We start from the raw sequence: 68,484 nt of genomic DNA, 5'->3' as shown, positions 1-68,484 counted from the left end.
TCAATTTAAATTTGCATTGAAAGCTGCTTGAGGCGTGCTGTTCATACAAAAAAAGCTATTTCCTTCAATCAGGCTGAATTACTGTTGTGTTTTGAGGTTACCATGAAGACGCCTCGCGAGGACACCGGACAGCTTTTGCACGTTGTACATCTGGAAATCTTTAAACGTGGTGACGGTAAACAGCCGCAGAGCTAAGTGCTGCTCGTCATTTACGTTTCAGTCTTAGGTCAGTTTCACGTGGAGTAACACAGATCAGTCGGCAACATGTGAAAGGGCCCACGGTGCCAAAACAGTTGGGAACTCCATGCTCTTGTAAAGCTTCAATTTATAAAAGGGACAGTTCAACCAAAAATCAAAAAAATTCATTTTTACTATTACCCGTAGTGCGTTTGATCGATCTAGATTGTTTTGGTGCGAGTTGGTTTGGTTCTCTCCAATATAATGGGACTAGATGACACAAACAAATACAACTCAACACTCAACAGCAATGTCTCTTTACAAGAAATCATGACCCGGTTACTCAAAAATAATCCGCAGACCTTTGATGCGAGCGGTTTCATGGAGGTCTGAATCTACTTCCTCCTCTTCATGAAGGCCTTTGCCTCCGTCTGCAGTCCCGTCACGTCCTCCTCTCCGCTGTCATCTGAGACAGGAGGCGCGTAGTCCGAGTCATCGCCCACGTCCTCGCTGTTGTCATTGATGAAGCTGTCGTCGTCGTCTTCGCCGCTGTCGTCGTTGTCAGCGGGGGGCTTGTTAGGGGTGCGTGTGGCGCGAGCTGTAAAAGCATCAGCAGTGAGTCACAGAAGGAAACAACGAGGAAAAGCTTGAAGTGCGACATGAGAAGCGAGGAGGGTTTTGTTTCATGTTCCTCTGCTTTCAGATGTCTTTGATGAACTGGTTTCCTTCTCTACTTTTGGTAAGAATAAAAAAAGAGACAGATAATGGAAAAGGTTTGTGGTTTAGGCAGCACGATACCTCCACTACGTGACAACAAATATCAAAGATTGTGAAAAGTTAAAGATTTTATGATTTTTTAGGACTTTTTTAACTCTTGAAAAGCTTGTAAGTGGACCGTTGAGTTCTGTATCATTCTTGTTCTTATTATAGAAAGATACAAAATAAGATCTGATTTTTTATCCTTTAACACAACACAAGATTCTCAATGTTTCAAGGAAACACTTTTCATTATTTGCACTCACATGAAAGATAGAAATCTGGTCTTTCTTTATGTGTATTTTGCTGCAGATGAAACATTTCTTACTGTTTGTTAATTAAAAGAATGAACGAGGACTGTGCAGCGTTGGCAGAGGAGTGCTCTCTCCAAATGCTTTTATAATTAAAATAATAATAATAGTAACAATAAATCTAACAAACACCATTGGTGCTTGGGCCCCTAATGAAATAAATGTATAGAAATTGTAACTTTTACTACATATTTGACTTCAGTAATCATCAATATAACACCTTATTTCTTTTCTTCTCTCCTCTATGGGTAGCAGTGCTTTCAGAGAGGAGGAAATAACGGGAGGCATCGTTTCTCCGTCTTCCTTCCTCCCGTCAGTGGAGTCGAGACGAGAGTGTGAACGAAGTGTCTTAACTAAATGTCAACTGAGGCATAAAAATAAATTGGAGGGGAAATCACATTTGTCATCAGTGTAAAGTGTTTCTTATTAAAGAAAGAAGAGTGTAGGTGTGTGTGTGTGTGTGTGTGTGTGGGTGTGGATGTGTCAGAAAGTCATTTCCACTGCAGCAGGGGGGGTTGATGTCCTGAAGGGTCTCCAGATTACATTTTAACCTGCTAACAAAAAAATGAATCGGCCCCAGCGGGGTTTAAAGATCGTGAGCAGCTTTAGTGACGGATCCAGTGAGTGTGTGTGTGTGTGTGTGTGTGTGTGAGTGTGTGTGTGTTTTTCTTCTTCTTCATCAGGTCGAGGATCTGTCGCTAAACCCTTTCAGAGATGGAAATTTCCCTTTTCTATTTTCGCTTTTGTATTCGTAGTCGTATTTTTGTGCGACTCCGGTTTAAAATGACAATGCAGCAGCACCAGTGGCTTTGCACAACCAGCCCAGTAAATCCTCCTGCGCTGCCGTTAGAGCCGACAACTCGCATCACTGACTGACAACCACTTCCCACAACGATAAATGTGGAACTGTCATTTTATTCAATGCCGTCTCGCCACCTTCCAGGGGCCCGTTGCTTCAGTAAATAGACTTGCATTACTACAGCGCCTCTCTATTCTTCCCACCTCTCAAAGCACTTTACCCGACATCATTCACTCCTTCACACACACACACACACACACACACACACACACACACACACACACACACACACACACACACACATTCATTCACTGATAGCAAAGCCTTCGGAGGCAGTTTGGGGTTCAGTATCTTGCCCAAGGACACCTCGACATCCTGAGCCAATATTATTATTATAGTAGGTATAACAGATAAAAGACAACATGGATCTTCCTTTTTTATAATGATACAGAATGTTAATAAGAGTTACAAGAAATTAGACTGTTATTAAATTAATATGTTCAATAAACATTAAGCCATTTTTTTAAACTTAATAGAATTTGTATAATGAACCTGAGTTAATGAGTTGTTCCTGCATTTTAAAGAAGTTTTAATCAGATGACTTTAAGAAATATATATGATATCAACATGTATTATATTTGTTGAGAGCAGGAACATTTCTTTGATTAAAAACATTAAATAATGTTTAGTTTACGGTGTCTTTAGTTTTGATGCCGTATGCTGAATTTTTCTCACCATTATTAAGAATCAACATCACGACTTTGTCAAACAGAAAACAAGTGAAACATCTCACCTGGTTTCTTTGAGTGTTTGTATTCTTTCCTGTGAAGAGGATTCTTCCTGTCAGGGAACAAAAAGAAAATCAAAGTCTTTTATTCTGTAATAAATGACATTAATAAACAAGATGAATGTAACTTTCAGACCGACAGCTGATGGGCTTTTGAGCTCACAGCATTTAAAGTGAGGGCGGCACAAGAAGAAAGGTCATAATGTGGGATTAGAATCTTAAGGGTTCATCCTCTGGGGAGCAGGAAGGTGATCAAGAAATATCATGGACATCTGCCTGTTATATTATAAGATATCTTGAGTATTTTGGTCTCGGTTCATCCTCTGAAGACCATGAATATCCACCACAACATCTTACCAATCTCGCACAGTAAAGCCTCTGTGGGCTAGGGGCTATATTTTTGGGGTGTATAGCGGATATCCGTGCCGAGACTTCCTTTTCCGTCCGCTACTCGTTGTTTACAGTCCGATTAGCAACTTGAGATACGAAACTGGAGTTGGAGTTGAGAGACAACGTGTACGACCAGATTGTTTCACAAGAAGCCAGATTACAAGTTCATTTTAAAGCAAGAAGAAGCTGAATCTTCGTCAGACGATAGCCGGTCCCAGATTATATTTCAGCCGATTCACTACGCCTCTTTTGCTCTCGCTTGGCACAAAGACTGGAAACAAGAGGGAAGCAGCTAGCCCGGCTCTGCCCAAAGGTCATTCAACAGGCCATCAACTGGTAACTTAATGGATCAAGAGATGCGTCTTCTGGGAGAAACCCTACATCTGTTGTCACTTAGAACCAAAGTGTTGGACAAACGGAGCGAAGAGACATCTCACCGTATAACAGTCAGACTTGTTGATCTGCAGAGGATGAACCATTTAGTATAGTGTAGTATTGATGCTTTACATTTGCTGGAAACTAGGATGAAAATATGAGACTAAATCTAAAAAGAAAGCTGCGAGGATCATCTGGTGCCGTTACACCATCTCTGCCATCGATGTCAGCTTCACCGGGTCGCCAGGTTTCCCCATCATACCTTCCATTCCCTCCCTTTCATCTGACTGTGATGTCTGACCTGTAGCAGTCGGTGCCGTAGGGGCACTCAGGCCGATCTGCCTCCTGCGTCTCCTCTTCCTCATCATCCTCCTCCTCCTCCTTGTAATCGGCGTCACCGGGGTGACTGCTCTCCTGGAAATGGACCGGGTTCTTCCTGGAAGAACAAACAGAGGAGGTCGTGAGGGGTCTTCAGAGAAGCGCTGGACGTCTGTGCACACAAAAGGTTTCTGCAGGATGTGTCCCTGCTGCTGCTCCCTCTTTATGTGCATTTAGCTAAAAAACAAAAAAGGAACAAACAGTGGAAGTTCAATCCATTTAAACCACAGGGGCCAGACAACCAATTACATCTTGTGAACACGTGAACGGCCCCTTATTGGGTTATTTTGGTGTTTTATGGGGAAAGTTCGGATTCACTAAATTAACACAATAACAGAAACAAACTAACCGATCGATATTGATTTACTTTTTAGGTGTCTAAAATACGTCCACAGCAGTACATTACTTTGCTCCCGTGCTGGTTCTCCTGTCTGTTTCTATAAACTCCATCTACTGTAGCAAAACACTGACTCATACAAACACACTTCTAAACATCCAAACTATCCCTTTAAGCTCTGCAGCTGGAGGATATTGACCTGGTTCATCAGTGTAAACCTCACTGGTTAGTTTCTGTGATTTCTTTCAGTTTTGGAGCCTCAGAGGTAAATCAATGCGTCTGTGAGACTCTTTTCTTCACTGCAGCCCCACTTTGTGATTTAGGGTTGTGTAAGAAAACCTTCGCTTTAATGATCTTGAAATCATCTTTTATCTTAAATTCGGGAAGGAGTATCTCTTGAGGCTAAAACCAGAGAGACACGAGGCGGCTGCTTTGAGAAGCTTTTGTACCTGATCCAGTTTTTGTCTCCTTTCATGTTTATCAGCTCAAGTGCACTTCATGTCATCTTTGCACATCAAAAGGAAAAAGCCCTCAATCTCAGCTGTCGTGTTCGTGCACAGGTGAACGCTACCTGTAGCAGTTGCTCCCGTACGGACACGGCGCTCTAAGTCCGGTCGCAGAGGCGCCGCTCGACCCGACTCCTTTAGTCTGTTGTCGTCCGTTGTTCTGCTTCTTGTCCTCCTCGTTGTCAGATTGACTGATCACATTCGTCCGTGTGGTGGTGTTCATGTCAGCTGTGGACGACTCCGCTCTCTCCTCCTCCTCCTCCTCGTCCACCTCCACGGCGAAGCCGCCAGACTCGTCGCTCACCTCGGACCTCTTGGATTCACTGTGAAGTCTGACCGAGCGCTGCTCTGGAGGAACGTCCTGAGAGTCAACACCAGAGAGAGACAATCAAAAAGGGTTTTATTGGTCCAGAAAGACAGAATGAAGACATTTACCATAATTTCACAGTCCTACTCAATTAAATGTATTTGTATAGCCCAATATCACAAATTTGCCTCAGAGGGCTTTACAATCTGTATACATACGACATCCTCTGACAACGTTGAACACGGGAACAAAGACTACAACTCACTAACAATACTCAACTGTTTTAGACTGAGCCTCTTCCTCTTCTTCATCACTCATCTTCCTTCTGCGCTTCCTCGGCATTTCCTCCTCGCTGAGCTCCGCCTCCTCACGTGAGGAGGTCTTGGTGGGCGTGGCTTGTTTGGCTGCTGCCGGTTTAGTGCTGGTTGAAGGTCCTTTCCTTCTCTTCACAGCGGACTGAACTGAAACAGACAAATGTCGATTTCAGAGGATTATACGAAAACTAGAGCCCAACTGATACAAAAAAAAAAAGAAGATATTTCATCATACAAAATCAGTTAAAATAGGAAACTTATCAATTCATTTTACACAACTTACAGTGGCGGAAGAAGTATTTGAGTAAAGTAATCATCAGGAAAATGTACTTAAAGTATCAAAAGTAAAAGTACTTGTTCTGCGGTATGTGTGCTCTGTGACTGATGCTATTAAATGAATACCGATACATCAATGCACAAGTCATTTTTTACTGGTGTAGCTGCTCGAGGCAGAGCTACTTTATACAGGGAGCTAGTTTAGTCCAGTGGTTCCCAACCCGGGGGTCGTTGTGAAATGCTGAACAGTTTAGAGGAGAAAAATCTCTTTGGTGGAACGAGTCGGAGAGACGTCTGGAACGTGGCAAGAATGAAAGCAGACTCACAGTCGCCACAGACAGCGCTGCGAGTTTCTCTTTAGGAAGCTGGAACTTCTCCATCTGCCCACTCTTCCCAGTTAAAGTCAGCTCTTTAAGTGCAGCACAGAGCGGATGGACGCAGTAATGGACGCAGTAATAAGCTCGCTGAGCTCAAAGTAAATATCACAGGAGGAGACGCTGTCCAGGGTCCTCTCTTACCTGCTGTAACCATCAATGAACACGCTGACATACGGACACAAGCTTCCGCTGTGTCACACTTCTATTGACTCTCTTGTTAACGTCAGTTCTTAAAATATCACGGCAGTCTGACTGTCAGCTGCTATTTAAGGTCAACAAGCGTCTGCAGCGTTCAGGTGGCGTCACCAGACCCACTGCACCACAGCTCCAGCACTTTTTAGAAACAGTCCCATTATGGAAGATTGCATTTGTTTTAATCCTGGTTCAACAATTACAAAAAAACAGGTTGTAACATTATTTTGAAAAGTGCTGTATAAATAAAGTTTATTATCACTTTAGGGCCTGTTCGGAGCGGGCTGAACGCTTGACCTCAGGTGTTTTCTGGAGAACCGCTCATCCAAACCACTTCACACTCGTCACTGACCTTCGCTGGGTCCTGAGCAATGCACCCGCCAAGTGTGAAGTCAACCGGATGAGCGGTTGTCAAAAAAGAAAAGCTCTCCCGTGTCTCTTTCTTCATATTATGCAATGTACCGAGCGACGCAGAGCGAGCGGTTACCCAGCATGCCGTTTGGCAGTGTAACACTTAATAGGGGTCCACTCTCAATCAAGTGGGAAGTCGATAAGATGACGATTGTCGAGAAAATTGAAGGACAGACGGACAGATGGAGACTCTGGGTTATTATATTATCTTTTTGCACCTATAGTGGTGTCAATATGGGTCTATATATATTTATATATGTAACTATATGTTGGCTGATATGTTATAAGAACTTGCAGTAGAGAAATGCAAAACTAGTTTTGATGATATTTAGAAACATTGTTCGTTACACAGTTTGTTTTTACTCTGTTAAACGTCCAACAATTTAAAAAACACATCGGATCCAAATCAAGATTTTGTCTGTTGTTGTGTGTTTACTGTCACCTCTATTAGCCCATATATATCGCTGTCTGGCATTTTAAACTCTCAAATATCAATATTGGCCACAACAATCTGTTATCAGTCGGGCTGAAGAAGAAATAAAAGACATACAGAACAAAAAACACACACAATGCACTCTGATATTCTTAAACAAATTGAATTGAATGGCTCCTAAAAATCTGCACATTTAAGACATTTTTAGACCCGTAAAATAAGAAGGGAACCAACAAATGTATTGTGACGCAAAGACAGATCCAATCAAGTGTGAAGTGTGGACAGACGTATGAAAAAACCCCAATAAATCCATGAAACAGGAAGGTGAAGGTACCTTTTGGGCTGGAGGAGGAGGAACTCTGTGGCGCTGCTACAGCCGCCTTCATCCACGCAGGTAAAACTCTTCTCTTGGTTACAGACGGAGGGACGTCCTTCTGGTCGCCCTGAACTTCTTTTGGACGAGCAGAGGCTCCCTTCATGAAACGGAAACAGAAAACAGTTCACGAGAAGTGTGCAGTGGGTTCATCATCAGAGCTGGAAACAATGCAGGTAACACTGACACTAAACACTAACGCTGATCATCTTAAATTATTGATATTAATGAAAGTTTAACTGGAAGAATTTGACTCGACTCGTACAGAGTGGAGCTTCTTCCCTCACAAATGATCTTTGGTCGAGTCATTGATAGATCTAGATCTGTACAGAATAGTTCGAAGCGTCATTCCTTTTTGTGTCGATTCATTCTGTTTAAACCTGGTATTTCTGCACTTGTATTATTAGTATTATAATATTTGTAAAATTAGATTCTAGTGGTGTCTGCGTAGGATTGTTTCCGACCTGTGCGATCCAAACATTTCCAACTCCAGAGCGTAATAGAGACCGTCTTTCCATCAGAAGAGATGGAATTTGGCGATATGGATCAAATCGAATTGTATACAAAACTGATTGTGAAACTGTTCATGGAGTGTGTTTTGTGGTAATCCAGTGAGGGAAATACCTGAGAAGTCAAAGAACTTCATTCAAAATACAGCAAGGAATATTAAAAGGCAAAGACACCAAATAAGCAGAGATGCAAATTTGGATCGTCTCCTGGTTTATAATGACGTCAAAGAGACGGACGTGACGTGACTTCCTGCTGCGCCGCCTTTCTGCTGATGCAGGTTTGGATGCCAGTTTAAACAAACCTTCTTTGGGCTTCTGTTGGCGGCTTCCTCCTGGTTCGACGGAGCTGCCGGTGGCGGAGGAGTCTGTCCAACAGGAGGAAGACGTAGCTGCACCTCTGGCTCCACATCTGGCTCGGGATCAACGGGAATCTCTTCTTCTTCAAACATCTGACTGTTTCTATTGGAAGTTATACATGACAAAATGAAAAAGTGATTTTTAAGCCTGAAAAACTGAGGTTTTAAAACTCCTAATAAACCTTCTGCTGCTGCTCAGATACAAGCTGTAGTTTCTGTATTCAATGCAACATGAGCCTCGCGGGTTCACATTTGTTCGAGTGTCCTTTTCCTGTTTGTTTGATCTAAACTTCAAACAGACAGCGGGCCTCAGGACAACATAGGGGACCCTAACTCATGGATAAAACATTACCGAGGCCCACAGACTACATGAATCAACCTAATCTTGTGCTTTTAATTGAGCCAACAGATAACACTTGAACCGGAGCCATTTCAACCCCACGCAGTCTGCTCTGCAAAGATAAAAGAGATAAGACTTTATAATGAAACAGTGGAGAGCAGCCTCGTCCGTCTTGATTTAATTGCTCACAAAGACGTCCGGGGGTAGGAATTGCTGCAAATGAGATTCATCTCTTGATCTTGACACGCGGCGTTAACGTGTGGAGTACCTGGGAGTGCGGCCCTCTTCGCCCACGGCCACCACCTGGTAGATGAACTGGCCCGGCAGCAGAGAGAACAGGTCTCCATGATGAAGAGGGTACCAGGAACTTCTCTGCAGAGGTCGAGGGTCGTCGGTCAGGGACGACTGGACAAAGCACGGGTTCAGGTGGGTCTAGAGATTAAAACCAGAGGATGAAGAAATACAAATAATTGAGTTAGAGTAGACCTCCTTTATAAAGGACCGTTGTCAGTTACCACCAACTCTCTGAAGACGCTAATAATTTCACGTTAACTGTGTGTGACTATCAGCGCGGATCTTTGGGAATTGAACTGTATTTGCAGTCATTTGCGTATATTTCAGCCAATTTTACACAATTTTTTTGCATAATACATCGTTGAATTACATTAAAATACAGAAAAAATACCGGGTTTTTCTCCGCTTCGTGACGCAGGTATGAAAGTTAAAGCATCGACGGCGCCTCTGTGAAGAGCGTCTGTAGCCGTGTGTTTTCCAGCGTGACGTCCAGAGGCCGCATTTATTGACGCGATTGATTCCACCTCACGATTGAAAAACATCGGTTGAGGTGCTGCGACTGTGATGTGTTCATTAACCGTCTGAGATGACGGTTTGAGACGTGCTGATGCATCGACCTCCAGTCAATTACACGAATGATAAACAGAGGATGTCGGCGTGATTGATGTGGATGACGCCGCCTACTCTTTTCCAAACAGACCTCCATCTGACTTCTGCTGCAGGAATGACTCAGTTCTCCCTCAGGACCAACAAAGATCTGAATACTGAATGTGTCTGTTTGGAAGAAGTCACGACGGTTTGTGATTACAGCAACTAAACGGAGACCTTTCAGCAATCGTTGACGGCCGTTACTCCTGAAACGCCAGGTTTCTCTTGATGCCGGAGACGGAGACCATCCATCCATCGGCTATACGAGCTTCTCCTTTAAGAGGCTGGCGCTGGGCAGAAGGCGGGGTACGCCACCCTGGACGGGTCGCCAGTCAATCACAGGAAAGACTTAAATTAGGGATCTGATACCGATATTGGGCCGACACCGACACAAATGGCTGGATCGGGTATCGCTGACAAAGGGGCCGATCTATTCAATTCAATTCTCTGTCTATTTTCTAATCAGGGTCACTTTTAGCTAAATTTGCTCAAATAAAGTTTCCTGGAAGCTGATTTTCTCAGTAATTAGCAGAAAACAACGAGCCAAGAAGTCGTATTTTGTGGTAACGACTAAATTAATGTTCAAACTACAACAAAATCCGGAGTTGTGCTCATGAGGAAAACAAACAGCTACACACTAAAAACACACTAAAGGGACATGAGAAGACTTTGATTTCTACAACATTCATGATTACACTTCTGGGAGAAGCCGACGATACATAATCATGTTTTAAATCATATTCAAGTTATTTGTTCCAGCTTTAAAACCTGCCGGTAAGCTTTGGAGAAGGCCCGCCAGTGAACTAAAGGTCAAACAAGTCAGATCACCGGTGTGGTGGGAGGACGTACCGGTTTGAGGCGCAGCTGTCCGTTCAGGTTCTCCAGCAGCCCGTGAAGTCTGGACACTCTCTTGTCGCTGACCTGAGACAACATGTGGACGAACACAACAGGAGAAGAGCTTCAGTGCAAAGTGATTCACACATTTTTAGAGGTGAAAAAAAATAAAAACCATCGGGACAAGAATGGTTTTTCCATCACAGGATAAAGCTTTTTTTTTTTAAACAGAAACCCCAGAATTGCTTGAACAAAACACTATAAATGCCCAAACTTCAGCATTCCTGCTGTAAATTGTGTATTTAAAACCAGATTTGAATCTGGATTTCTGTTTAAATATTATTATTTCTTTCATTTTTTCATTTTCATAATACTATTTTAAAACAATCCTTGCACGTGGTACCAGAAGACATAAAATCAGGATAATTTTTTAGAAGCAGAGATGCTTCAGAGACTCAGATGCACAAAGAAAAGCAGTAATAAAGTCATTTAGGTGACAGCTCTGATAACAGAAATGTTACACCCCATCAGAGAGGACACGTCCTCTTCCATGTTATCAGGAAAACAGAGTCCTCCAGTGGTTCAGGTGAAGACCTGCAGCTCTGCTGAAACACTCACGTTGCTTAAATTCTCAATTTTCTCAAAATTGTCAGCAGTTTGTGTGAACAGAAAATAAAATAAAACTTCTAGTGCTGAGTGCAAAAGGCTCAGAGCAGCAGGTCTGGGCTCAGAGTATTTGAACTAGGAGTCACAAACGGCACTGACGTAAAGTAGCAGCATCATCCTGATGCAATGAGATACATATCAGCTGAATGGCCACAGAAACACAGGTTTTGTAATAAATTGTAAATGTGTTAGAAAACCTGGGGTCAGGTAGTATTATTCCTTAAAGATCCATAATACGATGACTAAGGGGACTATAGCAAAGGATTTAGTTATTATTATTGTTATTTATTTAGAATAGTTTAATATAACAAAACATCATACTTCATACACTCGTATTTTGTATCAGCAAAAATAAAGAATACCTCAAATTGTACTTAAGTACAGTACGTGAGTAAAGGTACATCGTTTTGTTTGTTTGTTTATTTACCATACTTTCATATTTTATTGTACATTTCTATATGTTTATATTTTTAAATCATGTCTTGTGTTTTGCACTGTGTTGACTGTTTAATGTTAGGCACCAGGTCACATTCCTTGTATGTGCAACAGACTCTGGCAATTAAACGGTTCTGATTCTGGGGTTTTACATCCTACCTACAGCTATGTGTGTTAATGTGCACTGTTCAGAGTATTGCTAGAATCAAACTAAAATAAAATCACAGGTGCACTCACTCCCAGGAAGGGCCCCCGGCCCAACACCGTCTCCCCCGGCGGAAGGTGGATGGGATCCCCGCCGCCACCACCGTCCACTTGGACGAGGTCGAAGTCGGACATGTGCTCAGCAAGCGGGACTGGAGTGAGCTTCACCCCGGTCCACTGGAGGTATTAGTATAAAAACACAATACATTACACGTGTTTACCATGAAGTGCAATGGCTCCTGAAAGCTATGAGGATAATTAAATCAGGATTTAAAGAGCTTTTTAACTTGTGTTTCATTCAGTAGCTCCGCCTGAGACAAAAGTAGTGCGTTATGGTCACAACGGGCCGCGCAGTAATACATGTTTACTTCTGCCTACCTGTAGTGGAGGTACACTGGATATGTTTGGTCTCTCGGGGTTGAAAAACAAAAACCGAAAGCATAGAAAGCGTTTACAACTTTTGCTGTCATGCAGCTACAAGGCATAAATGTTATTCAAAACTTCCGGGATGCTGGGGAACCTGCGCAGTAGACGTCTGGCGCAGCTCATTGGAGCGTATAGCCGAGTAGATTTCTGGACACCGAATCCCATCCAGATTTTGTTCAATTTTAAATGTTCTTGTGTATTTGCGAATAACGTACGCTTATAGAAATGACTCCCAAGACGGTTTATGATTGAATAGATATCACTCTTTAATTCGGCATGCATATAACGTACATTGTACGACTTTAATTATCCAAATGTAAACGTTTTGACTTGGTTCTCTTCTCGCTGCAGTCCGTCTATGGTCATGCAAAATATTCAGAAAATATACCGAGTCATGTATTTCATAGCGGAAATACATTTAAACATAATAAAGTACACTGAATTTACGGTTTATTGAATTCGATCTGGCGTAGTCTCGGTAGAGAATGAAAACAATCATTATACATATATGCAGCGTGAAATGTGAACCAAAATAAGTTGAAATTTGATAAACTTAAGTCACGAAAATACATCACATGTATTCCGAATGAAAGACCTATTCATAACCGTCTACAGATTTATTTTACAACCATTAATACCGTTAATAATAACCATTAATTTCAATATGGAATTTTGGCGAATGTGCGATTCGCCGGAGTATGACCCTTTCTACGCATGCGCGGTTTTTAAAAAATCACACAGTGACGTGTTTCTGTGTGTAAACAACCTTTGAGACATTTAAACAGTCAGCTGTCAGAAAGACACGGAGCGACCACACTGCCTGTAAGAAACATTTATTTAAACGACACATTGTCGTTCTGTGCTTAAATATATGACAGCAGGCATTCTGCATTAGCCTTGTCCCGGAAAAGTAAGGTATTTAGCTTTTAAACTGACACAGTACGGAGGTTCTTCAGTCGCTGTTAGCTTTGTTAGCTTTGTTAGCTGGGGCGGAGATGAGACTCAGCTGAGCGCTGTGGTTCACACTCGCAACAGGGAACAAAACATGTTAGTATGTTCTACATTTTAATCAAAAGGCACACATTTTAAAATGTTGTAAACAATTAAATACGGTCTTTCACAATTTATTGTATCATTCAGATTTTGTATGAGTGATAGTGTCGTGTAATGTATGTGTTACAGGGCAGGTTCAATCCCTGTCACAACCAATTTTGACACATAAATCATTTATATCTGAAAATATTTATTTATGACACTTTAGTTATAATACATTTTACCGTTGCAGTTTAGTAATGGGTGATGAATAACATGTGCCTGTTTTGGTGTGACTATATTACTGTACAGTGAGGGTCAATGTCTGTGTCTTTTTAACTGGGTAAGGAAAAGGCTTTTGACTATTAATATGCCTGTGTAACCGAGCAAAAGGACAGACTATACCCGTGAGTTAATCTTTGCAACTGAGGAGAAAACAGTGAGTTCCTATGGCAGCATCATTTATTTTTTAAATGCACACTGCAGAAAAATCTAATAAAAACGATTTCCATATTCATTGGTTATGTGAGCTTGGCTGCTCAACAAAATACAACATGTTTTACAATATTCTCCAAAACAAATTGTCCTCCTTTGTTACATCTTCAAAGCGCCCCTCAGATACAGTTAATCCTGTACACATGAGATGAAGCTTCAAATGTAATCCGTGACATCAGAATCTGTGACGTTGAATCCCTCTGTTTCCCCCAGGCCGTCTCAAACTGTCGTTCTCTTGAGCTACTATGCAGCATGACTCCACGAGGACCTCGCCCGTGTTTCTCGTCTCTAAAAGAAGAGCCTCCCTGAGACCCACCGGGGACACCCCCGGCCCCGCCCCCGACCCCGAAAACTTTGCTGAGACGCTGCCAACAGAAATGAGCGAGAAGATCTTTGGCGAGCTGGACGCCGGGAGTCTGTGCAGCGCCTCCCGGACCTGCAGATTGTGGCACCACATCATTGAGGAGAGCGACCAGGTGTGGAGGAGGCAGTGTCTGCTGGTCGGAGCCGTCTGTCAGAGGGAGGTCGACAGCGACAGGGGAGACGGCCTGTCCTGGAAGGTGGGTCCACTTTGGGGATCTCAGACCAGGCTTGAACTAACCTGAGAAGCTGCATTGTTATATGGTTAGAAGTTATCAGTGGTTACAACCACATTTCTAATGCCTCAGACTGGCCCGTCTCCTCTCTGCAGGTCACACTGGTGAAGAACTACACTCGCAGCTGTTTGAAGAAGGACTGGCTGAGAGGTCGCTACAGCTACGTGAGATCAGCAGAGGAGCTCATTGGCAGGAAGATGGTGCCGCTAGACGCTGAGACCTGGGGAGAGATCCTGCAGGCCGAGCTGGACCGATGAGCAATGGCCCATTTAGACTTTTTATTCAAAGAACCTCTGGCACTTCTTTTACTCTAATATATTTTATGTATACAAATATACACAAACAATTGTACATAGTTTTTTTTATATACTTTTTTATTGAAACAAAAGCATCATGGAGAAGTTTAATTTTATGTAAAAATGGCTGAGATGCAATAAATCGTTGTGAAGTGTGTAATGCAGTTTTTGTTATCAGAGAGAAGTTAATTCAACTCTTATTTGCATTTAGTGGAGGGGGAGTATTGTGCATTTCATTTTTCTTAATTGTTTTGACCCAGGCAACTTATGGATCACAACCTACATGTGTCTTTACACTGGAGGACACACCACAACAAAGCTACAGCTGTTCAACAAAAATACAATGATTAAACAGTATTTTAAATACTAATCCTCATATCTTTCAGATTGATGAAGAAAAAAAGGTATAACATTTAGGAAGGAAGGACAGAAGGAAACTAAAAGATAAGGAGAAAGGAATGAGGGGGAAATAGATTGGCATTTTTTTAATCATGATTTTAAATTAAATTTTCCCCAAAACTATTCAGTTGTGAAATAAATGTGGTGAGTCATCATTGCCATCTCATTATCATTAAATATTAAACACTGAAACAAGAATAATCAATATGCTAAGTGACAGAATGTTAATTGACAACAATTTTAATCATCTGTTTTTTTCAGCTTCTCAAATTTGAATATTTGTCCCTGTTATTTGTCAAAATAAATTGTATAATTAACGTCTTAAATCGACATTGGCAAATTAAAATGGCCATTTTTTTCCCACTCATATGACTTTAGCCCCCCCATACTTTTATTTTGAAAGACGTAACCGGAAGCCCCGCACTGCCCAGCTTGACTCTGGTCCCTCCCTCAGCATCACCGCATCATCCGCCGCCTTTCTCCCTCAACACGGGACCTACACATTGACCCCATATTAACGTTAAAAGCCGGGATAATAATGGACGACGTCCCTCCGATCGTCAACATCTCCATCTCACTGCGGATCCAGCCCAACGAAGGACCCGTGTTCTTCAAGGTGGACGGAACCAGGTTCGGCCAGACCAGGACCATCAAACTGCTCACGGGCTCCAAATACAAGATCGAGGTGGTGTTGAAGCCTGGAAACGTCGAGGCCATGTGAGAAGAAATCCAATTCAAACCAATATTATTATTATTATTCTCTTCATTATAGGGTCGAATATCTGCAGCAGGAGGCCACGCGGGGCACTCTCCTATTTAATTAGAGGTGGAAATAGAAAAGTCACACCTCTAGGATTATAACCTTTTCCATAATTACAATTAATAACGTTTATTAATATAAAATAACGCAGTAATAGCCGCGCATGTGTGGCTCCGTGCATGGCCTTCCTCCCGCAGAGCCTGAAGCATCAGATATCCGCCTGAATAAATCATCATGGGGACCGTGTGTGTGTGTGTGTGTGTGATGGTTTTCTCATCGCTCGTGGCGACAGGAAGCGTCGTCTCTTTGCTGATGTACAAACAGCTCGTTCTGTCTCTGCTATTGTTGGATTAGATGAATCACACGCAGCCTCAATGACAACGGGAGGGATCCACATCTGTGAGGAGGGAGGTGAAGCGTTAATACGTCAAATAACAAAGATAACGCTGCAAATGTCCAATAGAGTGGAATAAGAGTAAAACAGATCATTCAAGGAGGATTTGCATCTTCTTATGGTCGTTTTAAGATGTTATTTATCTTATAACTCAAAACAGCCAAGCTGCAAGTTTGCCACCCTGTAAACATTATATAGTTATTTTCTTACAGTATTTAACGAGCTCAAATGTTATAAAATAAAATAATAGTTTGTAACGGAATAGTTTGAATGTTGCAAATGTAAAATAACACCAAATGTGTTCAAATAAACCATGTTTAAGAGTGGTGGTCTTGAAAAAGTTAAAATCCTCTAAATGCATCATGAGGTTTGGTCTATCTGAGGCTGGATAGACCTGGTCCTGAGCCCCAGGACAAGGATTTGTCCCCTTACTGTGAAGGAATATGTATCATGTGAGCACAATATGAACTAAAATACTAACGGAGGCCCTCTACAAAACAGATCTCACATGATATTGTACTTTATTTATGGTGCAAATGACCTAATTTAACTACAAACAAAACTACTTGGTTAGGTTTAGGAAAAGGTTGTAGTTTGGGTCGAAATAACAGCGGGAGCGGTGTTATACTTAAGTTATGTGACAAATAAATTGTTTCTGGTCCAAAAGGTCTTCCTTTAAACGTCTCCCACGCCACCATGTTTCTACAGTAGCCCAGATCGGACAAACCAAACACTGGCTCTAGATCCAAGTTTTCACGTTTTCGCTTCAGCCACCGTAGTTTTCTACACGCTTGGCACACGAGAGAAGTTTCAGTTGGTTGCAACCAGGCGGCAACCTCCAGTTCTGCCGAGTGAAGCCAATGCTAAAGAGTCTTACAACTTGCATTCTCTCTACTGACCAGCAGGGGGCGACTCCTCCGGTGGCAAAAAGAAGTCTGGTTGTATAGAAGTCTATGAGAAAATGACTCTACTTCTCTCTTGATTTATTCCCTCAGTAAACAATCTAAACATGAGTTTATGGTCTCAATCTCTAGTTTCAAGTCTTCTTCAATACAGCATGATGTTCATTTAGTAAATGATGGTCCATTTAGAGTCAAATAGTATGATTTAGGGCGGAGCTTACTGTGATTGACAGGTTGCTGTCTGCTACCAGAGACAGAGAAGTGTCACTCCTCCGCACTCCAAATATGGTAACTTCTGTTCACTGGATTCGAAAAAACAACAACATGGCGACCGACGAATTACAAGATGGCGACGGCGAAAACGCCAGACTCGAGGCTTCAAAGCGGCCGTCCACAACAACGGGTGACGTCACAATGACTATGTCCACTTCCTATATACAGTCTGTGGTTGCAATCTGCAACCTCACCTCACATCCAACACACTGCGCCTTTAAACGCCCATCGACACAGTTTCAAACTACTTCCTCCTTATTCTCTTCCTCACAGCAACATGAACATCGGAGGCATCGTCTTCCCTCTGGTGCAGCAGTCCAGGGATGAGGAGTCGGTGGTTTATCACGCGCAGTACGACACCGAGGGCGTCCCGCACACCAAGAGCGGAGACCGGCAACCCGTCCAAGTCGGTATGGAGGTAAGACAACTGAGTCACAGAGACCTTTTCATCAGATATTCAGAGGGCGTTTGCTCAGAGGAGTGCAGAAATCTTTTTTTTCATCCATCACATCAAAGAGCAGAATTGAAGATTTTTATTGTCTCTTCCTGTCCAGTTTAACAAAGCAGGGACGTTTGAGACGGTCTGGCAGGCGAAATACTACAATTACTACAAGAGGGAGCACTGCCAGTTCGGCAACAAATTCAGCAGCATCGAGTACGAATGCAAGCCCAACGAGACGCGGACCCTCATGTGGATCAACAAGGAGGCGTTCAACTGAGCCGGCTCGTCCCTCCGCTGTCCACACACACACACCAGGACTTTGAACATCAGCATCCCAATAAAAAGACGGCCTTATCTTAAAGGCGTGCGTGAAGTAAGCAAAGGGGTCAGGTATTTGTGTTGTTTTATCAGAAAGAGGAGAGAACATGTTTGCTGCTCTCAGCACTGGTGCTTTTTTTTTTTTGGGACAGCTTCACATGCCAGCACAACAAAATAGTTCAGATAATATACAGAAATCCTACACAATGATTTACATTAACTGCACACAGCGCGCTCATGTTTGCCAGCCAGGCCCGATTTAAAAAATTTTTTTTTTATCAAAGGGAACTAAAGGGACGGAACGTGGGAAAAGATCTGAGGCTTAAAAGTGCAGTTCTGTCTAAAGGGAGCGCTCGTGTATCCGGTTCACTCACCGTGTGGGTTGGACTTCAAACATCTAGAGACGCTCCACATAAAGAGTGTTCAGGGTTAAAGGAACAATCGGACATTTTATTGAGATACACAGTCATATGAGAAGATTTATATATAAGATTTATATACATTTCAGGTCAGCGCTTCCATGTGTCCTAGATGTATTTAGCCTCGTAACTCGTTACATTTTGACTTCCCAGTTCAAATAAAATGCAGCATTCGTCCCATTTATCTCCCACAACCTACTTCCACTACTAGTACGAGGCTATTTCTCTTACTAGCATGCTACTTCTTCATCAGCATATTTATCTTGCTTGAGTGTAAATAGCCAAATAGCTGCCGCATGACCATTCTCCCCCGTGGTGCAAATAAACACTCCGTATATGGTTCGCAATCAACGTTTAAAGCCATGTGACGTGACTCCACCTACATTTAAAAAGAGGAGTGGACATTTTGACTTTCCCCCTTTAGTTAGGGTCTGTCAAGAGAGTATAAAAGATATACTTTCCAACGAATGCAAAGCTGTCAGATTTTGCTTGCTAACACGCTAGTTAGCATCTTGTAGTTGGCAGGCTTTAGATGACAGTTGGGACGGCGCTTCGCTATGAGGTCGGGACTTTTGAGGTGCTTTGTTCAGCCACTGCTGTCAACGGTTTGTTATTTCTGCACCTGTTCAATAAACATGATGCAGCATGTCGGGTTTCTTTGGAAGGTGTAGTCTTCCCGCTTCCAGTCTTTGCGCTAAGCTAGGCTAAAAACACAGGACTTATCTTTATGGACACACATACATCGATCTTCTCGGCTTACTCTGGAGGAGAGAATAAACAAGTTTTATACCCCAAAAAATGTTCCAAATGTTCCTTTTAAAGTGGAATTAAAAAAAGAAGCCTTCAAATTGTGAGCAATACCCCCCCCCCCCCCTTATGGTTAAATGTATCGCAGCACATGTTGTGACCAGCTAGCATGGTGTCAGCTGAAGACCAGGATGGAAGACCCCTAAGAAGTATTTCATGTTATTTATAAAACTGCGTGGATGTGTCAGTGAGAGAGCAGAGATGACGTGTGAACGTGTGTATTGTGATAGGTTCATGTATTGTGTTATTTACTGGAGAAATCCACCCAATACACAGAAACACTGTTAAAACAAACAGGTAGCAGAAAAAGGAACGTTTCTTCTCCCTCTTGAAGACAACTGTCCAACCACAGATGCTGTGTTTTCATGTTCAGGTATTTCCAGCAGCAGATAATTTGAAAAATATTTAAACGACCCAAAACAAATGAGCAAACGTTCTGGTTCTGATATCAATCCACCAGAAATCAAAGTTTGAGAGCTGCCATTTCTGTTGGAATAAACCAAACCTCAATGAGACAATGAGAGATCTAGCAGTGTGAGTAGATGATGGTGGACTCTTCATTTAATGCTGGTGTTACTGTACATTTCAACAAATCCCATGAATATACCAAAAACCAACAAGGTCTGTCTCACGACTTTCTGACTTCCTGTCTGTGACTCTCAGCTTCAGGCCCATTGGTTCCTAAGAAGCTGTAAATCTTTAAAAATATAAATATATATATAGTTATATGTTAAAAACAGCCACCGCACTATAGTCTTTATTACACAAACAGGAGGAAATTGTGCATTTGTTGGGGACTATTTTCAGCGGCGGATTGATTCACATTTGGTGCTGTAGTGAGTGTTTGTGGCAGCAGGGCGGTGTGTGTGTGTGTGTGTGTGTAAGTGATTGAGTCAAAATAAACTCCAGTGTGTGTGTGTTCATGGAGATGAAGGAACAACAGTGAGGCTCACTGATGTGTTTTTAATGGAGCTCTGTCACAATACTTGGACGCATGGATACATCCACTGCTGGTTTTGGTCTTTTCACAGAATTTGTTGACGTCCTTCTGCTGAAGAGGTCTTTTATTTTGAGACACGGTGCTCATTGTTGCTGCAAGTGCTTCACTTTGTGTTTAATCTGTGCCGCCACAACTCGTACTTCTTTCCTCTGTTTTCTCTTGAAGTGCATGGCTGGATTCATTTTGCCAAATATGATGTGTGTGTGTTTGTTTTTTGTTAAGATATCTCAATACATAAACCTCGCTGTTTTGTTATGTGTTGAACTAAGGAGTGTAAAGTGTATTTGTCAATAAAACAGAATACTGAACCGATAGTATTGTGTAGTAACAGTTATTATAAGTGGTGGAGGAAGTATTCAAATCCTTAAGTGAAGGTACTTATTATTACCACTCATGCATTAATGTAAAATTAGGACGTCACTGTTTGAAGAGGAGCTCATGTTGAATAATTAACGTTTTGGATGAATCTACTGATTGTTTTCTTCATTAATCGATGAAGAAATCAGTTTGTAAAAATAGTGAAAACAGTGAGAAATGCTGACATGCCTATATTTTCTGTCAGTCGACTGATTGATTAATCATTAATCTATTGTATTTATTGTTGGGTAACTTAATTTAAAACAAGATATATTTTAAAAACTTCATATTTTTGGGTTTCAAACATCTCTCTCTCTCCACTCTCTCTCCCCCTGTCTCTCTCTGTCTCTCTCTCTCCCCCTGTCTCTCTCTCTCCCCCTGTCTGTCTCTGTCTCTCTCTCCCTGTCTCTCTCTGTCTCTCTCTCTCTCTCTCCCTGTCTCTCTCTGTCTCTCTTTCTCTCCCCCTGTCTCTCTCTGTCTCTCGCTGTCTCTCTCTCTCTCTCTCTCCACTCTCTCCTCTCTCTCTCTCCCCCTGTCTCTCGCTGTCTCTCTCTGTCTCTCTCTCCACTCTCTCTCTCTCCCCCCTCTCTGTTTCTCTCTCTCTCCCTCTCTTCACTCTCTCTCTCCTCACTCTCTATCTCTCTCTCTCTCTCTCTCTCTCTCTCTCTCTCTCTCTCTCTCTCTCTCTGTCTCTCCCCCCTCTCTCTCTATTTGTATTTATTATTGGATAACTTAATTTAAAACAAGACATATTTTAAAAACTCTTCATATTTTGGGGTTTTAAAACATAATAATAATTTAAAATATTTCCCTCTGAAATGTAGAGCAGTAGGAGTGGCATGAAATGAAAATACTCAAGTAAAATAGCAAGTACCCTGAATTTGTACTTAAGTACAGTACTTGAGTAAATGGTCATTGTTACATTCAGCCAGCTTTAAAACATGACGTGTCAGAGGAAGAAGAAGAGAAGAATTACCTGACATACAAACTTGTAACATGCTGAACATTAAGCACATAAACGATCGTGTGATAATATAAGAAGCAGGTTGTTGTGCTTCACGTCCAGAATGTTGTGCACACTGTTGCTGGGGTGTAGGGTGAACTCTGTTACGTTCAAATAGAGCTTAGCTCAGCACTTATTTCAGAAGAGAACAGGATTGTGTTGTGATGAAAACATGATGATTGGTGTTTGTGTTATTGGAGATCTGCGAGGTTTCTCCTCAGCAACGGTGAGAGAAAATACAGTTTATGGCTGTAAACCATCCCCCCAAAGATTGTGTGTTTAAGATGATGAATCACTCTTTATAAAAAATATGATATATTGTAATATAATATAATGGCCATTGTCATTGTTCTTCATGTTCATGTATAGTCTTCGATATATATATATATATATATATATATATATATATATATATATATATATATATATATATATATATATATATATATATTTATAATGTACATAGTAGTTCAATGTTTATGCTTAGTTAAGTCTCGTCTTTAATGTCCTTGTTTTTATATTGTTCTTGTTTATTTGTATTTTTCATGTTGTACGTTGAGAGTAATGTGTAAACCGGAGTCAGATTCCATGTATTTGTGCACATACATGGCCAAGTGTTTTACACTACAGGACTTAATAGTACTAATACTAATAATAAGACTTTATAATAAATCACCTCTGGACAAATCAATCACACTATAACACCGTTACGTTGTTTGTTTGTTGTTGGTTGAATACATCTTTGCACTACTGTTTAGTTAGTTTAATATTAATCTATTTTATTGCATATATTGTGCATTTTTATACGCAATATTTTTTACTTTGATTGCTTATTTGTATCATAATGCTGCTGTAGCGAACAAATGTCCCCTTGCGGGATTAATAAAGTATCTATCTATCCATCCATCCATCCATCCATCTCTTTCTCTCTCTCTCTCTCAATCTATTCGATATCTGCTATTATGAAATAGAGTGATTCCTCTTCTCAATAGACGAGCTTTGGTTTGCACCTACCACTCCTCCTTCTCTCTCTCTCTCTCTCCCTCTTCTCTCTCCCTCTGCCCCCTCTCTCTCTCTCTCCCTCCCTCTATCCACTCCCCCCTCTCTCTCACTCTACCACTAGCTGTTCCCCCCTCTCTCTTCTCTCTCTCCCTCTTTCTGTCTCTCTCTCTCCCTCTCTCTCCACTCCCCCCTCTCTCTCACTCTACCACTAGCTGCCCCCCCTCTCTCTCGCTATCTCCCTCTCTCTCTCTCTCTCTCTCTCTCTCTCTCTACCACTAGCTATTCTCTCCCCCTCCCTCTCTCTCTCTCTACCACTAGCTATTCTCTCCCCCTCTCTCTCTACCAGTAGCTGCTCTCTCTCTCCCCCTCCCTCCCTCTCTTTCTCCCTCTCTCTACCAGTAGCTGCGCTCTCCACCTCCCTCTCCCTCTACCAGTAGCTGCTCTCTCTCTCTTTCTCCCTCTCTCTCTCTCTCTACCAGTAGCTGCTCTCTCTCTCTCCCTCTCCCCCCTCTCTCTACCACTAGCTGCTCTCTCTCTCTCTACCACTAGCCGTGCTCTCTCTCCCCCTCCCTCTTTCAATCTCTCTCTACCAGTAGCTGCCCTCTCTCTCTCTCCCTCTCCCCCCTCTCTCTACCACTAGCTGCTCTCTCTCTCCCCCTCTCTGCGGCTCTATCTTCTCTCGCTGCAGTGAATCTCTCCCCCGCTGTCAGAGACCGTAAAGTCAGCCGGTGGTCGGTATCACACCGTTAAAAGTCACAAACCTCGTTGAAACGTCGTCTTTATCTGCCCGCGTCGATCCGTCAACGGAGCTTTAAATTATAAATTATAAATTTACTCTCCAAGCAGCTTCAGACCCCCTTGCAGCAAAATGGTGAGATAAATCTGTTCTTCATTATTTATTTTTTAAAATTATAATGTCTCGTTGTTAAAAACAGCTTCTCCTTCCTTCGACTGCACTGTTAGCTTCCGAACTAGCACTCCAGGCTAGCCTAGCTATCGTTAGCATAGTGCTGACATAAAAAAAAAAAAGAGCGTAATGTTTTTTTTGTTTATGACAGCATTGTTTAATTGTTTAATTATGTTATGTTCTGCTTCTTTGCTTCTTTCAACTGACGCACTGTCACACATCCACGTATAAAGTAACGTCGATGTGTGGCTCAAAGGCTAGTTAGCTGGTGAGGAAATAACGTTCACAAATACTAGCACGGTTTAGCTAGCAGGCTAGTTAGCTAGCTATAGCTAGCTGAAGGTGCGTCAAGTGCGCAACACAGTGACGACGGAAGTGTCGTAACATTATAAAATACATCAAAATAAAAGTGGAAAGAAGATAATCGAAGATAAAGCATTCGTTATGCTGAATGACTCGTTTTAAAAACGATGTGTACATTGGATTATTGGATTATGTTAATGTATTCATTAATGTATTCATCGCTTTAATGTTGCAACTGGTACACACGCGCACACACGCACGGTGTATGCCAGTTTCATCAGCAATTTAGAGTTTTATTTTGAAAATGTTGACCGGAAGTGTTAGGGCTAGGGATCGTCTTATGTGAGAAATGGCAGATTAGTCAGACGTCTCTGTTGTGTTTGATCAGATCAAATCATTCTTTGTTTTTTAGGGCATTAGCTGTGTGACATTCAGACCATCTTCTTGTTTTTTGTTAATGTTGGTATGATGTTTGATCTAAAAATAAATGGCAAACTATGAAAGCCCCTTCAGGTCAATTTGAGATTTGTGGGCTCAATGGATACAGGTGACTTGATCAACAGCTGATACTTATAATGAGGCAAATAACAGGCAAAATGAACCCTAAACAAGAAATATATATATATAGAGAGAGAGAGAGAGAGAGAGAGAGAGAGAGAGAGAGAGAGAGAGAGAGAGAGAGAGAGAGAGAGAGAGAGAGAGAGAATCGCAGAAAACCATAGGCGTCACTATTTACGTGGTACTCGTCTTAGTGACAGTTTTAAGGTTTAAACTCTCCAAACATTAAATTAGGAGCCTGCATGGAAAACTCTGCCTGCTTCTAGCCCTTCTTAATCTTTAGTGAAGCGTCCGTGTCAGTTTATGAAATTCTGAAGGACTAATAACCACGTCAACCGTGCAGTGAAGGTTTCCTCTTTTTGTGGAGGCAGGTAACAGTTATTATTGTAAGTGCCACACACACTGGCCACGTTACATCATACAGACAGACGAAGTAGTTGAGGTATCTGGGATGTTCCAATACCAGGTAGCAAATGTGATCTGTGATTTTGGAGAGTTCTTGTGCGTCGACGCTGGGAAATAGGTCGGTGGTACATGTTGTAACATTCGTACGCTGCCGGTGAGTGTTTCCCTTTAGAGTTCAAATCTTAATGTGAGTTAAAAATGGATTGATGAATCCAAAAATTGTGTGGAAATGATTACCCTAGTTCTGCCACGAGTAAGAATACGCCCACACTGAGCCAGCTCAATTTGAAAACACATTTCTTTCCCAGTCCTTGCACTAAACTGCTGTTTTTCATACTCAGAAACTGAGTATATACTCAGTATTTAAAAAAAATCGTCTTTGTCGTGGATCCGTTTGAAAATATAGAAAACTAAGATGTAAAGACAATGGCGTATACACTGTATTTGTGTACTTAGTACTATTACTAGATTGTGGGGAGTCCTGAGTATTTAGTCAGACAATCTATGACAATAAGATGCTGATTTAACTGCCGCCTCATCCTCAGACAGGAAAGACTGTTTACCTGTTTAACACATAGTATTTATGACCTGCAATCAAGTCATTTTCTGCTCGTTCAGATACCTGTAACTAACAACAGCTAAGTTGTGAGTGTGTCTGTATTAAAACACAGTATGCAGATGAACCAGATGTCCAGCTAATGAACATGTAGTGATCAACAGTTGGCTGACTTGGCCTCGGAGCTATTATGGTAGTACGGTAGGCCAGGATATATATTTATCCAGATGTTAGGAGTTTCGATACTGTCATAAATGCAGACGCGCCACTTTCTACGATGCCGTAATGATGGGATGTATTGCACCACCACAAATCAGTCTGTAGGCTACTGGTGGAGCAGGCAGCTGAGCTGAGAAAGGTGGCGACTTCGAGTCTTGGGGATATAACGTTACAGGACGTGTTTGATCTTAAGTTGAGTCCTCATCAAACTAGAAAAGCAGTTTATAGCCGTACGATTTATTCCTCTGCCAGTGAGAGAGTAGCGTAGCGGTGCAGTGTGTGTGTGTGTACAGTTTTTCGGTGAATAAACGTTTCAACTCCTCAAGACCATCACAATGTCCTGAGTCTTGCTTGCCACCTGCTAATTGAAGTGAAGGGGGTTAGCCCCGAAGTTGGCAACGACATTAGGCTAACTTAAGGTCGGCTGACTCTTAAGGTGGACTAGTTGATCTCCCTTCAGTTGGTCATTAAAATATGAATAGCTGGTTCCAGTTGTCGCTCGGAATGTAGCACCATGTACCGTTACATACAGTCGTATAGCGTATACACCGGTAAAATGTCAGGAAGGTATGAAATAATTGATCACGCCCGATCCGATTGCTGACTGAAACAGGAGAAGGATCGACTTGGAAAAAGGAACGTTTTCTGTGAATGGTGATCTTTAAGGTCATTTTCACATGTATTTTGAGATTCAGCCTGCTCAATGTAGTGTAAAGCCACATTAGATGCTCCAGCCTGGCCACAATGGTCTGCGTGGTGTGAATTTTCTCATCTTTCCATTGTCCACGAGGGACAACGATAAAACCCAACCATGTGCATTTTTGTGTAGTTATGACAGTTGATGTTTATTGTCCTGATATTTATCACAGCGGTCAGCAGTTTGAGATTCCAGCAGCTTCACTGTCACGTACGCTGTGAAGCAATGTCTCTCAGATTTATGTCGGAGATTTTCAATAATGTGGCAGAAGAGCCGAGCTGAGGTGTGGTTACCGTCCACCGTCCCTAAATATACGGGCACATGTTTCATTGTAGGTCAGATTCATGAAATGAATTCCTCTTGGTGGAGAGATTGACCTGATTAGCTTCCCTGCTTAGCGGTTTGCACTTGCAGTGTATAACGGTTATGTTTTTAATTTCAGTGTGTTTTAATTTTGGTGTAATTGAACAGGCTTCTTTCAACAGCTGCACAGTTTCAGAGACGACGACGTCGTCGTCACAGTAGAGCGTGGAACAACTCCATCACCGAAGAGACGAACGCTGATATGTTTCTAGCTGCTTTAACACTAATTAACTCTAAAGGGCTAAAGGGTTCATATGTGACAAGAGGAAATGGCAACATATGATATCCTTTAGTGCAAATTTGTCATTTAGAGAAGCACTGTGAAGTGTATTTTGACTGTTCTTGCAACATGAGTTTAATACTGGCTGATATGTGATGGATGTCAGTGTGATGAACCACCCACAGGACGAGGGTGTAGTCGCTCTACGTTAAGTAAAACCCTGAACTGTAGTCCTGCGTGCAGATGACTAGGAGTGAAACTAAACACGCATAGACCTTTTTGTTCACTGCAGACATTTTGACTTGCTAAACACAGATATAAGTAATAACACACACGGTTCTTTTGGGAACCACCTGTTCCTTAACCTTCAGTCCACTTTAGCGTTAGTCTGAAGACCTGCTGAACTACCGGGCTGTGTAACGTCTGCGTCGGCTGCAAAGATCCTCCGGTTCTAATCCTCCTGTAATCCGTTAATGCTATTTACAGACACTCCAAGAAGTACAGTAGGTGTGTCAGAAGTGCAGTGATTTGTACCGTTAAAGTTGGGAATGTCCTCCCACAAAAGCTTGGTTGGGTCCAGTCAGATGTCTGAGAGGACTACTCTATACGTTTGAATGGTCTTTATGTGTTTTGGTTGTAGGTAGTCCTCTTAATGCGTTGATGATATTTAGTTTCAAGGGTTTGTTTTGTACATGGAGACACTTTTAAACATTAAAACACAATTATGACTGGTGTGTTGAATGCGTGCCAAAGTAACCATGTGACCAGTTACTGACGAGCAATGAAGCATTTAAGAGGCTATTTAAATACATCAACCTCCAATTAAGAAATTCTAAATGTTCACCTTTTACTTTATTGTCATCGATAGTGGTTATTTGCATTAAACACACGCGATTGAAATGATCAGGAAATAAATGATTGTATTGTTATTTTATGCATATTTTTATATATATATATATATATATTAGTTATTATATATGCTAGTTTTAATTGTTATAAACTGCTTGGAGCTGGTGTTAGGAAGTTAAAGGTGCTTTTGATGACATTCAGCCACCAGATGTCTCTCTCTCTCATTGCATTAATTAAGTCATTTTGCAGCATGTAGCTAAAGGCTACATTAGCGATAGATTTCGGATACTTTGTTGAAATCTTTGTAACATAATCTATGTTAATCTTAGGATTGGTCTATCTAGTTTTAGGTAACGTTTAGATTGTTAGTGCGGGGTATACGGTGGATACCTACTTATGTTTCAGTCGTCTATCTTCCTCTGAATCCGGTCTGATGTGCATTATCGTTACGCTTTAACGTTGGGTAACTGCACGCAAACTGTCACTAATGCTAACGTAGCTGCTCGTGAAATGAAGCTGTTATTTTTCTCATTTTGACGATCTAACCGGTGACAACAAATCAGTTCCGGTTTTGTAATTTATGTTGTCGGCTCTGGAAGCTTTGTTTTGTGTTTTTTGTGCTGCATTATACAACGCTGTAAACTGCCAAGATAAAATGTTTTATTGGATTCCTTGGTTGAGAATTAATCATTTAGATTAATTGTCTAATCTGTAAAATAATTGGTAGATTAATTAATAGAGAATTAGTCGTTAATGGCAGCCCTATAGCTCTCTCTCACACACACACACACACACACACACACACACACACACACACACACACACACACACACACACACACACACACACACACACACACACACACACACACACACAGTTCCATTGCTTGGCGGCATTAAAACATGGTCAGTGAAAATCAGTGAGACTGATCAGCTAAACGCACGACAGCATCCAAACAGAATGCAGCCAAATGCTAATGTCATGAGTAACTCGCAAGATAAAAAGGGAACCCCGCGTAGTGTCCTCGGCCCGCGATCGGAGCCAAGTGTGTGTTGGGCTCGGTGTCAGAAAACAAGCCGGAGCAGACCTCTGCATGTGGAGTTCCCCGAGGAGGGAGGAGGAATGTTTGAGCGGCTGCCACAGCGGCCCAAAGAAACCAAATGGGCTCTTCAGTCGGGCCTCCGTCAAACCCACCAACGGAATCGTTTAATGTGGAGCGACGCTGATTGAAGACAACAAAATGGAACGTTTTTTGGAACGATGTTCTGTAATTTTGCGGAGAATGGCTCGTGTTCAAGATCCAAAGCAACTCGGTTCCTCCTTTTACAAAAATAATACATTTCGCTCTTGATTGCAGGAAGTTGAATAATTAAGTGATTAATCTATCGAAGGATAAATAATTAATTTGATAATTGTTTTAGCCAATTTGTTCATGCAAAAATACCAAATATTATCTAGTTGTCTCTAAATTAATAATAATAATTATTATTATCATTTACCGATATTTCATACTATGTGACAGTAAAGTTATTTGTAATGTTTTTGGATTTGAGGCTGTGGGTTGGACACATAGTGAAGGTTTCACTTTGGACATAACTGTGACGGCATTATCACTATTTTTACTATTATTACAAACAATCGATTAATTGATTCATGTTAGTTCAGAATGAGCTCCAGCTCAACAGTAAAATCCTGCGTTTACATGGATACACGAGTAGTAATAATCTAATTATATAATATTAATAGTAACGGTCACAGGGGACATTTCTATGCTTTGAGTTATTTTTTCTGATTATACTTTTACACATAAATCAACAACTAATCTATTGTTTGAGTCTTTTGATCGTGCAAAAATGTCAATCGCAGCTTCTCAAGTGTGAGGATTTGCTCCTTTTTGGAAGGCGGACAATGATGTGAAATATGGATCTGCAGCCTGATTCAAGTCCTCGAGAGATGAGACGAGGAGAATCGAGGCGGCGCGTTGGCCTAGTTTAGTCCGGATCATTCTGTCGCTCATGCATAATGAACAGCACCAACAATTGGCTAAGAACGGGACACAGAAATAGTTCAATTCATCTTTTCTTTACATTTGAGTTGATTTTATGGATTAGTTGACGATTTCTCCCAGCCCATGAAGAACTGTTCTGTCCATTATATCAGAGGGATTTAATATAAAGTACTGAGGGCCTTTGGTCACCTCTACACATGCAAAAAACATAAAACTGAGACATCCAAGAGACGACAATCCTGCTCTGTTCTCTGAAAAGCTTTTTGACCCTTTTTTTTGGTATTAATGACAAAGTTTTCCTTTTTTGTTTTTTATTTTATTGACAATCTTCTCTCTCTTTCAGGGAAATGAAGCCAGTTACGCCCTGGACATGTGCTCGCACTGTAAGTATCACCCAGCCAGTGTTCCTTAACCTTTCAATCTGCTCGTGTGAGTGTTAAAGATTCATCTATTATCTTTATTTCTTTAGACTATGAAAAAAGCTTGTAACAGTGTGTTCTAAAGCAAATATCCAGGTGACGGTTTAGTTTTGAATAAACAATTTAGATTTTATTTATTTTTTATTTATTTATTTTATATACAAATTCAGTGCGTAATATTGTCAGTATTGTAGAATTAACTTGTTTTAAATCTGGATGTTTCTGATCAAAAGAAATGAAACAATCTAATGCAGCATTATCTGCCAACTTTCAAGGCTGGAAAGGTTTTAATACTTGTTTTGCGACATACACACGATGTAAACAGTGTTTTAACTGTGGTTAGCCTGCACTCTGGGATAGTGATCGTCCCACATGCTCACACTGAGTTTGGGATACACGATGGTGGACGTAAACGTCGCCACATGCTGCACCTTCCTCTGCAGGCCTCTCCTGGCAGCGTGACACACACACTCCCGGCACTCCGAGGCTAAAAATGCCTCATCCCTCTGTAAAGGTCATTGTCAGGGCTGCTGGGAGAACCTTGTTTATTTTTAGTCTCGACAATATCCCAGTTTTAATTAGTTTGGAGCTTTGCTCTGACCCTCCCCGCTCCAGAGAGGGAAGCTCGAAGCTTAACTAGAAAATAATGACTGTAATGGCCGGACCTACTTTTTGAGCAGCAGCCCCCTCAGGAGGACGGTGGTGTAAGCTGAACTTGGGCCTCAGAATGATGTCAGCCGTTGCTGGTATATGATAAGCTTTCCTGAGTGAGTGTGAGGTTTTGGGGGGCCTGCGTCCTAACGAGCTGTTAGGAAAGGTGTTAAAGACTGGGGGGGTAGGATTTATGACCTGTGCGTTGTCTCGGCCCTGTTTGACCGAGGCAGGGTGCCGCTGCTGACTGCAGTTGATTTTTTGGGGGGGGTCTCTCGCCTTGTAGCAAGAAGTCACACCAACAAGCTCTCGGGGGGTCTCGGCTCTCACCAAACCTCACGGGTGTATTTTGGCGAGGTGTCTGGTTCGACGTCTCGAAATGTTGAGACGTGACAGGCGGGTTTTCAGTCTCTCTGACGGAGCTCTTATTTCCGCGGTCAACTGCCGGACTTTGCATACTCTGGGATATTTCTGGGGGTTCCCGATACGCTGCCATGCCTCGACCAGCCGGCAGTTCAGTGCAGCTGCATTCCCTGAAAACATCAGAGCTGATTTGCATTTAAAGATACAAAGGCATCATATTTAGCTGATTTAAAAAATGACTGCTCCGTCTGTCAAATGCTTGTTGCCTCGACTCCTCTCTGCCTCGCTGCCTCAGCTTGCATCTCCCGTGGGCGGGACTAAGATGCAAGGAGACAGGAATCGAGGGGACACGTTAGCATAGTGAAGAGCACATTCTGTAACCATCAGCCCCCTCCAGTGTCCACACCCCACATAGGTGTGTCTCATTAGTTTCCTTTACCGCTTCTGAAAACAGTCGGCTGCCATTCTAGCCTGACGTTGTTCACCGGATGCCTGAGCAGAAGCTCTTTTCTCTCGGCTCTATTTCTATGCTCCTGGTCTATTTTTGCTGCAGCTGCTCTTCTGTTGTAGTTCTTCCTAAGCGTTGGCTGTTGTATTAAACCACACTTGCTGATTCAACCAGTAACCAGGAGGTGTCGCCAAATCAACCAGGTAAGGAAATATTAAGGGTTACATTAACCTGTAACAGTAACAAAATACTATTCATGTGTAAACCAGGCTCTTCTATTCAGTGTTTGGTGCTCAAGTCCTTTCAATACAATTTATTTATCACAGTTTTGCCTCAGAGGGCTTTACAATACACACAACATCCTCGGTCCTTTGACCCTTACATCGGAAAAGGAAAAAGTGGCTAAAGTGACCGCCAACACAGAAAACACTGTTGGCATCAATTCTATGTCTATTTACTTTTTATGGTGTAACAAATACACATACTGTATTCTAAAGACACCATAGGAATGTAAAAGCCCTAAATGAAGCTTTATGAAACAATAAAATATTCAGCAGCAATGTGTTTTCTGTGGCTACACATCACATTTCTTTGGGGATGTTTGGGCGGAGCAGTGGTGCAGTAGACACTGTTACATCACAGCAAAGATCATTCTGGGTTAGAAATGGCTGGCCAGCTCGGTCCCTTCTGTGTCCCGTTTGCTTCTTCTCCTTATGTCAGGTTCATTCTTATCCGATTCTTCCGGTTTGACCCCAAACGCCTGTAATGAACTGGCGACCTGTCCGTTGTGTCCCCCGCCTCTCGTATCATCTCCAGCCCCCAGCGACCCTGTAAAGGAAAATAAATGTGGGTTTGAATAGATATTATTCTCCACATAACATGTGTGTCATGATACAGGCTTGAAGAGATGAATGCATCCAATGAATGTGTTGTAGATGTAACGAAGAAACGTATAATAAGAAAGTCTTACTCTGACAGGAGAGATGATCAGAGGTGCAGCGTTTTTACCACCATCATTACAATCAGGACTGAAGTACGGGAAGAGTTTCTCAGTGAAGGAGCAGCCAGTGAAGGAGTAGATAAGAGCTGCAGCATCTACGTCATAGAAGGAGACCAGACCCTCCTCATAATCCACAAACACCCCCACCTTCTGAAGCTGAGACTTCAGAGAGAGACTGACTGACGACGGTGCATCAAGAGCTTCATACTCATTTCCATTTGTCAACCCTATGGTCCAGTAACCATCCTCAGGACTCATTGCGATGTTTCCCTTCCTGTTGATCGACTCTCTGGCCACTCCTAAATCCCACTCAGTCTTTCCTTTAACTTCAACCTCAAAGTAAAATCTGTCAGAAGAGAAACTCTGCTTTCCTAAAACACAGTTACAATAAGAAAATCTCTCTGGGTTGTCTGGGAGATTCTTCGTCACGTCACCATGTTTCACTTGTTTCCCATCAGCAGACAAGATGAGTTCAGGATGAGCTGTATCAGGATCAAGAGTCACATCCACTGCAAACTTCTGGATCCTCTTCAGCTCAGCTTCAAGCAGCTTCTTAATTTCTTTACTGAGCGTCTCCTCCAGCTGAACCACAGCTCTCCTCACAGTCCCCTCATATGATGGAGGAACACTGACCTTTGTCCAGTCCTTGGTGGGTGGTGGATGGTGGATGTTTGAGGACTGAACATTCTGGAGAAGATGGAGGTGGTCTTCAGAGAGTGAGAGCTGAACCACCTCAGTGCTTCTCTTCGTCAGCTCAGAGATTTCCTGTTCCAGCTCTTTGATGAAAGCTTCGGCCTGTTTCTCTGTTGTGTTGTGCTTCTCTTCTATTGTTTTGATGAGCTCGTTCAGTCTTCTCTCAACAGACTCCTTCAGATCAGTGAAGACCTGAACACCTTCTGCTATCTCTGTCTGCATCTTCCTCACTGAGGTCGACTGAGTGTTTGATCTCCTGAATCTTCAGTCGTCTCTTCTGGATCATCTGCTGAATTTCGGCCTCTGTCTTCTTCAGCTCGACCTTCTTTCCTTCATATTCTTCTTTCAGGGGAACAACATCATGCGTCTTGTGATCTAAAACAGTGCAGAGCATGCAGACACATGTCTGGTCGGTCTTACAGAACAGCTCCAGAGGTTTATCGTGCTTCGTACACATCCTGTCTTCCAGGTTCTCCACAGGGTCGATCAGCTGATGTCTTTTCAGACGTGAAGCTGTCAGATGAGGCTCCAGGTGAGTCTCACAGTAGGAGGCCAGACACACCAGGCAGGACTTCAGGGCCTTCAGTTTGGTTTCAGTGCAGACGTCACAGGGAACTTCTCCTGGTTTGGACTCTTGTTGCTCTGAGCTGCTGGCTTTCTGTTGAGCTGACTGTCTGAACTGAACAACCATCAGCAGCTTAGGTCTTGAGATGAAAACCTCTTTACACATTGGACACATGTGCTGGTCGTTGGTATTCCAGTGTTCATTGATGCAGTTTTTGCAGAAGTTGTGTCCACATGGTGTGCTGACTGGATCAGTGAACACATCCAGACAGATGGAGCACAGAAACTGATCTTCAGGTGACAGATAGTTTGCAGCAGCCATATCTACACATAGTGTGGAAGAAAATAAAAGCATTTTATTCAAAATATAGTTTCATATTTAGTTGAAAAGGAAACTATCGGGATTGCTGTCCTTTTTAAGTATTAATTATACTAGGTAAAGTCATTTTGAAATATGTATACTGTGTTTTGACTTGCACAGAGCGATGCGCAACAGAGATCAAAGTCGTGCTGACAAGTTCAAGCTTGCTACTCTTGCAAAGCAGCACAGAATAAGTCTGATTTGTATTGAAGAACAGCACTGCTAACACATTTCCTCTAGCTGCTTCACATTAAGAGCCTCCAGCTGGTTCACTGGTAGGAAACTTTTAATGTGAAACAACAAGAGGCAATAAAGGAAGCAATCAGTGAACAGTAATAATAGCAGGAAAGTATTAGTGAGACTAAAGTTCAAACCACAGAGATTCAGCTACAAGTTCCTAAAGTCCTGAGACTGTTCAAAGCTGTTAAAGTGAGTTACTGTATAGTGGGACTGTGGACAAACAGACAAGTTATATTGTGAACAATTTATCAAGTATGAAGTGAAAAGAGAGGAACTTCCTGCCTGAGTAAAGTTAAAGTTTTGTGTTAATCCTGGTTGTTGAAAGTGTAAATATGATCAGCTGTACTCACCAGTGTTTGGAAGAGACTCTGCTGTGTTGTTGAGAAAGACCTGATGAAGTCACTTTGACTTTTCTTTGAGAGAAAAACTTGTTTCGACAGCAGTGTGTCTGCCACTCTGACAAACTCAACTTTCACTTCTGGAGTGTGACGTTGAAGTTCTTCTCTTTAGTGTTGCGCCGCCCCTTATTGAAGCGTCATCTGTTGGTGAGTTTTTGTCTTTCATGTTTAGACATGGTTTGAATAACATGCAAGGGTGTTGTATTTGTGCAGCCTGTGTTTAGTAGTTTTCATTGTCAGTGGATTGATTCACAGCAAACACAAAGTATACGTCATGAAATATCTCTTCTGTTCGCTGTTTGGTGCTCAACTCACTGCTTACTCAGGGTTTGTGTTAAACATTTAGTTTATTCCACAGTTTTTATTTAACAATCACATATTTACAGATTTCTTTGACTCATAATTCATCTTACTAGTATTCACAAAACAAATACAATTTGGCCAAAATGACCCGTAATGAACCAAAACAGCTTTTAACACAAAATAGCAAATTCTGCATCTATTCTACTGATTTAAATTTGTCCTTTTACTTATTATGATATAACAATGACACACACTCTATTCTGTAGACACTATAGGCATGCAACAGGCCTGACACTTACATGAAGCTTCATGACAAAGCAATAATCAGCAGCAATGTGTTTTCTGTGGCTACACATCACATTTCTTTGGGGATGTTTGGGCGGAGCAGTGGTGCAGTAGGCACTGTTACATCACAGCAAAGATCATTCTGGGTTAGAAATGGCTGGCCAGCTCGGTCCCTTCTGTGTCCCCTTTGCTTCCTCTCCTTGTGTCAGCTTCATTCTTATTCGATTCTTCCGGCTTGACCCCAAATGCCTGAAATGAACTGGCGACCTGCCCGTTGTGTCCCCCGGCTCTTGGATCTTATGCATCCTCCATCGACCCTGTAAAGGAAAATAAATGTGGGTTTGAATAGATATTATTCTCCACATAACATGTGTGTCATGATACTTGAAGAGATCACTGCATCCAATGAATGTGTTGTAGATGTAACAAGAAACATATTATAAGAAAGTCTTACTCTGACAGGAGAGATGATCAGCGGTGCAGAGTTTTTACCACCATCATTACAATCAGGACTGAAGTATGGGAAGAGTTTCTCTTTGAAGGAGCAGCCAGTGAAGGAGTAGATAAGAGCTGCAGCATCTACGTCATAGAAGGAGACCAGACCCTCCTCATGATCCACAAACACCCCCACCTTCTGAGGCCGAGACTTCAGAGAGAGACTGACTGACGGTGCATCAAGAGCTTCATACTCTATTCCATTTGTCAACCCTATGGTCCAGTAACCATCCTCAGGACTCATTGTGATGTATCCCTTCCTGTTGATCGACTCTCTGGCAACTCCTAAATCCCACTCAGTCTTTCCTTTAACTTCAACCTCAAAGTAAAATCTGCCAGAAAAGAAACTCTGCTTTCCTAAAACACAGTTACAATAAGAAAATCTCTCTGGGTTGTTTGGGAGATTCTCTTTCACATCACCATGTTTCACTTGTTTCCCATCAGCAGACAAGATGAGTTCAGGATTTGCTGTATCAGCATCAAGAGTCACATCCACTGCAAACTTCTGGATCCTCTTCAGCTCAGCTTTAACCAGCTTCTCCATCTTTTTACTGAGCGTCTCCTCCAGCTGAACCACAGCTCTCCTCACAGTCCCCTCATATGATGCTGCATGAACACTGACCGTTGTCCAGTCCTTGGTGGGTGGTGGATGGTGGATGTTTGAGGACTGAACACTCTGGAGAAGATGGAGGTGGTCTTCAGAGAGTGAGAGCTGAACCACCTCAGTGCTTCTCTTCATCAGCTCAGAGATTTCCTGTTCCAGCTCTTTGATGAAAGCTTCGGCCTGTTTTTCCTTTCTTTTCTGCTTCTCTTTGATCGTGTCGATGAGCTCGTTCAATCTTCTCTCAATAGACTCCATCAGATCAGTGAAGACCTGAACACCTTCTGCTATCTCTCTGTCTGCATCTTCCTCACTGAGGTCGACTGAGTGTTTGATCTCCTGAATCTTCAGTCGTCTCTTCTGGATCATCTGCTGAATTTCAGCCTCAGTCTTCTCCAGCTCGACCTTCTTTCCTTCATATTCTTCTTTCAGGGGAACAACATCATGCGTCTTGTGATCTAAAACAGTGCAGAGCGTGCAGACAAATGTCTGGTCGGTCTTACAGAACAGCTCCAGAGGTTTATCGTGCTTCGTACACATCCTGTCTTCCAGGTTCTCCACAGGGTCGATCAGCTGATGTCTTTTCAGGCCTGACATTGTCAGATGAGGCTCCAGGTGAGTCTCACAGTAGGAGACCAGACACACCAGGCAGGACTTCAGGGCCTTCAGTTTGGTTCCAGTGCAGACGTCACAAGGAACTTCTCCTGGTTTCGCAACCTGGTGCTCTGAGCTGATGGCTTGCTGTTGAGGTGATTGTCTGAACTGAGCAACCATCTCAGAGATGAAAGTGTTGACGTGCAGCTCAGGTCTTGTCTTGAAAACCTTTGTACACATTGGACACATGTGTCGGTAGTTGGTATTCCAGAGTTCATTAATGCAGTTTTTGCAGAAGTTGTGTCCACATGATGTGGTGACTGGATCAGTGAACACATCCAGACAGATGGAGCACAGAAATTGATCTTCAGATGACAGATAGTTTGCAGCAGCCATATCTACACATCGTGTGGAAGAAAAGAAACATTTAGTTTTAAATATTTGTTTGAATAGAAACCAGTGTGATTATTGTTCTCATAAGTATAACACAAGATATTAGAAATGTTGTAATCATATATAATGTGTTTGGACCGAGCCGTGAGAAACTGAGATCATTCAAATCGTGTTGAAAAGATCACTGCTCTCGCAAAACAGCCCAGAATATCTCCACTTCCTGTTGTGTAGACAGCATTTTGTTAAATTTTAGCAGTTTACCTGATGACATACGCATCACAATTCAAAGCTGCTTCACATTAAAAGCATCCCACTAGTTCTCTGGTGGAAGGCTTTTAATGTGAAAGAGCTAGAGGAAAAACATGAAGCAGAATAGAGGAAACAATCAGTGAACAGTAATAACTGCAGGAAAGTAGGAGTGAGACTAAAGTTAAAACCACAGAGATTCAGCTACAAGTTCCTAAAGTCCTGAGACTGTTCAAAGCTGTTAAAGTGAGTTACTGTATAGTGGGACTGTGGACAGACAGACAGAGTTATAGTGTGAACGATTTATCAAGTATGAAGTGAAAAGAGTGGAACTTCCTGCCTGAGTAAAGTTAAAGTTTTGTGTTAATCCTGGTTGTTGAAAGTGTAAATATGATCAGCTGTACTCACCAGTGTTTGGAAGAGACTCTGCTGTGTTGTTGAGAAAGACCTGATGAAGTCACTTTGACTTTTCTTTGAGAGAAAAACAGAGACTTGTCTTTACTGCAGTGTGTCTGCAACTCGGACAAACTTAACTCTCGTTTCTGGAGTGTGACGTTGAAGCTCTTCTCTTCACAGTGTAGCTCCGCCTCTTATTGAAGCGTCATCTGTTGGTGAGGTTTTGTCTTTTTCATGTTTAGACCTGGTTTGAATAACGTACAAGGGTGTTACCTGGCTTACCATTAGGTGACGCACTGAGCTGTGTAGTGATGAATACTCTGTGCTACAAGCAGCCCAAACTGGACATTGATAGAAAACAACCCCAAAAATGCCAAATATATATATGGTCATTGTTGGACTATTTAATGCCCCACCATTTACAATCACTTAATTTGTTCTTGGTCAACATGCGCGGTCATCCTGTACGTGTGCGTCACAGTGTTCTCACATATCAGTGTTTGGTTAACACACAGTGACTCCACGCTTTGTGTGTTGGGCCATCTAGTGGTCGCTCTGTGCCATATGTTGTGGAATATTTCTGTGTTAGACGGGAGAAGAGTTGAGCAGTTTGCAATCTATTCAATAAACAGAGTCTCAAAAGAATCAAAGTTTTTTGTCGTTTAATGTTTGCAAACAGGAGAGCGGACACACAGACGCGTATCTCAGTGAACTGTGCAGACAGCTTTCAAAAAAGTACAAGGCACATCATATTTCATGCATACAAGAATTCACGCCTTTAGTTACATCATAGGAAAGGGAGTATAGGTTTTTGGACTCGGGTTGTATTGTTCTGCTCATTATCTGGAGTCTTACAGGTGTGTTCAACTGCGAGTCAGTTCATACAGAGGTTGGAAACAATGGTTTCCTGTTTCTTCTTCTCGTGTGTGCATGTGAACAACCTTGGAAGACAGGACATTGGTTTCATGAACTGATTAAATACCTCTGTAGGACTGCAGTGTTGCTTTTCTGTATCTCTGTACTTTCCCATCAGTTGTACAACATCTTTCAAAACATCCCAATATACGAGAATATATTTTACCATTACAATACTTAATCATTACAATACTAAATATACATATTTTACCATTACACATAACACCAGAAAGTTGTTGTTGCTCTAATGCTCTAATTGTTGCAACAAATACAATTTGGCCAAAATGACCCGTAATGAACCAAAACAGCTTTTAACACAAAATAGAAAATTCTGCATCTATTCTACTGATTAAATTTGTCCTTTCACTTATTATGATATAACAATGACACACTTTACTCTGTAGACACTATAGGCATGCAACAGGCCTGACACTTACATGAAGTTTCATGACAAAGCAATATCAAAAGAGTAGAATGTTTTTCGGGGCTGCTCATGAAATAGAAGAAATTGTTTTCTTTAGAAACAGTGATTTCATCTGGAAGTTAAATGAATGTCTGTGGCTTTATCGTGGATTTAGATACATTTCAGCCACATAACGTGCGTCATGATCCAGGGTTGAAGAGATGAATGTGTTACTATTGTAGTGGGAGACACATAATAAAATAATGACGTGTACATCAATCACCACAGTAAACGGATTCTGTAGGAAATAAGATATGTACATTTGCTTCCTTGACATGAAACTAAATGCAGAACATGAAATAAGATAAGTGATTAGTTTACTCTGACAGGAGAGATGATCAGAGGTGCAGAGTTTTTACCATCATGATTATTACAAGGACAGAAGTACGGGAAGAGTTTCTCAGTGAAGGAGCAGCCAGTGAAGGAGTAGATAAGAGCTGCAGCATCTACGTCATAGAAGGAGACCAGACCCTCCTCATAATCCACAAACACCCCCACCTTCTGAGGCTGAGACTTCAGAGAGAGAAGAACTGCAGGGTCATCAAGAGCTTCATACTCATTTCCATTTCTCAACCATATGATCCAGTAACCCTCCTGAGGGCTCCGCTGGATTTGTCTCTTCCTGTTGATCGACTCTCTGGCCACTCCTAAATCCCACTTAATCTTTCTTTTAACTTCGACCTCAAAGTAAAATCTGCCTGAAGAGAAACTCTGCTTTCCTAAAACAACATTATAGTAAGAAAATCTCTCTGGGTTGTTTGGGAGTTTCTTCTTCACATCACCATGTTTCACTTGTTTCCCATCATCAGACAAGATGAGTTCAGGATTTGCTGTATGAGGATCAAGAGTCACATCCACTGCAAACTTCTGGATCCTCTTCAGCTCAGCTTCAACCAGCTTCTTCATCTCTTTACTGAGCGTCTCCTCCAGCTGAACCACAGCTCTCACCACAGTCCCCTCATGTGATGCTGGAGGAACACTGACCTTTGTCCAGTCCTTGGTGGGTGGTGGATGTTTGATATTTGAGGACTGAACACTCTGGAGAAGATGGAGGTGGTCTTCAGAGAGTGAGAGCTGAACCACCTCAGTGCTTCTCTTCATCAGCTCAGAGATTTCCTCTTCCAGCTCTTTGATGAAAGCTTCGGCCTGTTTTTCTTTTCTTTTCTGCTTCTCTTCTATTGTTTTGATGAGCTCGTTCAGTCTTCTCTCAACAGTCTCCTTCAGATCAGTGAAGACCTGAACACCTTCTGCTTTCTCTCTGTTTGCATCTTTCTCACTGAGGTCGACTGAGTGTTTGATCTCCTGAATCTTCAGTCGTCTCTTCTGGATCATCTGCTGAAGTTCAGCCTTTGTCTTCTTCAGCTCGACCTTCTTTCCTTCATATTCTTCTTTCAGAGGAACAACATCATGCATCTTGTGATCTAAAACAGTGCAGAGCATGCAGACAAATGTCTGGTCGGTCTTACAGAACAGCTCCAGAGGTTTATCGTGCTTCGTACACATCCTGTCTTCCAGGTTCTCCACAGGGTCGATCAGCTGATGTCTTTTCAGGCCTGACATTGTCAGATGAGGCTCCAGGTGAGTCTCACAGTAGGAGACCAGACACACCAGGCAGGACTTCAGGGCCTTCAGTTTGGTTCCAGTGCAGACGTCACAGGGAACTTCTCCTGGTTTAGACTCTTGTTGCTCTGAGCTGCTGGTTTTCTGTTGAGGTGACTGTCTGAACTGAGCAACCATCTCAGAGATGAAAGTGTTGACGTGCAGCTCAGGTCTTGTGTTGAAAACCTCTTTACACATGGGACACTGGCATCGGTCACTAGTATTCCAGTGTTCATTGATGCAGTTTTTGCAGAAGTTGTGTCCACATGATGTGGTGACTGGATCAGTGAACACATCCAGACAGATGGAGCACAGAAACTGATCTTCAGATGACAGATAGTTTGCAGCAGCCATATCTACACATCGTGTGGAAGAAAAGAAAAACATTTAGTTTTAAATATTTGTTTGAATTAGGGCTGCAACAACGAATCGATAAAAATCGATTATTAAAAGAGTTGGCAACGAATTTCATTATTGGTTTGTTGTGTCGCGCGATTATTACGCCGTTCAATAAGTCGCGGAGATGTTTGAGTGTTCAAAGCAGGCCCGGTCGCCTGAATACCGCAGCTAGGAATAATGGAATGGGACGCCGGTTTTATTTTGTGGGTTTTTCTCTGAACTGGGGCCATGATTAAGAGGGACGGCCGGGGGAACCTCACCCGGCCCGGACACGGAAAGGATTGACAGATTGATGCTCTTTCTCCATTCTGTGGGTGGTGGTGCAGGGCCGTTCTTAGTCGGTGGAGCGATTTGTCTGGTTAATTCCGATAACGAACAAGACTCCGGCATACTAACTAGTTACGCGGCCCCGTGCGGTTCGCGTCCGGCGTTCTTAGAGGGACAAGTGGCGTTCAGCCACACGAGATTGAGCAACAACAGGTCTGTGATGCCCTGAGATGTCCGGGGCTGCACGCGCGCCACACTGAGTGGATCAGCGTGTGTCTACCCTTCACCGAGAGGCGTGGGTAACCCGCTGAACCCCACTCGTGATATTAGTCCATTTTTTTTTTTTAATTATTACTTTAACAGCTCAGGGATGTTTGTGCACTTTCTGAAGATTTTTTGCACTGTGAATTTGCACTGTCAGCTCTGTTTTTGAATAAAGGGTTGGAAATTAATGCTTTTTTTTTTTTTATCCGATTCATCGGTTAATCAAACAAATAATCGACAGATTAATTGATTATTAAAATAATCGTTAGTTGCAGCCCTAGTTTGAATAGAAACCAGTGTGATTACTGTTCTTATAAGTATAACACAAGATATTAGAAATGTTGTAATCATATATAATGTGTTTGGATCGAGCCGTGAGAAACAAAGATCATTCAAATCTTGTTTATAAGATCGCTGCTCTCACAAAACAGCCCAGAATATCTCCACTTCCTGTTGTGTAGACAGCATTTTGTTAAATTATAGCAGTTTACCTGATGACAGACGCATCACAATTCAAAGCTGCTTCACATTAAAAGCCTCCCACTAGTTCTCTGGTGGAAGGCTTTTAATGTGAAAGAGCTAGAGGAACGACATGAAGTAGAATAGAGGAAGCGATCAGTGAACAGTAATAAAAGCAGGAAAGTATTAGTGAGACTAAAGTTCAAACCACAGAGATTCAGCTACAAGTTCCTAAAGTCCTGAGACTGTTCAAAGCTGTTAAAGTGAGTTACTGTATAGTGGGACTGTGGACAAACAGACAGAGTTATATTGTGAACAATTGGTCAAGTATGAAGTGAAAAGAGAGGAACTTCCTGCCTGAGTAAAGTTCAAGTTTTGTGTTAATCCTGGTTGTTGAAAGTGTAAATATGATCAGCTGTACTCACCAGTGTTTGGAAGAGACTCTGCTGTGTTGTTGAGAAAGACCTGATGAAGTCACTTTGACTTTTCTTTGAGAGAAAAACTTGTTTCGACAGCAGTGTGTCTGCCACTCTGACAAACGTAACCTTCGTTTCTGGAGTGTGACGTTGAAGCTCTTCTCTTCACAGTGTAGCTCCGCCTCTTACCTGGTGAGGTTTTGTTTCCTCCCTCTGATTTACATGGAAATTGTCGGGGAAAACAAAACTAATGTGGAGCAAAGGTGGTTCTTTACCTAACAGGTGGGAGGAGTAAGGCATATGAAAAGGTGTTGCTTACCTTAGTTATATGTATTGAAGCTTTGAGGGGCCTCAGCTTTACTTCAACCAGAAGAGTTTAGTTTATTGAACACAAAGGACGCCACACATTTCTGCTAAAATGTCAACGATAACACAATAAAGTCAAAGTCTTGTTCCCACAAATGAACTGTCGGCCTCTACATGGATTATGTAACATTAATAAGTTAAATGTAGCAAAGAAGACTGTTTACTTTACTGTTTACTTTATTTAAAGTGTGTTGCTAAATGTCCATTTATTCGTCCACACAGTTGGCATTAATGAACATTAAGTCAAACTTCTTCTTCATCATGCACCACTGAGCACTGTGTCGTGCTCTGTGCTCATCATTCCTTTATGTTGTGATCCCTCTAGTGGTCGATCGGTGCTGTAACACCAGTTAGTGATCTACATGGAGGCCTGTTGTCCAGCTGCAGAGTAGCGGGGAGTCACGTAGAAGTGGTCAGACGTGAGAACGGCTGTCGGCTCTCAAGGAACCCTCAGAATTACTCGACATTGTTTGATTATTTTAAAGGACTTGGGTACACGATCTCCACCAACCTCCGGGTTACCAACACAATGAGGCCCCCGCCTCCGTGGTCATCAGCAGAGTGATTAGTGTTGAAAGAGGTGTCACATGACACGGTGTTAGGGCTTAGAGCGCGGCACCAGGAGGTCCGGTGGCACAAGGCTCAACCCGACTGGTGCAGCGAGAGACCATTAGCTCTGAGCAACCATGGCCAGTAGGACCACCAAGCCAGGTGAGTCCTGAGTCGCGTTGTGTTGGGAGGAATGGTTCCTACGTGCAGCACAGAGAGAGGAGATACGAGGGGGATGACCGGTGCCCAGAAAACATTGGTCCAAATAATCTCCCGTTATTTGGAAACTTCGTCTTTTATCAGTCTTATAAGTCCGTCTCTCTTCTCTGTTTCATTTCAGTTGATGCTGACGAGATTAAGAGGCTAGGAAAGCGATTTAAGAAGCTGGACCTGGACAACTCTGGGTCCCTGAGTGTGGAGGAGTTCATGTCCTTACCCGAGCTCCAGCAGAATCCCCTCGTGCAGAGAGTTATCGACATATTCGACACCGACGGAAACGGGGAAGTCGACTTTAAAGGTGATTTTTAAATTGTTTCCCCTCCTCACTCTGACATGTTTTACTACTGACATCAGTCCTAAGGATGTGCTATGATGGTCTGCTGCCCCTTTGATCTGTTTTCATGATTGAATACTAATATTTGTGTGTTGTATGTTATAATATTTGTGTGTATGCATCAGTGTGTGAACCGTTGTTGCTGCGCTAACAAATCTATAATAAAAATCCAATATTTCCATCAATTATTCATGTTCATTTATTAGCAACATTGCTCACAAAGATCTAGTAAAGACAGATACATACATGTAGTGGATGGAGGAAAGAGTACACTGAACAAAATGTAACCTTTTTGTTTTCGCTCCAAATAAGTTGCCCAAATAAGTTGCCCAAGGCACACCTGTGTAGTAATCATCTTGATGCCACACCTGTCGGGTGGATTGATTATTCTGAGTTAGTTTGTGACCAAAATTTGAGAGAAGAAAGACTTTGAGTTATTTATACAAAGTAGAACAAAGGGGAAATACTCTTGTACAAGTACCTCAAATGTGTACTTTAGTACATGACAGGAGTACCTGTAGTGTCTGAATGTTCTCATTTCTTCTGTACTTTTCCCAACATATGATCAGATTTGTTCCATTATCTACAATTTAAATCTAAAAGCTAATAGAAAACGTACTCTCTCTACGTTTGAGTCTTTTTAAGACTTTAACGGTCTTAAGAAGTTTGTGTTAAAATCAGTTTTACATTAATTAAAAAGATATGCTCCACAGAAAGTAAAACTCCTTCATTGGTCAGTGGGTCGTCTTGAGATTTATTTGCATAACAACGATCCCATCGTGGCGCGTTTGGCTTTTGGTCATTTTTGGTATAAATTATATTAATTGTGTAGCAACAGGTTCATTATCTTAACTGCAGTTTTTAACTGATGTCGTTGTTTTCTGTCCTTCGGCAGAGTTCATCGAAGGAGTCTCCCAGTTCAGCGTCAAAGGGGACAAGGAGCAGAAGTTGCGTTGTAAGTGTCCGACATTCAACTGTTTTCATCACATCTCTTATCATCATTAAACTCAGTTATCTACACGAGAAACCTCCGCCACAAAAGCTTGATTTGTTCCAGTCAGATGTCTGAGAGGTCTTTCATGCTTTTATTTTGTAGGAAATCCTCTTTTACAAATAGATGTTGTTTTGTATCGTGGAGAACTAAACGCTGCACAAAGAGGCTCAGCGTCAAAACGAATAGGAACGATACTCCACGACCTACTAATATGATGTATAACCAGCTGGAGTTAACGGGTGCTTTTTGAAAGTGTCATGAGACGAACTTCTCTGTTGACGCTGACGTCATTCCTCCACGTCTCCTCCTCTCTGACACCAGTTGCCTTCAGGATCTACGACATGGACAAAGACGGCTACATCTCCAACGGGGAGCTCTTCCAGGTCCTCAAGATGATGGTGGGAAACAACCTGAAGGACACCCAACTCCAACAGATCGTCGACAAAACCATCATCAACGCAGACAAAGACGGGGATGGCAGGATATCCTTCGAGGAGTTCTGTGCGGTGAGTGTTATGATGACTGTTCGTCTCCTTCCCCCCTGCAGAGAGCTTTAGACGGCTAAAATACTGGCTCAACTTAACTTGCCCTACTTTGAAGAAGCTCAGAGGAAAGTAAATAATCTGAAGACCTCTAGCAACACTTGCAGTGTAAAGAACAACTTGAAGGCCCAACCACATGCGTTTACAATGAATGTATTCTTTAAGTGTTGCTGGAGTTTTGGCCTCGTCTTGCTGAAAGTGGAAGTGATACGATTAGAGTGCTGACAGCAGGACAGTAAGTGTGCCATGTAACATGAACTCTGAGTTCAAAGAGGCTGGAGACCTGGAGCGACGCCTCTCCCATTAAACGGTTATTTGATTCATTGTTGGTGTAAACCAAACTGAGGCTTGTGGGAGAAACAAAGCCGAGTTTTTCTACAAAACAAGTTGCAGTGAGCTCTGCGATCGTCGGTACGGAAGATGAAATTGTTTTAATGACTTTCCAGACTATAAAACTCCTCTCTGTGAGCACTACAAACCATGCTGCTGTGTTTCAGCTTCTGGTGAGACATCAAACACATTTTGGGGATTTTACTGTGGAGTCATAGTAAGAGAAGTCCAAAAACAATCCTAGTCCAGTACGTCAAACTGAAGTCATAGTCGAGCCTTTTAGTGCAAAGGAACAAAGGAAAGACTGGAGGAACACACTCCTCACCAGCAGAAGGTGAAAGATGAACTTCTAAAATGACACATTGTTAAAAATCTCACTAAGTCAAAGTATAGTCTGTCATGAAAATGTAATAAAAAAAGTCAGGAAAGTTTAGAATGTTCTAAAAAAAAGAAGTCACGATATAGTATGTCATGAATAAAAAGTCAGTTTATCTTTAAATAGAATAGTTTGTCATTAAAAACTCAGTTTAGTATCTCATGAAAAGAGTCACAATCATACTAAAGTGTCACAACAACATCATAAAAAGTCATCGTATGAAATACATCAAATAAATAAAAGGCAACGTATGTCAGCAAAATATCAGAAAAGTCATTATGTCATAAATACCATAACAATGTGCCCATGTCCTAAATATAGCATAAGAATTCATATTATTGTACGTCAGATAAATGTCGTGGTATAGTTTCCCATGAAGAAAGTCATAATATAGTGTGTGTGTGTGTGTGTGTGTGTGTGGTAAAACATGAAGTCGTGGTGTAATATGTCGTACGATACTATAAGACGACAGTTTATGACTCTACGATGAATTGAACGCCCAAATCTGACGGATGCCTCCTCTCGGCATGAATGTCTGCAACAACATTTAGTTAAATACCAACGTGTGTTGAGGTGTTAGAAGATGATGATGATGATGATGAAGATGAATGAATTAAACTTCCCTCCCTCTTGTCTCCGGCAGGTCGTTGGTGGATTAGACATTCACAAAAAGATGGTGGTGGACGTCTGACAACTTTGCTTTTTTCTTCCTCCATTTACTGAAGATCTGCTTGAAGACATCGTCCAACAAAAATGCTCAACGAAAGTATTTTCTCTGTGAAAAATCCCTCCTCACCCCCTCTCCCTCCCTCCCCCCCCCCCCTCCTCCCTCCCTCCCCCGAGCCTTCTGAAGCCAAACTTTCACCAAGTATTATTGAACAGGAACTCTCTGTGACTCGTCGCACCCTAAAAGCCGACGGACGGCTTTTTTCTAGCGCAGAGCGACGGTTTCAGTTTGGTGGAGGAAAGCTGGAGTGTGTGCGTGTGCATGTGTCTTTAAGTGTGTATGTGTTCTGTATGTTTTACTGGTTTTTCAAGGTATGTGGGGTTTTTTTTATATTTATTTTGGTGTCATTGTTTTCTTTTTTCTTTTCTTTTTTTTTTTTGGAGAATCAAAGGAAGTCTATCTTAGAGAAAGTAAAGGTTAGCGGGTGAGTGTAGTTAGCGGTGATGTTACTTGATTTCAGAACAACACAAACAGCATGAAGTGCCAACGAGAATCTATCGACATGCAGTTGAATTACAGGTAAAAATCTGTGTCTTTATTTTCGAGATGTAATTGTATTATGGAATGCATTTATCTTACTGGAGTATTGCATTATTTACACTTAAAGAACAGCTTCACTTTACACTCATGTTTGGCTACATTGAGTCAGAACTGAAAGAGACGTCGGGCACTACATGTCTTCAAACGACACACTTTGGCTTCATGACCGTTGATATTCGTTTGCTTTCTTCTTCTTCTTCTTCTTCTTCTTTTTGTGGCACTTTTGTGTTATTAAGCACGACTTAGACGTTGACGTGAACATCATTTCCAAGTCGGGGGGGAAAAAAAACCTGTAAGTCCGATAACTCCGACGTGACATGAACGCAGCACACTGCATGAATGTCGAGGAGTAATCTTTAAACATAGATATACTTTACACACACACACACGCGTCTGTAGATTTACTGCAGAAAGCTTCATTCATAAAACTCTCAGCTTTATGGAATAAGAGTTTTGCCCGAGAAAAAACGGTTTCATATTTTCTGCACATTCAAATAAAATAAGTAAACGTGCATAAATGCAGATATTTCTCATTTAGTATTTACATGTTTGCGTTGATGATAATTAGAATCTGTAAAGCCACAGATTGTTGAATAACACGCAGGACCCCCAAAAGGTTGGAAAGACTCATTTAAGTAACGTAAATCTGTACAAAAGAAAGAACATATTCTTGTGTTTTGACGCCTGTGAGATTGAGTTAAACATCATCCGTACAGGTTTGGGTTATCGGCAAGAGACACGACTGTAAATGATGACAAACCAAACGCAGCAATGTTCCGTAGTAGTGAACTGAATCTGTGTATTTGCAGCTCGTCTGCGTCTTTATACTCCAAGAATGGCCGTTAAACCGCTCAAAAGCTGCTGTACTCTGTGTTTAGCTCACTGCCGGCTTTATGGACTGATGCTCTGCAAAAAGACTTTTCTACCTGAAACGACTTGTGACGTGTTTGCATGACGTGTGATCTGATCTCCTCTTCTTCTTCTTCTTCTTCTTCTTCTGCCCGTTGCTCTTTGCATGTAGATCAGATTTTATTAAAAGCTTTTAAAGCTTTCTTAAAGCTCTTTTTTCAAAGCTGGTCTCCAAATTTAATGAAATGAGTGAAATGTCTTGCGAATGCAAATAATCTATTCTGCGCATGCTAGTATATGTATTACTGGTTTGACCACTTGCATATTTGAATTTTTATACAGTTATACAATAAAATCTACAGTTTTTGGTGCATGTTCAATAGTTTAGAAATCATTGAAAAATAGCTACTTCAATAGAACCTTAACCCTTAAAAAAAGAAACTTAATTTAGCTGTAATAGTTTCATAATCTAAACGTGTGGAAATGGTGTCAGGGTTGTGTTATTATCAGATAATGTGCTTCATGGTGAGGATAAGTAATCTTAACATCGTTTGTATTGTATTTCATTAATTTAGCATTTCACAGTTTTGGCTCATTTCATGAAATTCAGTGAGACCGTGTTGTGTTTACATATAAATAATGGTGATAAATAAAACATGAACATTTCAAGCACGTTGATGTTGCCAATAAAGGTTTAAACATGGAAAAAAAAACTGTAATCTTAAATGTTTTTTAGTCGCCTGCCACTCGCTCTGTTTTAGGGGAAAAAAACATGTTTTTGTTTTCTTCACTTTCTTTATTATTTTTATTTTTTTGTTATTAACAGTTGGTATCCTGCTTGTTTAATTTGAGGTCTGTGCTGAAATGTCTGCTGTTGGTTTAAAGGGATGTTTGTAATGGAGGCAACATGGATCCAGTCTTAGATTTTCACTCCTGTTTTCATCTTTGCTGCATCACTGAAACTTCATACATGGAAAAATGAGAAATAAAACAGTTTGAAAGTTGTTACAGACGCTGTGGAGTTCTAGTCTCTTCATACATGTTCCAGGATCTTAACTTTAAATGTGACTTCCCAACTACGATTAATCATCATGTGTTTACTAAAGTAACAATTACAATGTAGGGTTTGAGCAAATGTGGAAGCACACAAACAAACACGAGTATTCTGAGTTTTTGTGAGATCAAAACATTGTCGACGTGCACTACTTGGTTATGACCAGCAGGGGGCAGCGTAGAGCTGCATGTTAAACCACATGTGGCGAAGCACAAAAAGCAATGTAGACAAAAACAAATACTGTAACACATTGGCTTATAGTTAACATGTTTAAAGGTTTAGTTTTCATCTTACTGTTGTTGTGGAAGAAATGTCAACATCTTTCATCTTTCATACTGTTTCATATTTAGTACCACAACATTGTTCACGAAGTTGAAGCATCGGATCACCTGATGTTACTGCCAATTAAAAGTCTCATTCATGTCATTCAGGTTTTACAAAATATCTCTAAATATATATATTATGGCTGAAACATCTACAGAAACTCTGATCCTAGAAAAGAGTATTTTCACACAGTAACTTCAGTGTAAACATGAATGTGTCCTCATGTGTCAGGTTTACAGAAGACAGACAGTGAACACCAGCGGCATCAGTACATTTCTTTTTATGACAATTTAACTTCATTCTCTAGAAGATACTCATTTGTATGACATCCTTTACTTTTTGAGATTTTTTAACAACATAATTACATTCTGTATTGCCTTTTTTAAATTGATAAGATACTGTACTCTGACATTTTCATTACTTTTAATAACATACTATACTAAAACTTAAAAAAATTATACTGACTTTTTTATTGCTTTATTAGACATGTTATACTATAACTTTATTAGACATGTTATACTATAACTTTATTAGACATTTTCTATGACCTACTCTAATGTGACTTTATGAGTTTTTTTTATTTTACACACTATACTATGACATGATCTGCTATGAACAGCTGTGCTGTAGTGTGGCTTCTTCATTACATACCATACTATGAATATATATGAGAATGTCTTGACATACTGCTATTTCTTCTTTGTGACATATCACTATGTTGCTACATTACATATCAAATATGTTTGCCCATACATAGTAATAATTATTAGTTTCTTGTTCTAGCTGTATGGATATTTACATGATAACTTCTGAACTCTCTGGGATGATGATTATTTTGGGACGACAGACCCTGCGAATCCTTCTTTAAATTACCCCGAATCAATTAAAAACACAGTTTTATCTCTTAGATTTAAATGCTCCTTTAGACCTGTACTCATTTGTTTAGTTGTTTGTTTGTCTGGTGATGTTAACGTATCGCGGACGTCAGAAAACATCTTTAAAGTGAAACCTGTGCCGCTCTTTATCAGTGTGGATGTCGTCTGTAAGAGCTGGACTCACACCAACCTGTCCTCTCACCTGTCACTGGGGTGGGGGGGGGGGGGGTCATCCAGAGTTCAGGGCACCTCTCAGGTAACCTAATTTCACCTGCAGGTAAGTGTCGACTGCAGCCGGTAAAAGGATCTGACATAAACACTTTCGGCCATGTTGTTGTAGGCATCAAATGACACACACACACACACATACAGTGTGTTTGTGTGTGTGCATTTAGCTAATAAAATAGCCAACCTTGAGCTCCATTTTTCTAAATCTTCTTGTTAACACTTAAACTAATTCTATTAAAGCTACTACACCCCGTTTTGGACACTAGGGGGCAGCAGAGTTCCACATCAGGCGGACAGACACGTTTACGTATTTTACGTACTTTACTTGAGTCTTTCCTTCTCTTGTTACTCTCTCCTTTACTGTGTTTATATGGTAGCTTTAGTGAATTTACAACTATTTATTTTTTCAGATAAATCCATTTTGAAAATAATAATTTTTTAATTATTCAAAATGAGTTCTACCTCAACCAACTACAACAGTGAAATCCTGCTTTAACATTAATGCACGATTACAAATCTAATGTAACACTATATAACAGTATAACAGTCACAGTGACCTTGTTATACTTTAAAGTACATTTTGCTAAGTTATATTTTCAATGCAGGACCTGTAACAGAGTACTTGTACAGTGTGGTATTTGTACTTTAATGAAGTAAAGGATGTATTCTTCCTCCAGCATTGTCAACCACGTCCATCAGATGAAAAGACGATTTGGCGCAATGTTAGAGTTCAACTTGCTCAACCAGCTTTGTGTTGCAGCTCACCGGTGACAATTAGATCCGATGTGAACAGTATGATGATGCAGGTTATTAAGGATCTCTAAACTAGCTGATTGTTGCTGTTTGTCTGGAATCTGATTCAATAACATGAATTTAAACCTTTCAGTCTGTCAGAGCTGATGTCTCTGAAACGGGCTGCTGTTGTAATTAAAAAGAAGATACTACTTGGCAAAGAGAAACTTCAGATAAATTTCCTTTACCAATGGAGTGAAGTGAATCCTGCAGTATACGTTTGGGACAAAGGCAGCGTGATTAAACCGAGGCCGATTACATCTGTGCGCCTGTGATTTTGCGGCAGCGTGCTGGACTACAGTTACACACCTGTCTGCTGATAACGGGGCTCGGTTTACCTGGCGGGACGGTGTATCTGCCCCATCAGACAGCTGCCAGACTGGTAATGAAGAGAGCTGACGAGCCCGACCGGACCACCTGACCGCACGGGGACACAGGTGAACAACCCCCCCACATCCTGGATGATCTTCAGGTGACGCTGAATATACAGCATCAATAATCTGATGCATTTTTTGTTTAAACTTTTATTTATAGATACATATTCAATCTGTGTTGTTCATGAATGCCTCCTATTCTATCTTATTTATTTAAGTCATTGGTGGAATGTACTCCAGTACTGTTTTGACTGTACTTGTTATGTTACTTCAGTATTTCTATTTTATTGTATGTTCTCTTACTTCTACTCCATTTCACAAGAAAACATTGTACTTTTTACCCCTCTACAGATATTTTCTGGTTATTATAAAGATTTAGCATTTTATAGTTTATGTTGGGATGATAAAATGATCTGTTGTTATACTACAAATAGTTAAATTAGCTTCACCTCCATGATTTACAATCGTAATGTAAAATACAACACTAACAGCGTTATTCTATAGTTGATACTCTGTACTTTCAGTTGAGTAGGATTTTAAATACAGGACTTTTACTTGTAACAGAGTACATCGTAGTACTTTTACTAATGTACACGACCTCTTCCAACACTGATAAATGTGGGGCACAGTAACTGTACTGAAACTGTTTTTATTTTCTATTTCATTTTGCTGTCTGATAGCACCGTCATTGATTACTTTCACATTAGCAGGTGGTGAAAATACAAACAAATACTAATAGTTAATTTAATCACTTAAGCGACAGACGGTCGGTTCTCTCTGGAAGTTGGAACCTGGACAGACGGGTTGATGTGAATGCAGCATAATAATAATAATAATAATAATAAAAAGGGTCTGACCTGAACCAAACTGATCTCAGGCTCTTCACGGTGTCTCTGTGGATCACATGACTAATAATAAAAAACACCACAACCAAAGATGAAATCAACAATAAAACTTTTATTGGTGAAACACTTTCCAATCAGTTAAAGTGCTTCACAGAAAATAAAGTGAATAAACTAGAAATACAGACGTAGACAGACGGGTTAGAAGATCATGTTCATGATCAAAAAAGAAACGAGAAATATTTTTGACTATAAGAACGTCTTACATGAGCCGTTCGGTATGTGGTTAGCCTAGCTTAGCACAAAGACTGCAAGCATGAATTAAACTGTTATCCATCTCCTGAGTACAAATTACCACCCAAATCTATGGACTGTTTAATTCAGTTTTATCTACAGACAGATTCATTAATGTGTGCAGAAAGTAACTCCAGATTGCAGTTGATTCTCATAAAAAGATGTGCATTAGAAATATACTTCACAACTGTTGTAATATAATCTGACCTTAAAAAAGGATAAAGTTCAACTTAATTGCTTTTCTTTCCATGAGTTCGATACCAATCTTGTGTCTGTGTTGAGCGAGTACAGATCTGGGGTCAGGACGTGGTTAGCCTAGCTTAGCTTAAAGAATGGAAGCAGGGGGAAACTGCTAGCCTCGCCTCAGTGAGCTTTTGAGGTGCTGCTAGATGTATTTTTGAATTTTAGCCATGCTAGCCGTTTCCCTCCGCTTACAGTCTTTACGCTAAGCTAGGCTAAGCACGTCCTGACTGCAACTCTGTACTTGTCCAAAGAAATTTTGGAGAAACATCTGACAAAGTCATCAGAAATGTATTCTGCTAACAAACAGCCAACAGCTTATAGCAGCGCTGAACAGGTGGAGCTCCGCCAGCAGATTAGCAGTCAGTTTTTGTCTCCGTCAGGTGGGAGCTCGGAGGTGTTGGGCGGCCTGCAGGCGCTGTCGTCTTCTCTCCATCGCCTGCTGCTTCTTCTGCTCGATCTCTGCTGCTGAACATGAACCAACTGCAGAAAAACACAACAACTACTGGATGAGCAACATTTGAGGGTTGTTCACAAAGACAATTAAAATATCGGAAAAAAACGTTGTAAACCAAAACTTAAACGTAAAAGACGACAAATGAAAAGGGGGTTAAAAAAGGTAGAGAGCCAGTTCCCTTTAGGATGATCAGTACAGAACTCAGAGCGTATCTGTATCTGTTGCCTCCACACGGCTCTCAACATGGCGACTAAAAGCGCTAACAGTGCAAACAATGGCAACAGTGCCGACAGAGCTAACGGCGTTAACCCGAGAGGGAAGTGAAGGGTGGGCGCTACATTTCTGTGCAACGGTGTCGTTTATCAGCTGTAAAACGCGGCATGAGCGCAGCGTAGAGAGCGACGGTGGGGAACGCTCACATGGACAAAGAGGAACTGAGCGACGGTGCGCGGCCGGCTACGTCAACAACGAACGGAGAACTTCAGACTACAACCAACACAGAGGGAAACGTTACTGCTCTAAATCTTTACGTAGCAAACAGTTTGCTGCTCTATCAATGATCAAAGGATGTGAATAAAATATAGGCGTTTTTTATGGCAGAAACGTCTCTGTTGTTATCTGTGCCGCTGTGACATTACAGACTACTGGAGCAGGACCGGGCTCTTACCTTCGCTGGTCACTGTAGAAACCGGCTTGTCTGTCTTCCTGAAGGTGAACCGGTCTTTGCCGGGGTTTCCCCGCGGCGCTGACTGGACCCGGCTGCTCCCCTGCGTCCACGTCGAGCCGTTCGTGGAGCCTGAAGTGTTTTTCGTCATCTGTACACCTGCAGCGATGTTAGAGACGGAACTACTGGTCAACGAACTGCCAGCTGGCCTCCCTGAAGCACAGGGAAGTCTTGTTGCCGTTTGTTTTTTGGGGTCAAAAGTTTGCAGACCGGCCGGCAGTCGGTTCCTGTTGGACAGCGGCGAAGAAGCTCTCTGGTTTGACACGTGACCCCCGAGAGGAGTCTGCTTGGCGGACACATTCTCCGCGCCCTGGAGCCGGTTCTCCACGTCTTCGCACATTTCACACAGCAGGTCGTCGTCGGCCGGGTCGTCCCAAACCGGGTCAGACGTGAAGAGCGAGGACGGGTCCTGGGAGACCGCAGGCGCCTCGCCGCGGGACGACACGGTCGCAGGTTTTACTGGAAAGCTTTGAGCGCTTTTTGTAGCTGATGTGTTCGATGCGGTCGCGTTGTATTTGGAAACGGAAGTCCTTTGATGAAACGGTGGTTTCTGTGGATCGGACTTCGCCGGGTTTGATGTTTGCCCGGTGCACCGAGATCCCGCCTCAACTGAAACACTGTGACCAGAAGGAACCCGGCTCTGCTGAGAGTCTCTGACTGCTGTTTGTGAGTTTGTCTGGATTCTTTTGAAAGAAAAACTAGGATTAGATTCCAGTTTGAACGTCGTTCTTTGTCTCACGTTGTCCTTTTCCCCTTTAGAAACAGACTGGACGACTACGTTTGCTGGACTTTCCCGTTGATCTCGTATTTGACTGGGTGGTTTCTGGGTCGAACAGTGATGTGGAGCGGTGAACTTCTGTGGATTCTGCGTCATCTCCAACACCAACGAGTCGTTCAGCAAGTCATCGTTTTCCCAGTCGTCCTCGAACTCGTCTTTTGCTGAAGTGACTTTAGCGTTCGTCGCGGAGACACCAGAAGTGGGACCCTGTGAGGAAGCGGGCGGTTTCCCAGAAGCCTCTTTGGGAGCCGGTTTAACTTGTGACGGCAGAGCTGACGAAACCTGACTCAGATTTCCGCTTAAATGTTGGGTCGGTCCGTCAAACAGGAAATCCAAATCGTCCTCCATATGTTGATCCAGGGGGAGCTGCTCGTCCGCCTTCACAGCCGGTTGAGAATTCACGGGAAGCGACAGTGAAACGTTGTTTTGATCATCGTTCTCCAAATCCAAGATGTCCTCCGACAGGAGCTCCAGACTCTGCCGGTGCAGGTTCTCCACGTCTTCTTCATCCTGACGAAACATGTTGAAGTCGAACTGTTTGGCGAGCTTCAGCAGGTCGTCCACTCCGTTTGGCCTGTGGAGAAACCAAACCATTGGTCTACTGTGATGACACGGAGAGATATTCTGTCAGCACCGTTACCGTTGTTTGCACTGTTGGCTGCTAACCGCCATGTACTGGCAATCCCTACATCACATACATGTTGTGAATTTAGCACCTTTAAGCCTTGAAAATCATTTTCAGTTACCCCGACATGCAGAATCTTTATGCATTTACCTCATTTTGCTTCTAGGCAAACGTGTAAATCCAAATTTAACAGAAGGAAATTCTTGTTTTACGAATGTTTGAAGACATTTCTTATTGACGCCATATTCAGCTTGTAGACTTTCTAATGAGAGGATGAAGATGAAGATGAAGATGAAGCTTCGTTACGGCCAAGAGCAAACAGATTCGTTGCCTCTTCTGAACCTACCGCGGGGATTTCTTCTTGGGTCTGGGAACTCGAACATCGGGCGTGCAGGGAATGGCGGCGCTGTCTCCGATCCATTGCTGTAGAGTCGGCTCTGCAACCGTCGGTCTGCCGTGCTTTCAGAGACACAACAAACAACACACTGTAAATAAACGCAGGTTAGTGCGCAATACACTACTTTTGAATTCATTATTGAATTTGGCACAACAATGCGATTAATCGCAAAAAAATCATGCGATTAAAAATTTTAATTGTTGCCCAGGACTAATTAATATATATATATATATATATACATACATATATATTTAATCCCACCAGCTGTGTTACTGACCTTTGGAGCGATCCTGCTAACTATTTCTGAGATGTCCACAACTCCAGGAGGCTTCTTGCCTCTTTTTCCTGCAAAGACATACAGAGTCACCACGCGGCTCTAGATGCAGCTATTTATATCCAAAAAACAAACCTCCAACAGTAATTGTTCCAATATTGTGGTTGGAAACATCAAATGTTTGCCTTTTCTGTTTCCTAAAGTAAATCAAAATGATGGCTCATAGATTAACTACAACACGTGAACTTCATTCAACTTTCTGGAGAGCAACCCCTTTAAATATCCACGTCACAGTCGCATCGAGGTTCACCGAGTCTGTTGGGCGAAGGCGAGGTGGCGTCCCAGATGATGTCCTGCTGAAAGTCACAGTCGTTGTTTGGAGACTCAACGCTGAAACCACCTCCGGCTCTGGATCTGGATCTGGGGATCCTGGTCGGGGTCTTAAATTCTGCAGGAGAAGAAAATGCGATTAACTGATTCAGATTAACAAACAACAATATTTGCTGCTCAGTCTATTTGACTTCCGTTAAAGAGTATTTATGCACTCAGAGAGGTCGGTAAGGATTCGGTGTCTTGCTCAAGGACACTTCAGTAGGACACTGGAGATTGAATATAGTTGTGTTAGCATGGAAAACGTATTCTAATATTGTTTTTTTTTTCATCTGCTGTTTTTTTATATTCTTATGTATTTATTTTTATCAGTATTATTTAGTTTTTGTCTGACTAACCTAATTGTTGTACCCATGTTTCATGTTGTTATGTTTAAACGAATACACATGTATGAATTCAGCGCTACACTTTATTTCACACGGCTTTCCAATGTCACGTGACACGGAACTAAAGAGGCAAATAATGTATTAAGAGTTCATATTTTACAGTCATAACTGTAAATGTGCTGAATCTTGTGGTATGCCGAATTGAAGACTGAAACCGTTGCTTTGTAAACAATGCATTTAGTCATGCTGTGTGACGCAAGTTATGTCTCGCATGCACAATAAACCCTAAAATAGCGGAATATGTCCGTGTGGTCTGGCGGGACGTCGTCGGGCCTTGTAACGTTACCCGTTGGAGAGTCCACATCCCGAGTCTGCCTGAAGCTTCTCCTCAGTCGGTTCTTTGTCGATGGGGTCGTGTGCAGCGGGGAGCCCGTCAGACCGACCGGAGCGTCAACCGTCCTGCGGCTCCGGTTCATGGTTCACCGGCCGGTACCGGTGTGTGTCGGTCGACTTGCTTGCGGTTTACAACGCGGAGTTGTGCTTTGTTTATTTACAGTTTATTTGGTTGTAAATTCGACCACTCGGCAGTGTTTTTGAACGTCCCGCCATCTTTTCTTTCCCAGGGTTCCTTTCGAGGGTGCGTTCACGAGCAACAAAACTGCTCGGATATTCCGCACACAGAATTGCGTCTAAACCAGTAATCTAGCCGTGGATTATTTTGAACATTAAAAAGTTGTTAAATAGTTGTATCAATTAATCAAATAACAAATGAATCAATACCAGCGGTGGAATGTAACTAAGTACATTTACTATAAGCTACTTAAGTGCAAATTCAAGGTACTCAAGGCCTACTTTACATGAATATTTTCATTTTATTCAACCTTATACTTCAACTCCACTACATTTACTTGATTATTTAAGTTACTTTGCAGATTGAGATAATATATAAATCAATTGATACATCCTGTTATATAGGTTAAGCTAAACAGCTGTATATAAAGTAATTCGAATAAATGTGAAACAAAGGCTCAAGTCATATCTTGCATAAATCTGAAATGTGCTTTTCTGCGTGGTAGGTACTTTTACTCTGGTACTTTAAATATATTTTGATGCTAATACTCTCAAGTACAATATTTGCCTCTAAAATGTTGTGGAGAAGAAGTATAAAGTAGCAGAATATGCAAAGTAAAGTACCTCAAATTGTACTTAGTATACTGCAGGAGCGTCGAAAAAAAGAATGAAATGAGGAGTTACAAGTAGAAGGGTAAAGGCCGTGTTATACTAGAAAATATTCCACCATGACGGAAATCAAAGGTGTTTGTTGTATAATAAAATTGCCTTGACCTGACACTGTGTGCGTAGCAGGAATATGTATTTATGAACAGGCCTAAAATCACGACGGGGTTCGGTCTAAAGATCCATTACAATCATCATGACTAAACATGAGAGAGAGTCAGAGCAGCAGTAAATCTCAGAGAGACATTAGACATCAGTTCTAAGTGTGTGTTCAGAGTGCAGCTGCAGGCCGGGTCCATGCAGCAGACGACAGCGGGGGTTGTTTGTGAAGCTGTCAGCAGCAGCTCTCCTCTTCCTCCAACGTTTCCCCCAAAGGAGGGATTAGCGCGTCCCGTCCCGCTGGGCCGACAGTATATACACACTGTGATGTGAGCGCACTGATGCTGCTGCTGAAAACAAGCTCACTTCAAAATGAGATGAATGCCATTTGGGAAAAAAAACACACAAAAAAACACATGCAAAGTGACTGACTCACTGAGTTATGATTAGTGGAGGCAGCTGAAGTCTACAAATGTTCTTAAATTCCATCTTAATAAAGGTCCCTTATTATGAAAAGTAGTACTCCTGATGCAAATTTTGAAAAAAATACACTCCTGTTATTTTATTCTTGCCTTGCACACGGGCTACAACTGCATATTGTTGGGCATCCCTGTGTCGCATAATGACAATAAATGATCCTTGAATCCATATTTTAAAAAGTGAGATTTTCAGTCCTGTATCATGCTTTTCACCAAGACTTGGTTACACCCCGAGATCCCTGATTGCTGTGTTGGTATAGAGGGGTTCTCACACATTCGCTCTGACAGAAGCGAGCTGTCAGGGAAAAAGCAAAGGGGGCGGGCTCTGCTTGTACATAATTGACAAGTGGTGCAGACAGCACACAGTCTAGGAGAAAATCTGTAACCCTGATGTGGAACTGTTACGTGTGAGTCTCAGGCCGTTCTACCTACCTCGAGAGTTTGGTAATATCCTCATCTGCTCTGTTTATGTACCTCCCAATTGGCACAGGTGGCAGACTGTGTTCACAAACAACTACAGCGCACCCCAAACGCCCCGATTTTCATCATGGGAGCTGTTAATCATTGCAACTTAAACATTACACTGCCAGGTTTTGAACAGTAAATTAAATGTGATACCAGGAAGAATGGGACTTTAGACAAGTGCCATGGTAATGTAAAACATGCATACAATGCCATAGCTAAACCACCCCTGTCTAACTCTGACCATAACACCGTTCACCTGATCCCCACATACAAGACGGCCCTAAAGAGCAGTAAACCTCTGGTTAAATCTATCAATGCATGGACAGATGACAGCATGGAAACACTGACAGGTTGCTTTCTATGCACGGACTGGGATACCTTCTCTGGAGAGCCACACCTGGACATTGCCACAGAAGTTACCACAAGTTATACAATTTTGTGTTGACACTGTGATTCCAAAAAGGACAATAAAAGTCTACCCTAACAACAAACCTTACATCACAAAGGAGGCAAAGGACTGTATTAACAGAAAAAAACAGGCATTTAAGACCAACGACCACCTACAACTAAAAACTGTACAAAAGGAGTTAAACCAGAGGCTGAAAGAAGCTCGGGAACACCATAGGGAGGCAATAAAGGAAAACCTCCAGGCTCTAAAAAACTATGGAACTCCATGAAAACAGCCACCAACATGAAACCCATAAAAAAATCCTTACATGTTGTAGATGAACTGGCTAAAGCAAATGAGCTGAATGTTTTTTACGATGGTATTGCTATTCACTGTAAAAACTGTGATTTGTATGGAAGCCCATTTCCGCAAGTAAAATAAAATAAAAAATCCACCCGAAAAAAATAAAATAAAATAAAATCCACCCAAAAAAAATTAGATATATATCCACCCAGAAAAAAAAAAAAAAAAAATATTTTTTTTATTTTTTTTGCATGTCGTATTTGGTCCGGAAAAAAGTAAAAAAAAAAAAAAAAAAAGATTATGATGGGTTTTTTTGCCGGAAAAAATACAACATGCAATTCTACACAAGGTAACTATTACTGGTGACTTTTGTAAATGTTAGATGTTATATATCATTTTAAGTCATTATATCGTCACTGAAGCGCATGCGCACTTCTAATCCCTTTTGCTAGCAAAAAAAAATAGCATCATAATCTTTTTTTTTTTTTTTTTTACTTTTTTCCAGCTACAAAAAAATGGATATATATATTATTTATTTTTTGGGTTGATATTTTTTTTTTTTTTTGGGGTGGATTTTTTATTTTTTTTTGCTGGCAGGAATGGGCTTCCATAGGTTGGCGTTAATTAATATCTCCTAAATAAATAATAGTAACCTTTACATAATAAAAAAGACTATGTAAAGTTTTGAATTATATTGAGATGAATTCAACAAATTTAAATTATTTATTAATTACATTTTACTTAATTTTGTTTGAATAAAATCAGCTGTGAATCACTGAGTATACTAACAATACTTACAACTGTGAAACGTATAAACTGAGACTACTAAAAGAAAACAACATCTAGTCATTGTGAATCACACCCGTACATAAGTTGAGGGGGAATTGGGAACCCAACATTAGACCGCCTCTGAAACGATTTAAACATCAACATTCAAAAACAACCCAGCCTCCATTTACTGTCTTCCACAAGAGTGCAGCCCTGTTTCCAACTCGCCCACTGTGTGGACTGAGGTGAAATCTGAGCGATTCATTGTCGGGCCGACATGGCGACCCTCTGCATGGCCCGCAGCCAAACACAGATACGCACCATATTTCATGGCCTGTGCGTCCGAATAGAATATCCTGCTGCACTAAAGAAAACAGTTTTGATGCACCGAGAAAGGAATCCGTGGCAGAGCTGTCAGGAAGGAATGGTTTTTACATTACAGTGGCAGCGGCTAAATGACTCTTTTTTCCCCCAGCAGACATTGTCCGTCTTTGAAATGCGATCCGGGATGCCGAAGAAAAAGGTCTGAGCGCTTTCAGGCCGGCGGATCAGAGAGCATGTGTCCGATATGCTGCTCTCTAATCTCACCAATCTATCACTGTCTGCTTAGAAGTGCCAGAGAGCCTCCGGGTTGCAAACTGCGGTACCAACTCTCATCTGTAAACTGCTGAAATCAAACCTGTTTGTAAAGTCAGAGTGCAGCTACAGGACGAGGTCTGGATACTCTGCGAAATGGTAAAACACCAGACATATGAACATTTGGTATTTTTCTATAACAATAAATAGTCACGACTAAATAAGCAACAATCTAAATAAAAACATAAACACACAAAACATTTATCGAGTGTCTAAAAAAACAGCTCCATTACAACCGCGTGGGTGTGGTTTGATCAGATTTAATTGACAGTGACCAAACAACCGATCAACTATTATCAGATACTGAGTCAGATGTTGCTAAATCCTGATTGGTGCATGTTAAAACAACCAAAACTGTTCTAACTTTGGCAGAAAATAGATTGTTTATGTTGGATACTGCTAGCTAACCTAGCACTAATGAACCAACTAAAGTCACAGCTCAGCCGAGGAGGACGCCTTTAATGTCTACATCTCGCGTTGTCAAATGCTCGAGGCTCTCGCTCATGAGTGGATGCACGCTTCCTTGGAGGGTGTGGTTCAGCAGGAAAAAAAATAGTTCCTACATTATTAAGCTGCTCACAACAAGGTCTGTGGATTATCTTGAGTGACGGGGTCGTTATCCCTGAAAAGAGACATTGCTGTTGAGTTTTTCAAATTTTTTCCCCATTATCTTATTTTCTCATTGCACATTTACCAGTGCATCCATGTGCAGTTTAAGTGAATGGGGACGATATTGTTGATTGTCATAGTCTTCAACCAATCAGATCTTTAGGTTGACATGTTGGGCGTATTCTTTGACGTGTCAGAGCCTGCTAGCTGGCCTAGCCATACGTGTTTGGTTAGTGGGCTAGCGTGACATGTTGGTCGGTGACAATCCCAATATCTGCTGCCTCTGTCGAGCGGACATTTTCAGCCCTCAAACGCATTAAACGTATTCAAGAAATACAACTGGGGAGGCTCGACTGTCTTCACTGGCGTCCATGAATCGAGAGGAGGATGGACTTTGTCTTTAAATCATGAACAGCAGCTCTGGTAAGTTAAATGTGTTTGTTTTTATACATCTGCAGTAGCTTTAATATGCTTTTTTATATATTATTATTTGTACAACTTCTTTTTATGAAGATGAATTTTTGTTTGGTTTAATATGTGATAGGAACCATTATTACGTCCAATGTTGCTCTGGGGACATATTTAGCCGGTGCCAGTGTTGGCAACTTGGCGACTTTCTCGCTAAATCTGGCGACTTTCCAAACCCTGATGGCGACTTTTTTTGCCAAAAGCTACTGGCGACAAATGAGCTTGCAATTTAAGAGATTTGATTGTTTGTTTGTTTGTTGTTGGTGTAATTCTCTCCGGTGTTTTTGTGACTTTTTGAGTGATAAGTTTTAAACTTTTGGCTTATATTACAACCCGTCTGATCTTCAGACCGTTCACGCTTCTTGACTTGTCAGATTTCACGTCATGTTTCCAGATCTCAGCTAACTTAACGTGTAATGAGATCAAAACTGATAGAAATGACGGACAAAACTACCAAGACAAGACGTTAGTAACATTTGACCAGAATACTCCTTTAAAGGTTCCCTGTTCCTGCAGTAGAAACTGATCCTTGTTGCACTTTTGTAACTTTCAGGTGCATAAACACGGTTACTTTCATTTATTGGCCTTTTACTGCTCTCACTGTCTGTGGATGTTTCTAGTGAAGTTCCTAGTTGTGGTTTGGTGTATCATCGCTCCACCTGACACCTTCCAACACCTCTAATGTAACAGCTCACTTTTCACTGATAAGCTTTTTGTTCATCCTCTTTCTTTGATGCTTTATTCAGGATCTTTCTGGAGACGCAACATTCTGCAGCTCTGCAGTCCTGAGCTCAGGCTGCAAATAAAATTCTATAATTATGGAAGTCATTGTACAATGTACGCCTATATTTAACACTTTATTGACTGGTATTTTATATCCAGGGATGAAAATGTAACTAAGTACTTGTACTTACATGTACATGAGCCTCTTATTCTCATGCTACTTTATACTTCTACTTCTCTACATTTATCTGACAGCGTTAGTACTTTTACAGTTTATACAAGTACAGTTGGAACAATTGGTAGATTAATGGATTAGTCTATGGACAGAAAATGAATTGGCAACTATTTTGAAGTCAAACAAACACTGTGAAGACAGATGCTAGGGCAAATGCTAGGGCAAATACAGAGTATTTTAACAGTTTGGGAGTAGTACTTCTAATGAGTAAAGGATCTGAACACTTCTTCCACCACTGTTTGTATCTCTACAGTAGTAAAACAGCTCTTCCTAAGAGGCTTCGTCTCATTAAGACCACCAACCTAATTGCCTTCATTAAGCTGATTGACTCTGGGAAGCTGTTTGTTTTTCTTTCTCTCTGGAAAGATTTTGTTTTTTTCAGCCTCCGAGAAACTCAATGCGTGTCAGCCTTTTGTTACTGACAGACACACAATGGGAACGATTTAGCTGAAAATAAGGCCAGAACAAGACAATTCAGTGGAACATTTTCTATCAGACTAGTTTCCTTTGAATGTGTTGGAAAAAATATCTGCTTTGGGGCATTTAAACGTATATTTTTCCTTAAATAGAGTTATTAAAAAACGACACCAGAGCTTAAAGATATGGACAAGATGTCTAAAACAGTGCAGATGTGGCTCAGTTAAGAAGACAAGGTTTTTTGCTGTTTTTTTGCTCACATGAAGCAGAGGAAAGTGAAACTGGACAAGGTCTGCAGACTGAACATGACGTCATGCATCCAGCGTCTTCACTTAGAGCTGCAGCCGGTTAACAGACGGAGATGGGCAACATTTCCTCCATCGCAAGCTTAAAAAACAATTCCCGTCGAAGAGTCCAGAGCACACAGTTTACAGCTCGCCGCACTTCAAGTCTAATGTTCCACGAGCCTCCCTGCACATTTCCACTTCAACACCCACTTTAACGCGCGCAAACGACTCCGGTTACTGTTTCATTACCGGCCTATAAACTCCACGATAAGTGGCTCCGTCACATCCATCTGAAAGGCGCCCGAGACGTCGCCCACAAACTGCCCGCTTCGGCGTGCAGGCCTGCGTGTGTTTGGGCTGAGCTTAATGCTGCATTTATTGCCACTGACTGGCCCATTGTAATTTATGTCAGATGGTGTAACAGCTCTTTGTTTTTGAGAGGAGTACAAAGAGCAGAGGAACACGCAGACCGTGTGGGGGGGCCGAAGAGGAAAAGTTCTTAAGTTTTAAGTTTAGGGGTTCATCCGTGTTGTGAGATCACAGCAGAAAGAGCAGATTTCTGATGAGAAAACAGGATCCACCTAAAGAAACAAGTTCCTCACTCCAAACAGGCTGTTCTCCTCCAGATAATGGGTCGTAATTCATAGACATCCCAGGGAATTATTTCGCATGTTATCCAAGTAATCATGAACAAACCCCCACACAGAGGTGGATGGGTCCATCAAGCGGCGACCTTTTTACATCAGAAGACCGCTGATTTATTTGTCACATAGCTTGTGCACTTCCGTCGTTATTTGAACCCAAACGACGATCTTTTCCTAAATGTAACCAATTAGTTTTGCTGCCTCATTTTAACCAATTTGTTTCCTGTAAAGACGAAAGTTTATTTTGAAAAGACAGTCTGCACGTGAGGAGCGGAAATTGAAACGTGTTATGAGAACACATTGCAGGCCTGCAAAACAATCACTGCCCTCCAATATGAAGCATTATGAGTCACCTCTGACAATAAAGTTACATAATCCTCCAGATTTTTGCGACATTAACCTCTTGTTTCAAGACGTTTGACTATTGTTAGTGGTGGAGTCCACCATTCTACGGTTCAATCAGCGTTTTCCAAAGCTTTCAACTGTATCTCACTATTTTTCAGGGAAAATACAAAACTGTATTATAACAGTAATGCTTATAACGTTAATTAAGAGGCTTCTAATTAAGTTTAAACAAAGCTTCAACATTTTTACGAGCATTTTGGTTGAGTTAACCTCCACTAGCCTCTTCATAGCGCCGCCCGTGATGCTAGCGGCACATAGTGAGATACTTGGTGAGGTTTAGGAAAAGATTGTGGTTTGGGTTGAAAATAACTACGGAAGTGGCGTTACAGGCACGACAAATAAACCAACGTTGACGTCGGGGAACGAACAGCTGTCTCGTGGGTGACCCATCCACCTCCCCTTCCTCGCGCCCTGCGTGGGCTTTCGACGTATCCTCACACAACGGTTTGTACGACATCCTACGAAAAGTTCTTCCTCATTTCTTCATGCTTTTCCTATGAAAGCCAGCTACGTGTGTCAATTTACGCTCGTTTACACGCACACGCTCTTTTTAAAATAAACTTCCATCTTCACAGGAAACTCAGTTCGGTTTGGGCAGCAAAACCGCTTCGTTATATCGAGGAAAAAGATCGTCATTTGGTTTAAAATAACTACAGAAGTGATGTTACGGAAGTTTCGGAAGTAACGTGACGAATAAATCAACGTTGACTTCTCGTGTCACACGGGGAAAGAACAGCGGTCTCCTGGGTGAAAGGCTGGAAAGACCCTTTATGGTCCATTATTACGTGGATTACATTCGATTTGATTTTGTGGGAGACGTACAAATTACAGCGCATCATTTTTTTGCTTTTTTTGCAACTTTTTTGCTACGAACGCTGGATGAAGTCAGCCTGACGTGGACGACTGACCGACCAATCAACATGCCATCCCTAGAAACCCTGCTTGTGGCAAAAAGACAAACTTTGACACTTTGGCTACCCGTCGTTCACACCGTGTTAGAGGCATGAACTGAGTCCTGAGGTGCCAGAGAGCTCTAAAGCCTGTAACTCCCTCTGAGGCGACTGGAGAATCACCTTGTTGTGGTGAGATGTGGTGGAGTTTCACATGAACTGGCTCTCTCATCGCTGGGCACAGAGAACCACAGCTGCTCTCCGATGGGCTCCGAGATCAAACGGAACAAGACGCACATCTGATGAAACAACGAAGAAGAGCCAAACACAAAGGATCTTGCAAGCAGAATATATATATATATAGGTTTTTGGAGCTAATTGCGTTTGAACATTTTATCAAGCTGCTCTGTTTTCTTTCCAAATTCTGAAAGACACCCGCAGGAATGCTTTTCATTTGCAGACTGTCGCTGCAGCAGTCTGAGCTGTCGGCAGGCCGGGCCGCTGACAAACAGCATTTCAGAGAATCCGAACATACAATAGAGCGATGAAACCAACCCTCCAATAAACGTCACTCTCGGCCCGATGACAATACTATGTGTCGGCTTCGGTCGGCTTCAAGTCAAAATGTTTAACGTCTGCATAACAGCGCTGGTCTCGTTCTCCCCTTCGTTCCCTGGAGTCCCTGAGAACTCCCCTTCGCCGCTCCAACAGCGAGCTGTTGTTTGGATTTATGGACGAGCTTTACTGGACTGCTGGGGGAATGAAACCCTGACGCTGCTCTGGCCTTCTCCATAATGGGCTTCAGTCTTGACCCGAGTCGAGATGTTCAAACCGATTCGGGGAGATTTCTGTCGCAGCAGAAAACTCTACGACGCCGGATCCTTCTTTGGCTGCACTTTTTATAGACAGACTTGTGTAAAAGTTGACGAGGTGGGAGGGAGAATATGTGAGGCTACGGGGGGAAGTAAAACATTCATGGGAATTAACTTCTTGGACTCTGAAGACAGATGAAGGACAGTTTATTGAAAAGGTCATTCTCAGCTTGGTTTAAATGAAGTTTATCTTGATCTTTAAGTTGAATTATAAGTATTTGTTGTTTAAAGAAGAAAAGTTCAGTTCAGCTCATCGATTGGCGGCAGCAGCACTTTGAGAGAATCTGCTTTGAAATGAAATGTGACTTAAAGGACCGTCGGTTGTTGTAGGAATTCTGTTCATGTTTTATTACTAAAACATGAACATTATTAAAAAATGTTAAAAGGAAAAATGGAAAATCTTCCCATTCGTGAAGCTGAAACCACTAAATATTTTTAGATGACAAACTACTTGTTTTATTTTCTTCCAATCGAAAGATTGCTGAATATACTGATTGTTTGAGCTGTAATTTATAACAACAATCATGAATGTGGTGAAGAAGAAATTGGCATGAAAAGAAAAGACAAATGCCTCAAATTTGTACTCAAGTACAAAACTTATTACATTCTTAACAAGGTAAACAGTACAGTTTACATGGAAAATGACTTACGCCATCAAAAAAGTTGCTAATTTAATTTAGTCAGTCAACTAATGAACCAATGGACTAATAATTTCAG

At 41.6% G+C, this 68,484-nt stretch overlaps 7 protein-coding genes and 1 pseudogene across 8 annotated transcripts in view; 3 read left to right on the top strand and 5 right to left on the bottom strand.

The window, feature by feature from the left end:
• The window catches only part of aplf (aprataxin and PNKP like factor), a 13,168-nt gene extending 868 nt beyond the window's left edge, over positions 1–12,300 (bottom strand). The window contains exons 1-11 of the mRNA XM_079159731.1: positions 12,164–12,300; positions 11,819–11,962; positions 10,496–10,567; positions 8,973–9,136; positions 8,311–8,467; positions 7,461–7,599; positions 5,403–5,584; positions 4,882–5,177; positions 3,897–4,031; positions 2,837–2,883; positions 1–775 (exon numbers count right to left, since the gene is read on the bottom strand). The exon at positions 1–775 is cut by the window's left edge and continues 868 nt beyond it. Coding sequence (XP_079015857.1) covers positions 573–775; positions 2,837–2,883; positions 3,897–4,031; positions 4,882–5,177; positions 5,403–5,584; positions 7,461–7,599; positions 8,311–8,467; positions 8,973–9,136; positions 10,496–10,567; positions 11,819–11,920 — 1,497 coding nt within the window. The 5' untranslated portion in view covers positions 11,921–11,962; positions 12,164–12,300 and the 3' untranslated portion in view covers positions 1–572. The remainder of the gene's footprint in view (positions 776–2,836; positions 2,884–3,896; positions 4,032–4,881; positions 5,178–5,402; positions 5,585–7,460; positions 7,600–8,310; positions 8,468–8,972; positions 9,137–10,495; positions 10,568–11,818; positions 11,963–12,163) is intronic.
• A 656-nt stretch (positions 12,301–12,956) lies between these two features.
• Positions 12,957–14,950, top strand: fbxo48 (F-box protein 48). Its single transcript, XM_079160243.1, has 3 exons — positions 12,957–13,033; positions 13,952–14,298; positions 14,430–14,950. Exons 2-3 carry the CDS (start codon positions 13,984–13,986, stop codon positions 14,589–14,591), a joined length of 477 nt encoding a protein of 158 aa, XP_079016369.1. The 5' UTR covers positions 12,957–13,033; positions 13,952–13,983; the 3' UTR covers positions 14,592–14,950.
• Positions 14,951–15,567: 617 nt separating this feature from the next.
• On the top strand, positions 15,568–18,077 carry cnrip1a (cannabinoid receptor interacting protein 1a; the record flags this gene model as incomplete). The annotated part of the gene is made up of 3 exons (XM_079159854.1): positions 15,568–15,746; positions 17,632–17,776; positions 17,913–18,077. The coding sequence occupies 3 exons, from the start codon at positions 15,568–15,570 to the stop codon at positions 18,075–18,077; spliced, it is 489 nt and encodes a 162-aa protein (XP_079015980.1).
• A 5,214-nt stretch (positions 18,078–23,291) lies between these two features.
• ppp3r1b (protein phosphatase 3 (formerly 2B), regulatory s1ubunit B, alpha isoform, b) lies at positions 23,292–49,854 on the top strand. Its single transcript, XM_079159449.1, has 6 exons — positions 23,292–23,577; positions 30,135–30,174; positions 44,279–44,455; positions 45,387–45,446; positions 45,807–45,991; positions 47,377–49,854. The coding sequence occupies exons 1-6, from the start codon at positions 23,575–23,577 to the stop codon at positions 47,422–47,424; spliced, it is 513 nt and encodes a 170-aa protein (XP_079015575.1). The 5' UTR covers positions 23,292–23,574; the 3' UTR covers positions 47,425–49,854.
• LOC306696688 (E3 ubiquitin-protein ligase TRIM39-like) lies at positions 32,018–34,998 on the bottom strand (annotated as a pseudogene). The gene is made up of 3 exons (XR_013767728.1): positions 34,881–34,998; positions 32,643–34,253; positions 32,018–32,500 (listed from the first exon to the last, which is right to left on the bottom strand). The product of XR_013767728.1 is annotated as an E3 ubiquitin-protein ligase TRIM39-like (transcript).
• Positions 35,265–38,385, bottom strand: LOC306696687 (E3 ubiquitin-protein ligase TRIM21-like). Its single transcript, XM_079160358.1, has 3 exons — positions 38,254–38,385; positions 35,971–37,604; positions 35,265–35,833 (listed from the first exon to the last, which is right to left on the bottom strand). The coding sequence occupies exons 2-3, from the start codon at positions 37,600–37,602 to the stop codon at positions 35,654–35,656; spliced, it is 1,812 nt and encodes a 603-aa protein (XP_079016484.1). The 5' UTR covers positions 37,603–37,604; positions 38,254–38,385; the 3' UTR covers positions 35,265–35,653.
• On the bottom strand, positions 38,905–43,157 carry LOC306696689 (E3 ubiquitin-protein ligase TRIM21-like). Its single transcript, XM_079160359.1, has 2 exons — positions 43,033–43,157; positions 38,905–41,574 (listed from the first exon to the last, which is right to left on the bottom strand). Exon 2 carries the CDS (start codon positions 41,570–41,572, stop codon positions 39,932–39,934), a length of 1,641 nt encoding a protein of 546 aa, XP_079016485.1. The 5' UTR covers positions 41,573–41,574; positions 43,033–43,157; the 3' UTR covers positions 38,905–39,931.
• Positions 49,855–53,544: 3,690 nt separating the features above from the next.
• Positions 53,545–58,319, bottom strand: etaa1a (ETAA1 activator of ATR kinase a; the record flags this gene model as incomplete). The annotated part of the gene is made up of 6 exons (XM_079159906.1): positions 53,545–54,355; positions 54,997–56,405; positions 56,803–56,915; positions 57,131–57,198; positions 57,438–57,575; positions 58,190–58,319. 6 exons carry the CDS (start codon positions 58,317–58,319, stop codon positions 54,252–54,254), a joined length of 1,962 nt encoding a protein of 653 aa, XP_079016032.1. The 3' UTR covers positions 53,545–54,251.
• Between the last annotated feature and the right edge of the window lie 10,165 nt (positions 58,320–68,484).

This window comes from Pholis gunnellus (assembly GCF_910591455.1).
Source record: "Pholis gunnellus genome assembly, chromosome: 5".
Taxonomy (NCBI): domain Eukaryota; kingdom Metazoa; phylum Chordata; class Actinopteri; order Perciformes; family Pholidae; genus Pholis; species Pholis gunnellus.
Note: the sequence above shows the minus strand (reverse complement) of the source record. Positions and strands in the feature narration are given on the sequence as shown.

Coding starts and splice junctions, on each gene's coding strand:
- fbxo48 (XM_079160243.1), top strand. CDS start 13,984: ATGCAGCATGACTCCACGAGGACCTCGCCCGTGTTTCTCGTCTCTAAA. Junction 14,299..14,429: donor GAGACGGCCTGTCCTGGAAG/GTGGGTCCACTT, acceptor TCCTCTCTGCAG/GTCACACTGGTGAAGAACTA.
- ppp3r1b (XM_079159449.1), top strand. Junction 45,447..45,806: donor CAAGGAGCAGAAGTTGCGTT/GTAAGTGTCCGA, acceptor CTCTGACACCAG/TTGCCTTCAGGATCTACGAC. Junction 45,992..47,376: donor CCTTCGAGGAGTTCTGTGCG/GTGAGTGTTATG, acceptor TGTCTCCGGCAG/GTCGTTGGTGGATTAGACAT.
- LOC306696687 (XM_079160358.1), bottom strand. CDS start 37,602: ATGGCTGCTGCAAACTATCTGTCATCTGAAGATCAATTTCTGTGCTCC. Junction 35,834..35,970: donor TGATCATCTCTCCTGTCAGA/GTAAGACTTTCT, acceptor TTTCCTTTACAG/GGTCGATGGAGGATGCATAA.
- LOC306696689 (XM_079160359.1), bottom strand. CDS start 41,572: ATGGCTGCTGCAAACTATCTGTCATCTGAAGATCAGTTTCTGTGCTCC.